We start from the raw sequence: 72,089 nt of genomic DNA, 5'->3' as shown, positions 1-72,089 counted from the left end.
TTTCCCCAATCACTTCTAACTTTGACCCTAAGGATAATGAGCCTCTGGCTTTCAAAAGGGTGCAAAGGAAGGATGTGGTAAAACCACCGATAGAGAAACAAAAGGAAGAACCAAGGAGGAGACTTGTCAGATAGGCAGCTCAGCCTACTACACCTCCACCACTGGTAAGGAAGCCTATGCAGAAGAGGAAACCAATCACACTGGCAACAACAAGAAAAAAGAAAAAAGGTGATGATACCAGATCTGGTAAGACATCAATGACTGTGCTGAAATTATTCATGAAGTGAAAAAAGATGGGATATTAAAGAATTTATCAAAATATTATGAATTTTTTGAAGAAAGTGAGCAAAATGAGTTAGAGGAAGCTATTTTATTGTATATAGATATCTATAAGAAGGCATTAGTTGAAATTTTGAAAGAGATACCTTTATCTCTATATAATAAACTTGAATCTAGGAGACTTGATGCTATCAAGAGGGATAAGGAAATCAAGGAAGTTGCACTTTTGGAACAATGTGGCACTATAAATAATGGAGAGATGAAAAGATGTATAGATACTGCTAATAGGACAATTTTTAGTAGTAAAACTGATAGGTAAGTCTTATGATGGGTAGAGTAAATGAGGTGGTAAATGAGACAAGTAAGGGGTGGACAAAATTCTTTCTAAAAAACCCAGACTCTCACATTTTAGGAAGAATTTGCAAAGGCAACATCCCCTTCAATTCTTGACAAATCAAAAGGAAATGGTATTTTAGGTAGTTCTACTCTAATTTTGACACATACACAACCAAAAGTCACAGAGAGTGTACATTTTATACCAGCACAAACCAATTTTGAGCAAGAGGGTGTACAAGACACTAGAAAAACTATGGATAATACTCCACCGATAGTAATTGACAATGCGCTAAGTGGTGAAGCCACTGTTGCAAAAGAGGTTGAGATGGACAAGGTCAAATATACTAAGTCTATATCGGTAGGCAAAATAGATTCACCAACAAGAGTATTGGCAATTGACACTTCTCAGGTTGAGAAGAAATTAGTTTCTAAGGTAAGTCCAACAGACCAAATGATGATATTCTGCGAATGAAGGGAACAACGTAGCTAGAGGGAAATTTGAATTATGCAAATGGAGGGAACAATGCGGTTGGTTCCTTTGGTTCTACTACCTCTGCAGCTCAAGGACAACTTGTGGGGTCTACAGTGGATGATGAGGATGGGAGACAAGATGGGGACCCACGGCATCGGGACCCTCCTCCTGATTGTAAAAATAATGAAGATTCCTCAAAATTGAGTCCCAAGATTGTTAACACTGAATTGGAAAAGATGACAGAGGTGAAGGCTCTCAAACCCTGGAACCATCTTTTTGCAAACAAACACACTGGTAAATCATCCTCCCTCTATGGAAGATATTTCTGATAAAATATAGGCAAATTTTCTATTATTGTACTAGATATGGTTATTGATCATAGTATATCTCTAATGGCCTTTTCTCTAGTGGGAAAATTTGTCAGACCTAGACCCAATATTGAGGATGTTAGATCTTTTGTTAAGAGAAAATGGAGGCTGAAAGGTTTGGTTGATGTTTTTTCCCTGTCAAGGGATGTTTTTGTTTTCCCCTTCTCTTGTGGGGAAGATCTAGAAATGACCTTGAGTGGTAGACCATGGATGTTTGGTAAATCTTTGTTATCCCTAAGAAAATGGTCTCCAAATATGGAACTCAATGACTTCTTTTTTGAATCCGCTCTGATCTGGGTAAGGCTGCCTAGTTTGCTGCTTGAATTTTGGGTGGATAATGTTTTCTTAGGTATTGCTAACTCCTTTGGGGATCTTGTTGCTATAGATCCTATGACAGCAACATGAAAGAGACTAGTGTATGTGAGGATTTGTGTCAATATCTCTTAGAATATGGATCTTCCTAGTACTATTGAAATAAACTCTAAACTTGGGCTATGGGAACAAACCATAGAGTTTGAGTCCCTCCCCTTTGTGTGCTTCTCTTATAAGAAAGTTGGACATTAGGCTAAGGCTTGCCCAAGTAACCCCAAAAAGTCCGAGAAGTCAATCATGTTAAACAGATATGGAAAGAGAAGACTAACAACAAGGAGGATAGTAGAGTGGAAGGAGGGAGTGGACTTCCTAGTAACCTAAAAGATATCATAGAATATGATAGGAAATCTAGTCCTCTCAAGGTTACCCTTCAAAAGGAAGATAAAAAGAATGAAAATAGTGGATTTGAGATCAAAACAGTCAATGTATTTAAAGTTCTACAGACTCAGGAGGAAGACAATGTAACCATAGCAGAAATTCTTGAAGAGGGTGAGATTGATGACATGAGTGAATCCCAATATGAGGCCCTTCAAGTTTCAGTAATGAAAAGTAATAAAGCTTGTCCAAATTACTTTAAAGGACCTAAAATTATTGTTGGAAAAAAGAATAAGTTCGGATCGCCTCATGTTAACCTAAACTCTCTATTTCAAAATGATGGAACTGAAATTCCCACCTCCTCTTAGAAAGGTGGAGAACCGTGGAATAATAAGTAAGTTGCTCACAAAGATGAAGCTGATGAAGAAATAATAGGGGTGGGAAAAAAGAAAAATAAGAAAATAGGATTCTCTAATGGGGTTAAAACTAGGACCAGATCTAAGGTAGATATTAGTCTTTCCAAATCTCCGCAGGGTCGTAAACCCATGAAGTGGCACCAGGACCAGGAGAGAAAACAAAACATAGCCAATGGAAGGCAATGAACTATTTAGGAATCCTACTCCCAGGTTTCCAAATGAAGGTAATCTCCTGGAACATTTGAGGCCTAAATGGTCTCCATAAACAGGATGTTTTATGGAATCTTATTAGAGATCATAAGCCGGATATCATCTTGGTTCAGGAAACCAAAATGAGTAAGGAAAAAGTTGAAAATTTGAAATTCTTTAAATAGGGAGGAGTTTGTGGTAGTAGCTCGAATGGGGCATCAAGTGGGGTGGCTATATTCTGGAACAAGAAAACTCTTTTTGGAGATTTTGATAGATGAAGATGGTAATATTATGTCAATGAAAGTAAAAAGTATTAATGAAGGAAAGGAAAGGGTGGTTACCAAGATTTATGCCCCAAATTCCAAAGCTACTATGAGTAAATTTTGGGACAAGATCCAGTAGAAAAGAAGGTTTTTTTCTCAGGATAGCTGGCTGTTGATGGGAGATTTCAATACCCTATTGCAAGGAATTGACAAATTTGGAGGAACTCAAGCCCAATTGGATAGAAGGACTGACCTGATGGACTTCATCAATGCCAATGCCTTGATTGATTTTGATCTTACTCGAGCTTCCTACACTTGGTCTAATCAAAGGGAGGGAGGAGACCTCATTCAGGTAAGGCTTGATAGATCCCTTATCACTCATGACTGGATCCTTACACATAGATGTTCTTTGTCTATCATCAACAGAATTGGCTTGGATCATTATCCCATTTCTTTTGTTGCTGAGTCTATTAAGAGAAAATGTTGTTTTCCTTTGTGGTTTGAGAAAATGTGGATATCACACCCATCTTTGGAAAAATACATTGCCAATTGGTGGAATATTAATGTGGATGGATCTGCCATGTACAAAGTTGCTAAAAAATTTAGAAACATCAAAGATAATATCAAGATTTGGAATAAGAAGGTTTTTGGAGATATTTTTGAATGAAAAAAAAATTTGAAGGAGGAATTAGAACAAATCCAAAACTCTATTCAGAAAGATGGTTATAATAAGTATCCCAAGGCTAAGGAAGATGATATTCTAGCTAAACTTCACAACACCATATCCAGGGAGGAAATCTACTAGAGACAGAGATCTAGGGCTATTTGGTTGGAAGCTGGGGATAGAAACACTAAATTATTTAACATGACTTCCATGAAACATAAAGCTGCCAACAACATATCTAGATTAATTGCTGATGAAAAAATTCTTCTTAAAGATGATGACATTGGGGATGAAGCAGTTAGGTTCTTCTCTTAGCTCCTCACTGGTAGTAGGGATATTGACATTTCTAAGCAACAAGACCTGGTTGATAACATTCCCAAGATTATTGAGCCTCACCAGAATAAGACTCTATATGCTATCCCTACTGCTGATGAAATTAAAAAAATTGTCTTCGATTTTCAAGGGGATAAGGCTCCAGGCCCGGATGGTTTTCCCATGTTCTTCTTTCAGGAATATTGGCATATTGTGGGGAAAGATATGGTCAATGTTGTTAAAGAATTATTCAAGTCCAGAAGAATCCTTAAGAAAATCAATTCTACTTTTATTGCCCTAATTCCTAAGGTGGCTGGGGTAGACTCTATGGGAAATTTCAGGCCTATAAGTATTTGTAACTCCTTTTATAAGATTATTTCTAGAGTTATGACTTCTAGACTTTTGGCTGTTCTCCCCTTTGTCATCTCTGAGGAGCAAAAAGGATTTGTCCCTGGTAGGCAGATTTTGGATTCTATTATTCTTATGCATGAGAATATCCATTCTCTTAATGTTTCTAATAAAGAAGGGTTTCTAATAAAATTGGATCTAGCAAAATCCTATGATAGAGTGGAATGGTAGGTTCTTTTCAGGATTATGGAGGCCTTTGGATTTGATAAGAAGGTAATTAAAGTTATCATAGAACTGATTTCTATCCTTATTAATGGGTCTTCATCTAGATTTTTTAAATCTTCTAGGGGACTCAAGCAAGGAGACCCTATTTCTCCTATTATTTTTACAATCTTGGTGGAGAGTATGAGTAGACTGATTCAAAAAATGAAAGTGAATAAAACCATCAAATGAATTCAACCTTCCTCTACTAATGTGTCTTGTACTCATCAATAGTTTGTTGATGACACAATTTTAATGGGATATTCTTTTGTTGGTAAGGTTGCAGCCTTCAAAGGTGCTCTTAGCTCTTATTCTTTGGCGACCAATCAACAAGTTAATTGGGAGAAGTCAGCTATTTATTTCATAAATACCCCTATTATGAGGTAACAGAGAATTGCTAACATCATTGGTTGTAAGGTGGAAATGCTCCCCTCCACTTATTTGGGTCTCCCTCTAGGTTTGGTTCCCCCAAACTCCTTCTAGAACTTGTTAATTGATAAAATCAACAAGAAATTGGTTGGTTGGAAAGGATCTATGCTATCTTAAGCAGGTAAGCTTTAGCTTCTTCAAGCCACCCTCCAGAATCTTCCTGTCTATGCTCTTAGCTTGTTTGGTATTTTGGCTAAAATTGTTGAAGCTTTAGAGAGGATTCAAAAAAGATTTCTTTGGTCTAGGGTAGAAGACAAAAAAAGAATAGCCTTGGTTGCCTAAGACAAAGTGTGTAATCCTAAGTGCAAGGGGGATTTAGGTATTAAAGTTATTAAAACTTTTAATAAAGCTCTACTTGCTAAACAAATATAGAGGGATTATGGAATTAAGAAAGATTGGAATCGGGTGTGGTTTGATAAATATATTCATGACCAATCACTTCATTCTCTTCTCTACTCTGAAGACATCCCTATTGTGTCTTTCATATGGAATAGTATAATCAAGTCCACAAAAATTGCTAAAGCCGGAGTTGGATGGGTCCTTGGCAAAGGTGACAAAATCAGGTTCTAAGAGGATGTTTGGATTAAAGAGGAGCCTCTCTTTAATCAGGATTGTAGCCATTTCATTGATGAATGCAAAAGAAGGTATGGGTCTATGGTTTGTAATTACAGGAAGGAGAATAAATGGGTGAGGCTTGATGCTATTTATGTTAGGTTTTCGTTGCTTCAGCACGACCTACTGTCCTTTTCTGTTAAAAAAGACTTTGATGATGTGTTTCTTTGGAAGAGTAATCCCAGGGTTAACCTCACTATTGCATCTACTTATTAAAAAACTATTACTCATGTCAGCAACCCAATATGGACTAAAATCTGGATTAGAGTCCTTATTCCTAAAGTTAACATGTTTTTTTGGCTTGTAGTTCACAACAAGATTCTTACCATTGATAACTTGGCTCGTAGAGGTTTCATGTTTCCTAACAGGTGTGAGTTATATTAGAAAGAGGCAGAATCTATGGATCATTTGTTTATCCATTGCTCCTTTACCTTAGAAATCTGGAGTAAATTTTGGGTGCAATGGAAAGTTGAATGGGTTATGCATAACAGTCTCAAGGAAGTCATTTGGCAATGGATCTTTCCCACCAAATTTCCTCTCATCAAGACCCTCTGGTCCTTGATCCTTTGTTTGACCTATTGGTATATCTAGAAGGAGAGAAATAATAGAATTTTTAGGGAGGCTAAGTGTACGTCTCAAGTGGTTTTTGAAAAGATTTGCAGGGAAACTAAAGAAAACATAAACATTCTTCACAGAAACAACAAGCAGTGGAGTTATCTTAATATGAATGATATTGAGAAAGGTATCCTCACCGAATGGAATTTGATTCACAAGATTTGCAAATCTGACATTAAGATTTGGAGAGAAAATGTTGTTTGGAGATTTCCCTTTCATGATTGGGTCAAGGTGAATTTTGATGGGGCAACCAAAGGCAATCCTGGGAAGTCAAGAGGGGGAGGAGTCATCAGAAATACTCATGGTGTTTGTGTTGCTGCTATTGCCTCTCCCTTTAGATTTCAAAACAATCATGTTGTTGAAGCTCAGGCAATGTTAAAATGCCTCCAGCTTGCACAAGGTTTTAAATTTTTAAAAATATGGCTGGAAGGGGACTCCCTCAATATTATTCAGGCTATCAAAGGCATTAGTTCTCCCTCTTGGAACATTTACAATATCATTGAAAGTGCTAAAAAGTTATTAAATGACTACAATAGTGTTTTCATTTCCCATACTCTAAGGGAAGGTAATAAGGTTGCTTATCTATTAGCTAATGAGGTGTTTTATTTAGAGGATGACACTAATTATATCAGAGAAGCCTACTGTAAATAGGATGTCCGGATGCAATTATGATTTGATCGTGTCCATGGTTCAAGTTAAGTTTATCATTACTTTTCTGGGTTCGAATATCAAAGACAAAGATTGGGGTTATGCAAAGTGTCAACTAATGATCATTTTTAGGCATTGTGATTATGATCACTGGTGTGACGAGGCTAATCATAATAAGTGTTGGTTCATCATGACTATTATTAAATACCTCTTCAAACTCAAGGAAATTACTCTATTTTTTGAGCCCAACATTCTATTCAAGAGTCTGCGCTTAAGTCCTGGTTTTCAGTTTTTGAGTAATTTGTGCTCTATTGAAAGCCTCAACCTGTATTTCAACATGGGAGGTAATCTTAATCAAAATGAGCCCTCTGGCTATGATAATTGGAAAAGTGAGCAAAAAGTTTGGCGGAGGTTGCATAGACATGGTTTCACAAACTACATGGAAAAATTGCATGGTAGTAAAAAGTCGATGTCTTAAGGCTTTGCCAAGGGATGGAACAACAACAAAGTCACTCTGTTTGGGGAGACTTGAAAGCTCAATGAGGATTTGGTGGCAGAAGTTACTTGTTTATAGAAGGAAGGTACCAAGTTTTACAGAGACCGAAAGTTTGTGGTGGAAGCTATTAAAAACTTCCCCAAAAGTGATGAAGAGAAGGTTCATCTCACCAAGAAGGAAAATGTATCTTACTACCTCCCTTGTCAAGTAAAGTCCTTCTGGTAGAAGATGTTAAGGGGTTTTGATGGAATTCTTAACTATTGATGGTAGGTTTACAAAGGTTTATAATTATCATTTTGCTATTCTAAACCATTTCCACCATGGGTTTAAGATCTCTTTGCCTTTCTATTTAGCTTCATCCCTAAATGAAAGCTTGGCTGACCATGCAAAAAAACCCAAATCCTATCCCATAGCTCACCAAGGTCGCATCCTGCTCATTTATGAGCATTTGAAGAAAAAAGATAGGGTTAATAAGGAATATCCTTGGGTGGCAAATGCCCATATTTCAGATAGTCGTGATGGTTCTGAGTCTGATGATGATTCATCTAACATTCCTCTTCATAAGAAATGGAGGGTTGATGATGTAGATAAAGAGGTCACAGATGTGGAAGCTGGTTCAAAGGAGGAACAGGGGAAGGAGGCTGATGTTGAAGTGAAGAATGAGAAGAAAGAGGTTGTAGGAGAAGAGGAGGAGGTGCAGAGAAAAGTGTATGTTGAAAAGCCGGATTCAAACCCTATTGTCTCGGATAGCAGGAATATTTCCTAGAATACCATGGAGGAATTTAACCCTAAGTCTGTGAGCTTTGCATAGGGTAGGGAAACAATGGACTCCATTTTGAATGCTGCCAGAAATGGCACTCTAGAATTTTTCAATTTCCAGAAATGGGTAGTTGAAAATATCTCTAGTATTCAAAACAAATAGAGAGAGTTGAATTATAAGATTTATAATTTGATTAAGGATACCAATACTAGGAAAGAGGATGCAGAGGTGGACACTAGTGAGGTTGATGATGAAATTGAAATGTAGGACTAGACGGAAAAAGAAATGATTAAGGGAGACTTGAAGCATCCTGAAGATGTGATCAAAATCATCAAAGATAAGGCTGAGGTTGATAATGAAATTATTATCAATCGAATTACTAAAACTGAGAAGGCCTTGAAGAAATTTATGAATCATAGCCTTGAGGTTTTGAAGGTCTCATCTCAAAATATGAATGCCCTAGTTGATTGTCTAGAGAAGAACCAACAGAACAAAGAGATGGTGATCATTGATGATATGCCGACCTCCAACTCTACTCCCTAATCCTCCAGATGGAGAACAAGGCAGACTACCAGTGATTTGGAGATGAAGACTAAAGACATCCATCAAAAATAGGAGAACAAAGACTTGAGAGAAGCTGCTAAGGCTATGATGATGTTGGTTAAGGATGCGGAAGAGTCTATAAATTTTGTTATCTGGATGTAATTCTGGTCTTTGTTTGCCAGTCTCTCACTGGCTTTTTGCTGTCCTTTTCGCTAGTTGCTATTTTTTCTACTAGTCTTTTGCAGCTTTTCTTTCTATGTACTATTCTCTCTAGCTTCTTTCTTGCTTATCTTAACGTTATGTAAGCAAGTTTCAAGTCCCTTAAAACCTAATTTTCCTTAATAAAAAATAGAACAAATGATGATGGCCACTCAAAAATTGTTAAAGGAAGGAACTGCAGACAAAGGGTTAATTGATAAATCGGTCTCTGTATTACACAGAATAATGCCTGACTGTCAAATAGAGGATGGAGCAAGCCCTTCTGGTAAGCTCAAAATATTTAACAGAAGACATATCAAATAACTATCAATCCTTGAGACAAATTGCACATCGACAGGCTTTAGATAGTTTCTTTGCTGCAAAAAGAGAAGGTTTTGATCATCTTATAGTAACTGGGAAGAAGAAGATAGAGAATAAACTTATCTCTATTGAGGTTTGTTTGAAACAAAGTACCAATATTTACAGAGTATGTTGTAATATAGGAAGTGTAACAACCAATGGAAATGACAGATTGAAAGAATTATATGACAAAATGGCTACTATTGCTAATTCTTTTAATGGGATAACTACACTAACTACATCTGTTGATGGACAAATTTTGTCCTTGGAGAACCAAGTTTTTTCTTTTGAGAATGAAAAAAGATAAAATATTGAGGAGAGCAAGAAATTTAAGAGGACTAGTGAGCCCAACACTTGACTCTTTGGGTGTTCACAAGAGAGAATGCATGGACATGGTAGCCAAACACACATCAGTAGATACCCGGGAGAAGGAATCATTTTCCCACTTACTCAGTGGACTTGCATCAGTATCAGACACTTTCAAATTAGTCTGGGACACATATCTTCAGTTGCTACAAAAGGCATACTCAAAAATTTTGAAGATGACTAAGCTTGAATGACTCTAACTGTATTCTTTCATTTTTTTATTCTTTCACCGGTCTTTGGTATTAATGTCAGATGGGGAATATGTAGATTTGTGAAAAATATCAAGGAATATGTTATCAATTGAAGTGTGTTCCTTAGGGGGAACACACGTCTGACAAAAAATTCATTTTTCACATGAGTGTTGCCATCAATGCCAAAGGGAGAGATTGTTGACAATTGACACTCATTGGATTAATTTTGTTGTCATTGATGGAAACAAGATTAGATAGAAGGCAACAAGACTTGATGGAAGTTACAAACCGGCACTAGCAGGTATATACCAATAGATATTGACTTTGGAAGCATTCAGGACTACACGCGCACCAACATCAGTACTTCAAGAAGCCAACATCAAGGAAGGTTTATTTTATAAATCATTTTGTAATTATTGTCGAGGCTGACATTGAATATCTTTTGTAAATGCATTGTAAGCCGGTATAAGGCAAATCATATGTGATAGGTATATCAGTAAGTCTACTAGGTCAATTTAGATATAGTGATGATCGTATTATGATGGTATAGAAATAGATATATAGCAGAACTGTGAGATGCAAAATATGTGTATGGAGATCATTTTGGTATACGAACATTATATCACACAATGATTTATAGCTAGCTAGGAAAGTACTCTTGGAGGAGAAGCAATACCAGTAATAGTTCAAGATTGTGAACCGATACAGAGCAGTACCAGAATCAGAACTCTATTGGGCATAATAGATGCATTCTTGAGTTCATTTTCAGTAATTTACTTTGGCAGAAAGCTTGTAGTTAGTGAGGCTCTTTAGTGATGAGCAGTATGCCTTCCTACAAGTGTAGGCCCATGTTTATGTAATATCTTTTCATATGGCCAGTGAACTAATATTGTGGGTCACAAATCCCATGATGATTTTTCCTCATTGAGGTTTTCCATGTATAAATTCTATGTCTTATGGTGTTCATTTATGTGGATGATTTATTTTCTTCTTGTTATATTCTTATTTGTTTACTGGTACATACATGCATGGTTTAGAAAGTTAAATATTGTTGATTTTGGCAGGACACTGATTCACCCCTCCTCTCAGTGTTCTTAGATCCCAACAATTGGTATAAGAGCTCGGTACCTTAGCAGAAGTTTAACAACTTGAGGGACATCCTGAAACCAAAATCTTTGAGTATGGCTATGGAAAGGCAACTTGAGATGGCTCTTGAGGATTATGATGTTGAAAGGATGAAGAACTTGAAATTGCAAGAAGAATTGAATTCTACAAATGAATTCATTCTTATCCTGCAAGAAAGGTTGTCATCTTCTCAAGCCAAGAGGAAAGAAGTTTTGCAACAATTGGATGATGTGGAGAAGAATTCCCTTAAGGAACAATGTGAGAAACTAAGTCAAGCAAATATGCTCATGAAGAATGAAATGCAAGATCTAACCATGAGGTTATCAAAAGATATTGAGGACAAAAAGAAGGAAGATAGTCTTGTTTATCTTTAAAGAACAAATTTGATGAATGTTTGACTCATGAGAAAAATCTATTGAGAACTGATCTAGCACACTCCCGGAACAATGAACAAGAACTTTAAAGGCAAATAACTACTCTTAGAGATGATCTAACTACTGCAAGAAAATACAAAAAAAAGTTTAGGATTAGTGCTACACAATTGGATGACTTACTGAAAAGACAAAGACAAATTGATGATTTTAGAGGACTTGGATTTGTACAAGGTGAAAGCTCTGGTACCACTAATAAACATCAAACAACTGGTATGTAGAATTAATCAGAATAGAGGAAACTAATAAGGCAATCTAATGCTTATAAATTAAATGGTAGATGTTTTGTTTGCAATAAATTTGGGCATATGGCTAAACAATGTAGAAATAAGGCAATTCAAAACTACAATTATGTTCCCGGTCAATGCACAAACTACAAGAAATATGGTCATAAATCAAAAGACTATAGAATGAATGTTAAATGTCATGCATGTAGAAAGTTTGGACATTTTTCTAATCATTGTAGGTCAAGAAATAATAATAATACCAGATATGTCAAAGCAATTCAGAAGAACAATATTACATATTATGCATGCAACAAAATAGGACATATTGCTAAGTATTGTATAAGAAAGACTCAACCGGCTAATAATGATAAAGACAATGAGAAAGGGAAGCATAACGTAGATGAAATACAACAAGATCATATGAAGAGATGGGTTAGAAAATCTGAAGAACAAAGTGGAGATGGATCTATACCTGCAAATCTACTGGTAGAACAGAGTATTCCTCCACCAACAGAAAATTCCACTGGTAACTGAGGCATAAGACTTAGGGGTTGGCAAAGTCACTGCTAAATATTGCATATTACCCTGAAAGAGATCTAAGGAGATCTAGAAAGAGATATGGAGAACTATATTTATCATCAATAAATGTTACCCTGACACTTAACTATGAAACTGACATCCGTAGGGTTGGTGAAACATTAATGATAGAAAATAAGGGTTTTATTTGATGATAAAAGAAGCTAAGTGAATTCATTTTCACTCACCAAGCATTCAACAAATCAGAGTGAAGTAAAGTGAACTAAGAGTGAGGAAGCATTGAGAGAGGATTTAGGGTAATTATCTGAAGCACTCAAATCATCCACTGACATTCACTTAGGCATTTTCCGATATGGCATCTCCATCTTCCACTCCTACTTTTATTGCAAATCCAACAATCATGAAAGTTAAGGATATGTTAAGGCTAGTCTTTAAGGAGTTTCTCAAAATTGCAAAGAAGGAAGACTTCGCGGGAGCATTTTCTAGGGTTCCTAAAGGAGTGATGTATGTTGAAGATGTGAGGGCATACATCCATTGCACTTTGAGGATTTGGGTACTGAAGACATAAAAAGCATGTATCAATCAATGATATTGGGAGACATGAGAAAGATCAAACCAAAATTTAAGGCAATTGAGGATCTAGGGCTAACCGATATTCTGTATTTACCAGAATTCAAGGATGAAGTAATCACATATGTCCTAAGCAAGGTTCATAACAAATTCATTTGGTTAGATAAATTGTACATGATCACAAAGGAAGCTATACAAGCTGTCATCAACTTACCTAGGGTTGGACAAGAACCAGGTAAGAAAATCTCCAACACAGAGGTTCAAAAACTCACTGGCTCCACACTGGATAATAGATCAATGAGAATAAGCACAATAACCCAACTAGGCATAAAAATTGCAAGCATGATCATAGGATATAAGGTAACTCAATCCAACTGATTAAATTATGTTGCAAGTTCATGCATTCATGCCACATATCAAATATGAAGAAATAATGTGAAATATGGCATGTGAATGGATGAGGAGTGAGTTAATGTTAAACCTTAAAAAGATCAAAGGAACCAAGAAAGGCAAATTCAAATATGGAAACTTAATTATTTGTTTAATGCTTTATTTCCTGAATGAGCTACTTGGTTTAAGAAAGAATTTATGGGCTCAAGACATACCGGTACGTATGCAAATCAAAATAGCTATCATTGGTCTTGGTACTAGTAGGGATGAGAAGCATTGGGGTTACTTCAAAACATTTCAAGAAAGTATGAGGAAAAGGGAAAGAATATCTAAGAGCATTGTGGGGAAGTACTCCACTGACATATGTTTCATTGTGAAAACTAATGAAACACTCATGGAAGCTATTGAACCCATGCAAATTTGGATCACTGAGCTTGGATATGAGGTAGATGATCATATTTTTGAGCTTTATGAAAAGATGTTGTTAGATTCCCCATTTGATGATAAGATAGAGCACTTTGGTACAACATGAGAAAAGGCTCTTGAAGTGAAAACAAGTTTCAATAGAAAAAGGAGAGAGAAGAAAATTGATAAAATGTTTGCATATGTGCAGAATGTGATTTACAAAATAGATACTCAATTAGCTTCCCAATCTAAACAGGCAGTAAAACCGACAGAGGTTGCTACTGAAGAAGTGAAGAAGCCACAAGTTCACATTTCCCCAATCACTTCTGACTCTGACCTTGAGGATAATGAGCCTCTATCTTTTAGAAGGGTGCAAAGGAAGGATGTGGTAAAGCCACTGGTAGAGAAACAAAAGGTAGAACCAAGGAGGAGACTTGTCAGAAAGGAAGCTCAGCCTATTGCACCTCCACCACCGGTAAGGAAGCCTATGCAGAAGAGGAAACCCATCACACCAGGAATAATAAGAAAAAAGAAGAAGGGTGATGATACCGGATCTGGTGAGACATCTGTATGTTGGTTACACTCTCTATCTGTAGTTGGTCAACCTTTCCTTCTTCATCATCAACCCGGACAATATCTCAACCTATTTGTCAAAGTGACAAACCCATCACTCTTCATCTGTACCGGTAACTCAACATTCCTTCTTTGTCAGTCCAATGCATATCCTTGATTTCATGCACTTAAGGCATCCCTTTGATTCAATGGTAGATCCGATGTGAGCCTTCAAACATCTACCTTGACCTTTTCTTCCTTAAGTCATAGAACTATGATGTACATTATGCAAAATAGGAGATAAGCTCCACTTACTGGTGTTAGTGAATCCTTGTCATCTGTATCCTGCAATGCACTCATGTGGCTTCCTTGTTTGTACATCATACCTTCAAATAGGTGTGTGTGATCCAGTGTGGGCAATTCATTGTTAGTCATCTCTTCACATGGTGACTATAACTTTATCTGGTGGGAATCCTATTGTTCTGCATCCACACAACATACCAGTGACCCGTACATCCTTCTCCTCCTATGTTGATGTGATTTAGGTAACATTCCACCTCTTCATCAAAAACAACATCTCAAGCACCTTTCTCATCCTTCTTATACACTGGTCATAAGCTTCACAGTTGGAAACTACTCACTGTGAACACAACTCTTACCAATTTACATCCTTTCCTCATCGATGATAGACTGTACTGGTAACTTGTCCATTTCATCCACACAAGTCAAACACTAACTTGTGTACCGGTGACTCCAATGATCATTTCTCTAAATGAAAATCTCTTCCTTACTGATAACCTACAACACTAGTTGACATGAATGATTGCACATCAACTATATTCCCATACCGGTTGACATCAATGACAACACAATGCCAACACTTTGTTCTTGTCTTTCTCAACCCAAACCGGTTTGTCTTCTTTCTTTTTGTTTATTGCAACTTCTTGTTCTGGTTTAACTACCGGTTTCTAATAAGGAACTGTCTATTTCTGCTTGATTTTCCTATGCTTGCAATATTTCCAACTATTGATAGTTATAGCATTTAACATTGACATTAAAAGATGAAGCTTTAAAACTATTTTAGACATCGATTTATTTCTCCTACATTCAAATCTCCTATGACCAAATCCACTACACTAATAACAAACAACATCCATACCCTGGAGTGCAACAAAATAATTTCTACTTTGAAAACTAATAGGGGGCTTATTCATCAATCTACAATCAACAACTCTATGTCCAAAATTATTACACTGGTAGCAATAACCTTGGAAATTGGGTACATACCAGTCTTGTTGCTTTAAACCGACAAACCTTTGTCTCATTGGATGTCTTCCTCTCATGTTGTTGATTCTGGTGAATCCTTCACTATCCACCTTGCACTTGCTTTTATGATTTGCATATCAGTATGATGTGTGAGCCTTCCATTTTTGAGCATACCGGTTCATAGGCTGATTTCTTGTAGCCTCAGCATAGGTGTAATTGCCAATATCTTTGTTGACTGTAAATATTTTCTTCTCTTTACTTTCACTTGAAGAAGAGAATTGTATCTCCTTACCGAATATGTCTTGGTTATTTGAACATTGTCCTTCTTCAAATCCTAAACCACTGGTGTCTTTTGAATGCTTATTTTTTGTCAACATCTTGTCTAAATCTTCAGTGCTGCCCTCGTACTTACTCCTCATCATTAGTTCATCCTTACTCTTTTCAAGCTCCTTTCTGAGTTTTATAATTTCTTCTTCCAAATTTTGATGCATCTCCTCCTTTTTCATCAAATTAGAGGATGTAACTTCACATATCCTCTTAGCTTCTTCCAACCGGAGTTGTAGATCAAAAATTGTTTTCTTGTATTCCTCCAAAGATTCCTCCAGATGTTATTATTCCTCTGCTATAGCAAGTTTGATCTTCTTGAGTTCTCTTCTTGTCTTACTTAACTCCTCAAGAGAACTTATGAGCTCACCTTCTAGATCCACTTCAGCTTCAATGTCTTCATCTTCCTCATCTTCAACAACCGGTTCATCTAGTACCATAAAGAGATTAAATTCTCTTTCATCTTCATGGCAGCCATTTTCTAATGCAGTTTCTTCATATGTGGCATCATCCTCAATGGTATATAGGTTTTTCTACTTTCGGTAGCTTCTTCTTCCTTGCCGCTAAACTTTCTTCTCTTTGTCTTTATCGAAAGATCTGCCAGAGCTCCTTTTCTCATCTCCACCAGTTTCACTGTAGGGACATTTTGCAGCAAAGTGTCCTATTTTACCATAGTTGAAGCATTTGAGTGGAAAATTTTCTTTATACTTACCAGATCCTCTCTTGAGCTTTCTAACAAATTTTTCTACCTCTACATTTGAGTCTTCACTAGATCCTTTATGAGCAACCTATTCCTTTCCCTTTTTGATGGATTTGAAAGAAGCCTCTTTCCTTGAATATCCTTCTCTGGTTGTCCTCATCTCATAAGAAGTTAAGGAGCCAAATAACTCATCCATTGTGAAGGTTTTCAGATGGCTTCCTCTATAGCAGAGACCTTAGTATCATACTTATATGTGAGTGATCTAAGTACCTTTTTGACAATAACTTCATCAACAACCTCTTCTCCAAGTCCCCTAATGGTGTTCACAATTTCATCTACCCTATGAAGATAATTTGCAATATTTTTTTCATGTTTCATCTTCAAGACTTCAAGCTGGCCTCTTAGTGATTGCAGCTTGGCCTCCTTGACTTTGGTATCTCCTTTAAATAATCTCTGCAATTTATCTCAAGTCTGCTTGGAGGATGAGTAGTGCATAACTTTAATAAAATCATTATCTGACAACCCACTAAGAATAGCATGTTTAGCCTTTGCATTGTTCTCATACTCTTTCTTAGCATCCAGGTCAATGGGAGGAACACTAGGGACAATATACCATTCTTTATAGATATCCAAACATCAAATCCTAGAGAGGACATATATGTTTCCATTCTTCTGCACCAAAAAGCATAGTTGGTTCCATCAAACATGGGAGCTTTAGAAGAGGAGGAGGACTCATTTCTTGCCATTGTGCTCTAAAACCAGAATCTACCCAAGCCAGAGAAAAATTATCTGATTGGGAACCTAGGCTTTGATAAAAATTGTTGAAAACAATGTACCACTGAGAGGGGGGTGAATCAATGGTTCACAATATTCTAAAGCTTCTAAACAGAACTATTGGTACCAGTTAGCAAATTAGACACAAGGAGGATATACTAGTGAGATAAGGAAAGCGATCAAATACAAACACACAAAGATTCACAACACATAACACCAGATATACGAGGAAAACCCAATGTGGAAAAAACCTCAGTGAGAAATGTTGCTGGAGTCTACTGCTCCAATCTAGCCTCACAATAAACATGGTGTATACACATAAAAATGGCTATGAGCGATTAAATAAATATTTTATATTTATTTAATAATTATTCTTCTATTAAATAGTTAATTTGAAAAGATTAATTTATTTAATTCATTTCATTTCCTTCTATTAATTAATTTAATTGAAACATTTTATTAATTAATACATTTATCCTTTTCCTCTAATAAATTAATTAAATATCTAATATTTAATTATTCCTCTAATCAATTTAACATCTAATATTTAATGGTTATTCTTCTATCCTATAGTCTCAAATATTAAATAATTTCTTAAATTATTTAATCTCTTTTCCAACTCACCTTCCATCTCCACTTCATCTTTCCTTTGCCAACTCATCCATCATGTGGCTAAATTAATTTAACAAAATTAAAATAAATAAAATATTTATTATCCACTTATCTCCAACTTCTAAAATAAATGAAATATTGTGTATGCACACATATTTCTTAACCTTCTTCTATATTCTCTCCAACATCCCTACATCTTAGGAAGGACGTGAGTCCACTTGTTCTCTCATTCCTAAATCTTCTCCAACCATCCTTAGATTCCCTCGGTCAACAACCTAGTCAAGGTGAGATGAGTGATACTTGTCTTCTCCTTCCCTCTTTCTCTCAACTTTCACCTTTGCTCACAGTCATCCATTTTTGCAGATCTAATCATAACCGTTGATCCATGACACATCATCTTATCCTCTCAAAAGTCTATACAAGTAGGAGATTGAGTTGAGAAAGAGTTAGTCTTCAAGTTAAAAATTTGAGTAAAACTTATGCATTCGTGAGTTTTTATCTTGAAGCAATTTAGCAATTTAGCATTTCTCATTTAGCATAATCATTTAGCTTTAAATCATTTGCATTGCATATCATAGTATCAGTAAACTATCAGTTATTAGTCCATTCTTCATATGCCATCTTGGAAGCTACTAGTTCTTGTTTGCGAGTAAATCATCTACAACCAAGAACAATGGAGTTGGGACAAAATGAGACTTAAATCATGAAGGTAATAATAGTGTTTTTATTTTAATATCAATTTCATGTAGTTTCATTGGTTGAGTTTGGATTTCCTATAGAATTTCCTTTGTATTTTGTGAAACTAATATGTTGCAGGTAGTATTCTAAAGATGAAATTCAAGTTGACACATTTTGGCGCCCACCGTGGGGCTGGAGCCTAGCATATATCTTTCTAATATCCTATCTAGTTCTTGTTAACACAAGTTCAACACATTTATAATCTAGATTCCAGCCTGTGTGAGTTCTGGTAGTGCTTTTGTCTCACAATTTAGCACATTTGGCATTTAGGTTAGCACTTTTGTTGGAAAATCAACGTATTTGATTCTTAGATTAACACTTTTGTCTCTGAGATTAACGCATTTTTCATTTTGGTTAGCTCTTTTTTTAGTGAATTCTCACATTTTAGTCCGTAGAGCAGTGCTTTCGTATCATAGGTTCACACTTTTGTTCTCTAGGTCAGCACTTTTGAGGTGGAAGACAATGCATTTGCTAGGATAACACTTTTATTTGCAAGTAACAAAATTTTTTCTGTAGGTCCAAATGTCCAAGAACTGAAAATTTCAAACTACTAACATATCAATGTGAAGGATTGTTTTCAAGAAAATTTCATGCATTTCCTCACGTAGTTAATTAGGAGTTTTATTTTAGAAAGTAATGTTACCCATTCTCATCATGACTCAAATAGGTAGAGCTGAATTGCATTTATTTATATTGAAAAGGTACACAAATTTTCTACTAAATATCATTTATCTAGATTTTTATTACAGTTGCCATTTTCAGTTTTTGTGCAAATACATAAAACAAAAGAGTATTCTACATTTGCATAAATTTTGTATTTGTATTCATAATGTAAAAATCAGAGTCCCACACAAGCCATGGGATTAGCCTCATTTGATTCATGATGCATGAAACATGTAAATAATTCATTTGATAAATGTAACTGGTGTAGCTAATGAAAAAATACATAAGGGAAGCATTCCATCATTGCCTACACGATGATATTTGCACTTCTGTCTTCCTCTAGCTGTGGTTGGACGTCTCAAAGAAGACAACTCCAAGTTCTCCTATTCCTACAAAAAATGAATAAAAGAGAAAAGGTTGGAAAAAAACTCCAAGAAATGATGAAGCAAATGCAATTTGCATTTCTACATCACAATTTGACATATCACATATAGTCATCAGAGGCATCCATTAAGTATTAGTCATCAAGATTAGAAGGGAAAAAGGAGTTCAAATTCACTGAAGCTTTTCTTCACCATGTTTTTGCTAATATGTTTGTCCACTGTGCATGCATAGGAAAAGTCTTTATACCAATTTATGAATTATGCATGTGGGGTAAAATGGGCTCCCACAAGGGTTGAGCCCAACATGCAAATAATTTAAGACAAGGAGCTACAATAACATATTACTATCCAAAAACATGACAGGAAGGACAAAATATCGGCAATACAAAATAGAATATCACTATCCAAAAACATCACAAGAAGGACATAAATGTAGCATATACAACATTCAAAAATGTTGTAGAGATAAAACAACACCTGCAAAGAGATATATGTTATAGTGAGTATGACACAACTATCAATGGAAAATGGCTAAGAAAGTAATAGCTACAGTCATCATAAAGAAGAAAAACATAGTGACAGAATCATAAGGCAAATCAATGTGTACAATTCCAAAAGACATCACAGTACCTAGAGAATAGAGAAAGAGCTGCTACAAATCTTTACCAACAAACTTGGTGCACCAAAGATGATGATAGAACAATCTTTTCAACAATAAATAAATTAGAGGAGATACAAAAATTTACTATCCTATACAACAGTAGTAGCACATGGATAGTAAGGCATTATAATTGGAGGACACAAATGCCAATGAACTGATTAAAGAAAAGTGTGGCCCTTTCACAGTCATCCCAAAAGCATTCAATGAACAACAAAGTTATTAAAGGCTTGGGAGGAAATGCACCAATGTAGAATATACAAAGGGCAAAGAGGGCAAATCTGATTGAAGAGATGTTAGATCGACATCACAAAGAATTATAGCAAGGTACAATACATAAAAAATACAAAGTAGTCATGTGGCCTGAAATATAACAGTGAGCTTTAGGCATCTATGCACTTTTTTTTCAGATTAATATGAAAAGTCCAATGAGACAGTAGCATGACTGCATTCTTAAGACAAATGATTTTTCCAGAAATACAATCATCAAAATGAAAGGTGACTGTAGTCACAAAAAAAATCTATAGCATGATCATAGCTGATAATATATTCTTGGTTGTTTTTCAAACCTTGTATTTCATAATCACAACTTTTGGCCATGAGGTTCAGCCTTAGGGTTTCTTCAAGGTTTTTTTTCTCATGTATTTCAAAAAGGAAAAGACAGATTGGGTTTCTTATGTTTCTTATAATAGTGAAATGCTTAATATTTAGTGCTTCAGCCATGAAGTGGCCTCTAAATGTGTAGATCAGAAGTAACAAAAATAGAATGCCATTTCAAGCTAAAAACCCAAATTATCTTTAGGGTTCGAAGGAGAAAAAAAATAGAGAAGGATATGTTCTTTCATGAGAAACCCAAAAATCTGAAAATACATATTTATATGCATGTCATGCCATTTGCACACTCATTTTTCCAGGAAAAAGTACAAAGCAAAACCAAAAAATTATTGCATGAACAACAAAACATAGCATTAAAAGATGCAAACAGTACAGTACCTGTCAAAGAAGAGCCAGTAACTATATTAAACTCCATCTTTGCAACCTATTTGAACCCATACAGCGAGTAAAACCACTACTTTTCCAAGCATGGTGGCCAGGCTTCTTATGAAGCTTCACAAACAACAAGTGTTCGAATGAGTGATTTTAGGGTTTGAAAACACTTTTCTTCACTTTAGTTTTCCTTTAGAGAATAAGCTTTCTCATGATATGATGACTTAGCCGTGGGGTGGCTTTAAAACCCTTAAGTATTTCAAGACTTAAACTTTTCAAATTTATCAATGTAAATTATTAATTAATATATTAATATTGGCAAATAGAACAACAAATCATGAGCCAATATTAGTATAATAATTAATTTAATTATTTTCACACACATATATAGGAATATTTTTAATTTCTATATCCTTATATATATGTGTGTGTGTGTGTGTGTGTGAAGATAATTAACATTAGCATCTTAATAGGCACTTTGAGTTGGTCTTTAGCATGTAGACACAATATGAAAAATTATAAAATAAATATCCAAGTTGCATAAATTATGAATCCACTTAGTGTTTATTATGACTTGTCTTACATATTTACTTTAGAAATCTTCCTAATATGCATACATGCTAAAAGATTGAACTCATCATGAGGAGAAGTCATCCTATAATTTGGGGTCAGATTTGAGCTTGAGTGCAGGTTTACTTGAGTTTTTCTCTTGATTTTGATGTGATAAGGCTTGATTTTGAGTGCCACATGGGTCAACTTTTAGTTGACCAAGAGCTTGAGCTGAGTTACCCACATTTTTGCATGTTTTGAAGCCTATTTTGGTGGCATTTCATTTCTACTCAAGGATCAGTTTTCAAAGAAGATATTTTCAGTGAGGGTTCATCTTCAGTTATTTTGGAGTCATCTTTCCTCTGCCTTTTGGAAGGTTTTTGTATAAAGTGAAATATTTTTATCTTTCTTCACTAGTTCTTGATTATTCTCTTGCTGGTTTTAGCAAAGAATACTTTCTTGTAGCTCCTGTGCAATTTTATGACATAATACTGAATAAAATTATCAGCTTATGCCTTATATCTTTGGAGTTAGTTTATTGTGTTATTGTCTAGATAACCTTTAAATTTTATGTCTCATTTGTAAGTCACAAGTTATGCATTGTGATTAATTGGTTCATTTGGTTGATTGTGAAAGTTTTCTTTCCTTTCAATTTCTTGAGCTTAAATCCTTTGCATGAAATATTTATGTGCTATGGAACATAAGTCTATTTGTGTAGATTGGTGTTTTAAGGAGTGTATTTTTATCATTTTGAGATATCATATATATGCATCACCTTAGTTTAGCATTCACAAAGTCTTTCTAGTTTCATTTTTAGTTTCTTATCCTTTTTCTTGGTAAAGAATTTAGAGTTATTCATAGGGAACTATCCCTTCATCTAGAGGTTAATTCTCACTATAGGCAACCCACTGGCCTGGTAATTATCCCATGTGTCACCAAGTTTCTTGAGCTTTCAGCTTGTGCATTACGGGTGCAATTTGAGTGATAATAATTTTTGGCATGCCCAGTGGGACACATTTGAGCTATCTCAGCTCAACAAATATCCACTCTTGTTGTTGTTTTGGTGTGAGAAGCAACAATTCCATCCTCCAGAGGGAACAATTTTCATATCTGGAGACTCATTTTCTTGGTTTCTATACAGATTCAGTGACATTGTAGCTTATGAGAAAGATTCAAACTAGATCAAATAAAGATCCTGTTGAGAATTCTTATCTATCACCACTAGAGAGGAAGAGTAAGGCAGCAAAGAAGGTTTCAAATCCATCAAACCCTTCAAATTCCTTAGTTCCAATTTTACCTACTCCTCCCATTGTTCAACCTCGAGTTACAACCTACAATAATCCTTTGTTTTCAAACTCCTCATCTCAAGCATAAGTAAATCCACCTATTATCCCAATGGCTCTGCCAAGAGCTCAGCCTTTTGTACCTTTCAATAAAGGTAGCCCTTTGAATCTTACATATTATGATGATATCCCCATAGCAACATTAAAAATCCTACCTTTTTTTCACAAGAGAAGATCAGACCACTCCCATCGAACATATAAGGGACGTAGATTTGTTGTGTTGTGTACATCATGTCACACAAGAGAATGTTGCAATCAAACTCTTGGCTGCCCCATTTAAAGGGAAAGTGCTTCAGTGGTTGAGAGGACTACCTATAAAATCAATTGATACCTAGGGTCAGCTGGGTGATAGATTAAATTCACAGTTTAAGGACAAATCTAACCATTTATCACTATTAGAATAGTTGAGTACCATAAAGAGATCTCCTCAAGAGCAAATGACCGACTTCAGTTTTTGTTTCTAAAAGACTGTTGGCATATGTGCAAAGTATGTTGTCATTGATGTCAATATGATGAAGAGTGAACTGGTATATTGAAGTAAGCACTTGCAAGAGAACTGGTATATGTGAAAAAGTGAAGCAGTATGTTTGTCCAAGTGAACTAGTATGTTGAAATGTGAACCAGTATATGTGAAAATGTGAACAGGTATATGTGAACAAGTGAAATGGTATGTTTTTCCAAGAGAACCGGTATGTTGGAATGTGAACCGATATATGGAATGTTTTGTATCAAGGTTTCATATGGTATGACTACTGGTTGGTAGTTTTAGCTTCAGGGTTTCCGATTGAAGTGTTCTATGCCTATGTGATTCAACTGATGACATTGTGTGTTGTGCTAGCATTGTAATGAAGAATAGATTATGTTGCCAGGTCAACTCTGTGCACGTGAAGGATCTTGCATGAAGGAGATTGATCCTATCTACCTCGGGAATGTGCGAAGTCTCTGCAAATGGTGGAGAACGCGTGATGGGTTATTGCCTCCAACATACAGTGAAGAAAAAATAATGGAGAACGTCTTGAGATTTGTTCAAGACCATTGTATTCAAAGCAAAGTGTTCAATGGTTAGGATTGAACCGACTGAATTGCTTAACCTAAATATTTAGGGTTTAGGGTTTATGCTACCGACCTATCTATTTTCTATCAGGTCGATGTTGTTTTTCATGTTGAGGTTGTTGGTAAATGTTGTGTGTGTATCTATGTGCAAAGATATGTGATTCTTGCCAAACCAGATTATAGGAGTTGAGAAAATACAACACCACAGGAGCCTGAAGATCTTCTGCAAGCTGAATAACCTGTTACAAGGAGAAGCAATGAAGCAAAATCTAAAGAACATAAAAAACACAGAGAATATGTTAAAAAAGAGAGAGCTCAATATTCACAAAAATATGTAATGTGATTCTTACAATGAAAAGAAAGAACTCGACCTTTAATAGGTCAAGAAACCCTAAAAAGGGAAAACCTAGGTTTGCACATAATAATTAATTAAAATAATTAATTATATGCACCTAAAGTTAGCTTAAGTGTAAAAGAGATAAAGGGAACTTAAATAATTAAACAAAGAATGTTTAATTAATCAAGTAAATACCCAAATACTCTAACACCCCCCCTTAAGCTAGACTTAGGGAGAAGCTAAAACCTAGAACAGCTACTGAAAACAATAAAGATGGGTCTCGGCAACAAGTCCTGATCAAGTACCCAAATACAATGAAATCTCTATGAAACGGAGACAAAGGAGAAAACCCAGTGGGAAAAAAAATCCTCTCCAAAAAGAGATAAAAGAACACCACTGAAGCATGAAGAACATGCAAACTCTGTCGAAGAATAACTACTGATCTGAAGAACATCCATTGAACTAGAACATGACCAGGTAGAGAAGACTGTAATTTGCATGAGTGCCCTCAAATGACACTACTCAAATCAAGAGGCAAACAAGGAAAAACAACTAAAATTGAAGATACAAATGGCATGAGAAACCAAAGCCTGAAGAGCTGATCAATCGAACCATGGAAGCATTAGAACCAATAGGATAAACCTCCCCATAATGCGGAAGTGGGAGAGGGACAGGAGCACTGAAAAGGACAGCCAAATACAACTGCATGACGAAGAACCAAGAACATCAAAGGTGCTGAGACACATCATCATGAGGTGAATGTCATGGAAGGAACACTCACTTGACAAAGGAAGATGGCAAACAAAGACAAACATCAACCCCCTCATGGCACTTGATCAACAGTGCATGTACAACGAGACACAAGATATGCAAGATTCCAAGTAAACAATGCATGATGGCACTTTATCTCAGTGCATTTGCATAATTACAAGCTACAATGATAAGAAGACTGGAAATAGAAACAAGAATCAAAACAGAGACACCCTACTCAGAAAAGAGATCCTAGGACTTGAAACAACCACGATATCCACTAGAGTGCTGAAAAGAAAAAAACTAAATAAAATATGCATGGAGTAGAATCTGGAAAAAAAACTCATATTTTTAGAAAGTAAATAGAACACACTTTCCGAAAATATAAAGTTTTCAAAAAATGGAGGTCGGATGCTCATTCTACGTCTCCCGGAGTGCAAAAAAGAGACCTCACTTTGACTGCAAAAAAAATACAATCAAACAAAAAATTGGAAAAAATTACCAACGCCATGAGGTTGGCCTCGGAACTAGCTTTCCAACGCCTATTCATTCACCAAAATCTGACTCTGTATGCCCAAGATAGGGCCAAAAAACCAAACCCCCCCTAAAAAAGCCAAAAAAGGGGGTCTGGTGGCCAATGGGTGGTCCGGTGGCTAGGGAGCGGAGCTCCAGTGGTGCACCGGTGGCTGGGCGGCAGCCGGGTTGCAGCTCGGTGGTGGAGCGGTGGCTAGCTAGAAAAAAAAAAGGTGCCCGAGGAGCGGAGCGGAGGGCGGCCGGAAGCGACGGTGGGGGCCAGGGAGGAGGCTGGGGGCTGCAAGCGGTGGCGGGCCGGGCAGCCGACAGCGCAGGGAGGTGGCGGCCAGTAGGGAAGTGGTGTAGCAAGGCTAGGCTAGGCAGTGGCAGCAGAGCCAGGAGAAGCGGCGGGGCGAGGCTGGGTGGTGCGCGGGGGACCGGGATCTGCATGGTCAGTGGGGGCCGGAGACCAGGAGTTGTATGGCCAGCGGGGACCGGAGACCGGGCTGGCGGCGGCCAAAGAAACAGTAGCAGCGGCCGGAGAAGGATGGAGGGGCCACCGATGGGGGCTGGATTGACAGGTCTGACAGGCCTGTTAGTCCGGTACCCTGCGATACCCACAAAAAATGTGCCCCCAAAATTTTTTTTTTTCGCTTTTTTTTGAAATATTTTTTTTAAAAGCAAATTTCGGCCTGCATGTCGTAAAAAGGCAATTTTTTTATTTTTTTGAAATTTTTTTCTTGATCTTCATGCCAGGGCTGTACACCCTGGATCTGAGAAAAAAATTGCTCCCAGAGGCTTAGGAACCAAAATAGGTCGAATTTTATATGAGCATAGGGTTTTTTGGGCCTTCTAAGCACGATGGTGAGGTCCGTTTAGGCCCAAAGTGCTCAGAAAAAAAGCTCAAACCCTAGGTACATAAAAAATTCCTGAAACCCCAGATCTGCTTCCAAAGCCAAAAATCTCAAAACAAGAACAGGTAGCTACAGATCTGAAGCTCTGATACCATATAGAAGTTGAGAAAATACAACACCATAGGAGCCTGAAGATCTTCTGCAAGCTGAATAACCTGTTACAAGGAGAAGCAATGAAGCAAAATTTGAAGAACATACAAAACATAGAGAATATGCTCAAAAAGAGAGAGCTCAATATTCACAAAAATATGTAATGTGATTCTTACAATGAAAAGAAAGAACTCAACCTTTAATAGGTCAAGAAAACCTAAAAAGGGAAAACCTAGGTTTGCACATAATAATTAATTATATGCACCTAAAGTTAGCTTAAGTGTAAAAGAGATAAAGGGAACTTAAAAAATTAAACAAAGAATGTTTAATTAATCAAGTAAATACCCGAATACTCTAACACAGATATGAGAATAGATACCTGCAGAGTGTGAGTGGAGAAGGAAGGAACTAAAGTGGATTTGCATTAGCATTGAGTGTTGTTACCAAATCATTGTAATACTTGTTGACCTCTAACCACTTCAATAGTTGGAAAATAGCTTAATAGGGTAGCTTTAACTGGCTTGTTGTAAATCCTTTAACAGGGTGACTCAAAATCATTGAGTTCTAAAAATCCTCTAACAAGGTAACCTTTAACCGGGTTTAACCCTTAACTAGGTATGTTAGCCATCCCTTAATTGGGTGATCCCTAGCAGGATCAGTTCCTAGCATAACCTATTGTAAAGTCTTTAATTGGACTAGGATCCTAATAGAGCGGACTTCAAAAGGGTTCAAAGAACAACTTGTGGGTATTCATCCCCACCGTGGTTTTTCCCAGTTGGGTTTCCACGTGAAAATAATGTGTGCTATGTGTGATGCTTTTCATATGATGCTTTGTTATTCTTTGTTAAGCAGTAAAGCATGTTGAACATGTAATTCTTTACATTCCTGTTAAAGTATTACTAGTGTATTCATATGGGTGAAGTGGAAATAAGATGTTAGATTGTGTGGAAAGCTGAGTTACCGATTTATGTCTTTCTCTGTGCTTAACTAGTAGTAATTTGGTTTAGACCGGTGTTATTGCTTGCTAGTCAAAGGGCAAGGTTCTCAGTCTAACTAGTTCAAGAGACTATTTTTATCAATACTAATTCACCCCCCCCCTCTCAGTACCGGTTTGGTACTAACTGGTCATCATTGATTTATCAATTGGTATCAGAGCTTCCTCTAGGTCCTCTATGTTGTAAGCTTAACCGCTTAAGGTAAAGATCCTACTCTAATGATGAAGAGGGAAGGTCCAAAGTTCAACAGAGATAACTTTAAAATATGGAAGGACAGAATGAAGATATACATCAGAAGCATGGGTGCTCAACATTGGAGCTATGTTGAGAATGCTTATGTTATCCCTACCGATACTCTCACTGATGACCAAAAGAGAGAGATTTAGGAGAATGGGCAAGTCATGGAAGCCCTAATTAGTAGTTTATCTAACATTGAGTTTATTGATGTTTAGGACAAAGAGAATCCCAAAGAAGTATGGGATGCCCTTGAGAATATCTATGGCAGTGATGAGCATGTGAAACAAGCTAAGGAAAAAAGTCTTAGGGGAAAGTTTCAAGATATGCAGATGGTTGAAGGAGAGACCATTCAACAATATGGAATAAGAATCAAAACTATTGTTGGAGATATCAAGAGTGCAAGTGGTAAAATGGAAGATTCCACTATTGTTAGCAAAGTTTTGAGATCCTTATTACCAGTCTATACAATAAGGGTTGCTACTATTCAGGAGTTAAAGTCTATAGACAAGACAAAGGTATCCCTGGACTCCATCATTGCAAAGTTAATATCTTATGAGCTAAATAATTATGATGGCAGTATTCAAAAGACTGGATCAACCTTCAGAGCATCTGTTGCACCATCTAGAAAAGGCAAAGAAGCTAGTACCAGTGGTGAACCAAGACAAAGTAAAGAAATGGATGATGAGGAGATCCTGATGGAATTTGAAGCTCTTCTTTCCAAGAGACTTCCCAAGGGAACCGGTAAATATAGAGGTAAGCTTCCTTTGAAATGTTTTTCTTGTAACCAGATATGACATATTGTTGTAAACTGCCCTAATGGTGACAATAAGGATAAACTGGAGAGGTTCAAGAAATTAAAAGGAGAAAACCGGAGAAACTATTTTTTGGCAGTTGATGAAGGTGTCACTGGTGAGGAATCAGAAGATGAAGAAAATGAAGATATTGTGTTTGTAGCAATCAAGGAAGATGTGTCAGACAAGAAGGCTCTTGTCTCCCTCTTTGATAATTCCAAGGAGTGGATTATTGACAGTGGTTGTTCTCACCATATGATTGGTGATCGGAGTAAGTTTCTATCTCTGGAAGAGTATGATGGTGGTGTGGTTCATTTTGGTAATGATGCACCTTGTATGGTAAAAGGCAGAGGGTCCATCTCTCTGTATTGGGTAGAAGGTCTAAGGCACAACCTTTTGAGTGTTGCTCAACTAAATGATAATGGACTCACTTTGGAATTCAAAAATGGAGTGTGTAAAATCAAAGGAAAGAGTGGTGAACTGATGGCTACCAGTACGCAAACCAAAGGTAACCTATTTTAGCTAAATGCTAATGTCAGTACATGTCTTATGGCTAAGTTTGAGGATAGCTGGATATGGCATAGGAGACTCTTCCATGTAAACTTTGACAATATTGTGAAAGCCAGTAAGATCAAGGAAGTTAGAGGATTGCCTATGCTGAGCAAACTAGAAAATCCTTTGTGCAGAGAGTGTCAACTGGGGAAAATGTCTTCCTCAACCTTCAAAGGTAAACCTTTCACTACAAACAATTTACTTGATCTTGTGCATACTGATTTGTGTGGTCCTATGAAAACTAGGAGTGTGCAAGGAGATAGGTAATTTATGATTCTTACTAATCATTTCTCAAGAATGATGTGGGTCACATTCTTGAAGGACAAATCTGAAGCTTTTGGAAAGTTCAAAGCCTTCAGAGCACTTGTAGAAAAAGAAAGCGGTAAGAGGATTAAGTGCTTAAGAACCGATCAAGAAGGAGAATTCACTTTTGGTGAATTCAACCAATACTGTGAAGAGAATAGCATCAAGAGGCAACTGTCTGCCCCCCAGACTCCACAACAAAATGGCCTAGTAGAGAGAAACAACCAGATTGTGGTTGAAGTAGCTAGAACTATGTTGATCCAAGGAAAGGTTTCTCACACCTTTTGGAGAGAAGTGGTGAGCACTGTAGTATACACAATGAACTAGGTACTCATCAAAAAGGGTAAGGACAAAACACCTTATTAGTATTGGACCAGTAAGACACTAGTGGTAAGCTACTTCAAAGTGTTTGGTAGTAAATGTTATATCAAGAGGAGTGAACATCAGAGCAAGTTTGATGCTAAATGTGATGAGAGAATATTCCTATGGTATTCCATAGAGAGCAAAGCTCTCAAATGTTTCAACAATAGGACTTAGAGAATTGTTAAAAGCATCAATGTTAGAATTGATGAAACCTCTAAGAAATTTGAGGAAACCGACAGTGAGCAAGTAGGAGATGAACCAGTGGTAACCTTCTGGGAACCAGTTGCAAAACAACCAAGCACTAGTAACAATGCTCCTACACCAGTGGATGCTGATGCTGATGAAGATGAGGAGGAAGAAGAAAAGCAAGAGGAAACAACTAAGATCATCCCTAGGTATGTAAAGTTGAATCATGATCCAAAGCAGATCATAGGAGACAAGGATGCAGGAATTCTTACAAGAAGAAAGATCAAAGAAAACTCTTGTATGATCTCTGAATTTGAGCCTAAAACATTCAGAGAGGCACATAAAGATGAAGACTGGATCAAGGCAATAGAAGAGGAACTTGACTAGATAGAAAAGAATGGTACATGGTCATTGGTACCCATACCGGAGCATAAAAATGTCATTGGCACCAAATGGGTTTTCAAAAATAAGTTGAATGAAGATGGCTCAGTGGTTAGAAACAAAGCCAGATTGGTGTGTAAAGGATATGCCCAAGAAGAAGGAGAAGACTATGGAGAAACCTTTTCTCCAGTAGCCAGATTGGAAGAAGTTCATATGCTTCTTGCTTATGCAGCATTCAAGGGATTCAAGATATATCAAATGGATGTAAAGTCTGCATTTCTGAATGGAATATTAGAAGAGGAGGTGTATACAGAGCAACCAGATGGGTTTTCCCTATCAAAAGATAGTGACATGGTGTGTAGGCTACATAAGGCCTTGTATGGATGAAAGCAGGCACCTAGAGCATGGTATGAACGCTTGCACTCCCATCTTGTGAAGATTGGATTTGAGAGAACAAGTGAGGATAGTAATATCTACCTGAAGTCAGAAGGAGATCAAATTCTGATCTGTGAGATATTTTTTGATGACATAATCTTTGGAGGAGATGACAAGATGAGTCATAATTTTGCAGATGAGATGAAAAAGGAGTTTGGGATGTCACTTATAGGGAGATTAAGTTCTTCATTGGACTACAGATTCAACAAATGAAAGATGGAATCTTTATCACTTGGTCCAAATATGCCAAAGAGGTGTTGAAGACCTTTGGCATGGAAGACAACAAATCAGTTGGTACACCGATGGTGATTAGTTGTAAATTATCCAAAGAGGATGACTCAGGGTTAGTAAATGAGAAGGAATACCGATCAATGATTGGTAACTTATGTTACTACTTAGCAAGTTGCCATTAGTTTTATGTTCAAAGTTATTCTATATACTCTAGTCAGTTATCTCTACTGAAATATTCAGTTGGTATGCACAGTCTAGTCGGTTATAGAAGAAAGTAGTCTCAGAGTGTAGTATACACCGAACTGTCTACCAAGTATCATTCCATGTCTACCGAGCAACAAAGATGACACACCGAGTTGATATACACCGAGTGAAACGTGTTACTAGCTTCATTGAACCTGGACATACATATGAAAACGTGTTACAAGATCGAGGAACATCTAACCATTATCACATTGGGAATTGCACTTTAAGATTGTGTATGATTTTGAGGTCATCTAACCAATGAAATATTTTGCATGGTTATTCATTCGATAAAACATGTTTGTAAGATCGAAGCAATGAATGGATCACCGTCATAAGAGATCTATTTATACAACATGGATTAAGATCATAAATATACATGTAGCATGATAGAAAGGAAGATATATAGATATATGAAGCAAGACATGTGAAAGCACTAAGTGTTATGACTGTTACAAAGACATAGAGGTCACCGAGAAGGATTTCAGAGAACAATCAAAGAACAGAGTAAACAAAAGGGTTTACTGAGTTACTATATAGGTTACCGAGGTATGCTATAAGCAAGGTAATCTATTCTGAGCACATAGAATCTACTATTACATTCCAGATGTAAAGTTACAGATATTTGTAATGATTTTATTGTAATATTTTGAAGTAGTAAGAGAAACCTTTAACAAGGTAAAAGACTCTAATCATGTCTATAAATTGTAAAGCCTCTAACTAGGTGCAACATTTAGTTTAAGTGTTATAAAATCCTTTAGCAACGTAGATCTAACAGATCTTGATACTCCTAACAAGGTAAGCTATCAGAAATAGCTAAACATGTAGCTCTAATCGAGCAACCTTTATTATTGTAGTAGTGAAGTTGTGGGTAACATCCCCACCGCAGTTTTTCTCTCTAACCAAGAGTTTCTATGTAACCAAAATATATGTGTTATGGAGTGAATCATGTATGATTGTTATCTATTTGTTTTAGCTTTATATTATGTTACTGCACTATTCGGTTTATGCATAACAGTAAAGTTATTGTTGAAGAAAAGTTTTGGAGTACTGATTCACCCCTCCCCTCTCAGTACATTAGCTTTCCATATTGGGCCTAACAAATTGCACTATGTAGTACATAGAAGACCGGACATTGCACATGCAGTGGGCATTGTTGCACGGTTCCAAGAAAGCCCAAGAGAATCCCACTTGGTAGCAGTCAAGCGGATTCTGAGATATCTGAAGGGAACTATTGACTATGGATTATGGTATCCATACAGTAATGATTTCAACCTGAAAGTGTTTACAGATGTTGACTGGGCTAGTAATTTGGATGACCAAAAGGGCACAACCGATGGTGCATTCTTTCTTTGTGTAAGACTAGTACCATGGATGAGTAAGAAATAGAGCTGTATCTCTTAGTCTACAGCAGAAGTGGAGTATGTTGCAACATTTATGAACTACACCCAGAAATTTGGATGAAGCATGTATTAAATGGCTTCAAAGTTCCTGTGCGATTAACATCTCCAAGAATCCAATTTTACATTCTAGAACCAAGCACTTTGAGCTTAAGTATCATTTCTTAAGGGAAAAGGTTCAGAACAAAGAAGTTGTACTAGAACATGTTTCCAGTAAGGAGTAGCTAGCACACATATTCACCAAGCCTCTATCGAAGGCTACTTTTACCTATTTGAGAGGTGAATTAGGGGTGTTGCCCCTTCAAGAGGTGAACTAAAGGTGTGTGCTCCACATCAGTCAGGACTTACATTGATATATTTTTCTTAGGATTGGTGTTTTGAATGATGCTACTCCTTAGGGGGAGTAGCATTGTATATCATAGATGTTTATGCCTTCACTTTGGCATTGTTGTCAAAGGGGGAGAAGATGTGAAGCGGAGAAGATATCTGTAGTACTGGGGGAGAAGATGTAAAGCTCAGAGATATCTTTGTATATTGCCATCAATGCCAAAGGGGGAGATTGTTGGCATATGTGCAGAGTATGTTGTCATTGATGTCAATATGATGAAGAGTGAACCAGTATATTGAAGTAAGCACTTGCAAGAGAATCGGTATATGTGAAAAAGTGAAATAGTATATTTGTCCAAGTGAATCGGTATGTTGAAATGTGAACCGGTATATGTGAAAATGTGAACCGGTATATGTAAACAAGTGAAGCGGTATGCTTGTCCAAGAGAACCAGTATGTTGGAATGTGAACTGGTATATGGAATGTTTTGTATCAAGGTTTCATATGGTATGACTATTGGTTGGTAGTCTTAGCTTCAGGGTTTCTGATTGAAGTGTTCTATTCCTATGTGATTCAACCGATGACATTGTGTGTTGTGCTAGCATTGTAATGAAGAATAGATTGTGTTGCCACATTAGCTCTGTGCACATGAAGGATCTTGCATGAAGGAGATTGATCCTATCTACCTCAAGAATGTGCAAAGTCTCTACAAATGATGGAGAATGCGTGATGGGTTATTGCCTCCAAGATGCAGTGAAGAACGAACGATGGAGAATGTCTTGAGATCTATTCAAGACCATTGTATTCAAAGCAATAATCAAATTCTATCATTTATAAAATTACATTATATTATTTACAAGAACTGACTGAATTGCTTAACCTAAATATTTAGGGTTTAGGGTTTATGCTACCAACGTATCTATTTTCTATAAGGTCGATGTTGTTTTTCATGTTGAGATTGTTGGCAAATGTTGTGTGTGTATCTAAGTGCAAAGATACGTGATTCTTGTCAGACCAGATATGAGAATAGATACCTGTAGAGTGTGAGTGCAGAAGGAAGGAACTCAAGCGGATCTACATTGGCATTAAGTGTTATTACCAGATCATTGTAATACCTGTTGATCTCTAACCACTTCAATAGTTGGAAAATCCCTTAACAGGGTAGCTTTAACTGACTTGTTGCAAATCCTTTAATAGGGTGACTCAAAACCATTAAGTTCTAAAAATCCTCTAACAAGGTAACCTTTAACTGGGTTTAACCCTTAACCGAGTATGTTAGCCATCCTTTAACTAGATGATCCCTAGTAGGATCAGTTCCTAACAAAACCTATTGTAAAGTCTTTAACTGGACTAGGCTCCTAACTGAGCGGACTTCAAAAGGGTTCAAAGAACATCTTGTGGGTATTCATCCCCACTATGGTATTTCCCAATTGGGTTTCCACATGAAAAATATGTGTGCTATGTGTGATGCTTTTCATATGATGCTTTGGTATTCTCTGTTAAGCGGTAAAACATGTTGAACCTATAAGTTCTTACATTCCTGTTAAAGTATTACTAGTGTATTCATATGGGTGAAGTGGAAATAAGATGTTAGATTATGTGGAAAGCTGAGTTACTGGTTTATGTCTTTCTCTATGCTTAACCAGTAGTAATCTAGTTCAAACCAGTGTTATTGCTTGCCAATCAAAGGGCAGGGTTCTCAGTCTAACCGGTTCAAGAGAAACTATTTTTATCAGTACTGATTCACCCCGCCCTCTCAGTATTGGTTTGGTACTAACTAGTCATCATTGATTTATCAAAGACTTGGAGTAGAATCCCTGTCATGGTAAGGCCTACTCCTGCACATGCATTTCTATCTTATCTTAGGGCCCTTAATAGAGACATTTTAGTCATGATTCAGTCTATAGGTGCAAATACTCTACCAATTGCATTTGATGTTGCTATTAGAGAAGAAAACTATCTAATTCAGGCTAGTAAAATATTCCTTAGGCCCCCAATTCCAATATTTTAAAAAATATAGCCTATTGTACCTCTTTTAGAGCCTCCTCTAGTTGTTGTTCCACCTCTACTAGCACTGAATTACCAAGTTATAGCCCAAGAAAATACTATCACACTTCAAAATCAAGAGTTTTAGGAGTTTAAAAATGAAATAAAGATCATGCTCCAAGGCTTTGGGAAAAAAATGACCAATATTGAGAAGAAAGTTTCCCAGAACACCAAGCCTTATCAAGCCCCTTATCTAAATAACCAGCAGAATAGGAATCTCAACACTACCAGCACATCTAGAGATATTGTCCCAACTCAAAACAACATGACATCAGATTATGATTGGTATTATCCTTGCAACCAACCTCATAATCATACCACTTGTTCGAATGGTATGCTACATCAAGCACTATTGGTTCAAAATAATGTTGTTGTCTTAGAAGATAGTACTCATGGAACTCATGATCAACAAGTTTCTCATTCTGAACAAATACCAGATGTCACCTTGGTCAATTAGCAAGGTGAAGAATTTTGTGGAGTGAATCAGCCACAAGCTTAGAATCAGTCCTACACTTCTATTGTAGCCAATACATTGTCTAAAAAGAGAGCCATTGATATAGGAAAGCAAGCTGATTAAGGCACTAATCAGGCTTCTACAAGCCAACAAGCACCACCTAGGCCTCAACTGACTTTGAATACACAAATCCTACCAGAAGGGCAACCAGTGGTCAACAAGGATCAGCCAAGAGGTCAATTACAAATAGCACAAGTTCAAGAGGATGTTGTTGTTAAAAGAGGATAGTAGAAGGTTAATACAAGTTCATTTAACATTTTGGATCAATTGAAAAAGACACATGTTAGTGTCTCAATGTGGGATTCCTTAGCTCTCCTAGGGAAAAAGAATTTGCTTAAAAATGCCTTGTCTAACCTCTCTTTGTCACAAGAGCTTCCTAATGAGCAGCCCAAAGTTTTCTTATCCATTGCCCCTCAAGAAAAGAAAGATGAACAAAAAACTCAAAATATTAAACCCCCTCCTTTTTATCTAACTTTGATCATAGGTAAGCACCTAGTGCATAATTGTATGATTGATATAGGTGCAAGTAGTTCTATCATGCCAAAGAAGATAGTTGATAAGTGGGGTTTGATATATGAGCCTCTTTCAAAAGGGGTAGTCCAACTAGATGGGACGATAACAAACATAGTAGGTGTGATTAAAAATTTGGGTCTCATATTGCATGCATGCCCAAACTTCTCAATTCCACAAGATGTCTACATCATAGATCTTCCACCTCACTTTTCTTTATGCTTGTCCAGAGATTTCACAGCCAAATTGGGTGGGTATTTTTCTTCTAATTGGTCACACATGTTCTTTAGAACAAGATATGGTACCAAAGTGACCATAAAATTAGAATTGTTAGCTAATGATCATATAGAACCATACATCCCAAGTGTTGTTAATGCAAATTTGTCTATACATTAGATTAATGGGTAGTAGAGAATGATGAGGAAGATCCATTCAAGCATATGGAAGAGTTAAATCTAGGTGTCTACATGATCCATGAAGAAGGAGTTGTTGTCCCTAATCTTGAAAAAGGTGACAATCAATTGTCCAATTAGCAGGGTGAACAGTAGAGCAATGAATTATGGAAACTCTATTTTGATGGCTCAATGAGAAAGGTTGGTTTCGGAGGTGGTATTATGTTGATCTCTCCCAATGTGACTAAAAATGATGTCCTTAAAATGTATAAGCATAGGATATGGGACTTAATTGAAGAATTTGATGCTTTTAATCTGTTGTCCCTGCCTAGAAATTAGAATAAGGAAGAAGATAAGTTGGCTGCTTTGGGTGCTCAATTTGAAATCCCAAATGAGGTAAGCAATATTGAAAGACAATAGTATGTCAAAGTGGTTGTTAGGCCTTCAATCTAGATAATAGTGTCAATTGGCAAGTCTTTGATTCAGATGAACAAATTATTAATTTTCCTATTGAAGAGGCTGAATTTGCAGTTGGTAATCAACATAAATTTGCAAAGCAATATGAAAATTAGATTCTTCAATTAAAAAGTAATAAGCGGCCAAAGGGATTGGTAACCCTTGAGTCAATTTTTAACACTAGTGATTAGAAAGGAAAAGGGCAGCATGCTGGTTAAAGAAGAGCACTATGGACCTATTGAGATCTTCAAAGATAAGTTATTAAAGCTTGGAAAGGTATGTACAACTGAAGAGAAATAGGCATTTGTTTTGCATTGTCAAGAGTTCAATGGCATGTTTGCATGGCAGTATGAAGATTTGAAGGGATTTAACCTTGTATTAGCCCAATAAACCATAGAGTTGGAAGCTAATGCCAAGCCTGTGAGACAAAAGCAAAGGCCCCTTAATCCAAAACTTGAGCATCTCATGAAGACAAAACTAAACAAGATGATCCAAGGTAATATCATCTTCCCTATAAAGCATACATCTTGGGTTTCAAATTTGGTTCCCTTAAGAAAGAAGAATGGTGAGCTTAGGCTTTGTGTAGACTTTAGAAACACTAACAGAGCTTCCCTAAAAGATCATTACTTGCTACCTTCAATGGAGAAAATTTTACAAGTAGTTTCAGGTTCAGATAGATTTTCACTACTTGATGGTTATTCTGGTTATAATCAGATTCTAGTAAAAGAGGATGACCAATTTAAGATAGCCTTTACTACAAAATGGGGAACAATGGCATATAATAAAATGCCTTTTGGTTTGTCTAATGTAGAAGAAACCTTTCAGAGGGCAATGGATATGGCCTTCCAAGGTCTTATAAATAAAATTGTTTTGGTTTATCTTGATGACGCAACCATTTTTTCAAAGCATGCGGAAGAGCACTTTTCTCACTTAAGGTAGACTTTTGAAAAGTGTTGAGAATATGGAGTATCTTTAAATCCCAAAAAGTGCATCTTTGTTGTGCATGAGGGTAAGTTGTTGGGCTATATTATCTCCAAAAATGAAATAACCATAGATTCAGAGAGGGTAAGTCTTATTTTAGCTTTTCCTTTACCTGCACATAAGAAGGGCCTTCAAAGATTTATAGGAAGAATCAATTTTGTAAGGAGATTCATCCCCAATATAGCATTTCTTATGAAGCCTTTGACTAGCATGATTAAGAAAAATATTACTTTCAGCTGGTGTAAAGAAGCTAAGAATAATTTTGAAGAAATTAAAACTGCCATAGCATCAACACCTACCTTGATTAATCTAGACTTTGCAAAGGATTTTATATTATATGCTTTTGGTACTTTTGACACTATTTCAGCTATGTTGATTCAACAAGATGATGAGGGATTGGAGCAACCAATAGCATTCTTCAGCCAAGGCCTAGAAGGGTATGAACAAAATTATTCTTTTGTTGAGAAACATGCATTGGCAGTCATTAGAAGTCTAAAGAAATTTAGACACATTCTTTCAAATAACAAAATTCACCTAATGGTTGCTCATTCTAGTATAAAGGATTTTTTGTTGAATAGATATCTTAATGACAAAAGAGTTGGTTGGATCATGAAAGTGATGGAGTATGATGTCAATATCAAGGTGACCAAGCTGATTAGAGGTAAGGGACTATGCAAACAACTTGCTGGTCACACAGAAAATAGCGAACATGAGAATGAAGAAGTTGTCCTAGTTCATGAAGATGATGAACCAACTGCTTTAGCAGCACCTCCTACAAGTTGGGTGCATGGAATGATGAATTTTCTTCAGACTAGTGAGTGTCCTAAGGGTTTGAAAAATTCTAAACGAAGATACTATAGAAGTCAAGCTATCCCTTATATCATTTTGGATGGAATTTTATTTAGAAAATATTTTAATGGTGTAGTCTTAAGATGCATGGGTTCAGATCAAATTGATAGAATATTAGAGGATTTCCATAATGGATTAGCTGGTGGTCACTTTGCACCAAGAACTACAACATTAAAGATCATGAGGGCAGGATATTTTTGGCCTGATTTGCATAAAGATGCATATGCTTGGGTAAGGAAATGTAAGAATTGTGCAGTATTTATAGGCAAACAGAAGATGGCAGCTTTACCCCTGCAACCTGTTCAAATTGAACAACCATTCATGAAGTGGGGTCTTGATTTTATTGGAGTCATCAATATACCTTCAAGTTTTGGGCATAAATGGATCCTGGCAGCCACTGATTACCTTACCAAGTGGATTGAAGTTGTACCATTGAAGGAGGCAAATTGAAGTGTAGTCCTAAAATTTTATCAAGACTTGGTAGCAAGGTTTGGTATCCTTGATTCTATTATTTTAGATAATGCATTAGCTTTTGTAGGATTTAAGATTACTGATTGGGTTGTCTAGAACAACATATTTTTGAGTACTTCATCCAATTATTACTCTCAGTGTGATAGACAAGATGAGTCTACTAATACATAATCAAAGAGCTTCGCACACTCAGCAAAAGTATGCATTGTGCGCTAAGAGAATCACTCCTAAGAGAGCTACAGGTATATCTTCCTATGTCCTCATTTATGGTAAAGAAGAAAGACTCCCAATTTTAGTTGAAATTCGTACACTAACTCTGATTAGAGAGCTAGAAATGTTGCAAGAAGAACTCATGCAGGTTAGGTTGGCAGAACTAATGGAGTTGGAGGAGGTAAGAAAGCAAGAATTGTTGACTATTGAAAATCATCAAAGTTCAAATGAAGAGAACTTTCAATAGGAAAGAAGCTCTGAGAGTTTTCAATGAGGGATATTTGGTTTTGAAGTGGGATGAATTAAAGAGAAATCCTAGAAAGAATACTAAATTTGATGCCATATGGGATGGCCCATACATCATTATTGAGAAAAAGCAGCATAATGCTTTTCATCTTTCAAAGTTGAATGGTGAAATCCTTCCAATCCTAGTTAATGGGATTCATCTCAAATATTTCCTTTGACATTTCATTTAAGTTAATAAGTATTGATGCACATTTGTTTTTTTTTTGTTGTTCTAAGTTTCAAGAAGTGCCCATGCATAGTTTTGTGGTTTCTATTTTAGGCAGCACCACTTGTAGTTTCTAGGTTTTTTTGTTTTGTTTTGTGTCGTGCTGCAGAGAAGCTAAGTTTCAAGAAGTTCCATTAGAATGAGGGTTGAGATGACTCTATAAGCCCGATGGATAAGCCATGACTGGTCTATAGTGTTTAGCAAGAAAACACTCCACAAAGGTTGCCAAATTTGTTACCTATTTTCATCACAACTCAAATAAGTAGATCTGAATTGTATTTATTCATATTGAAAAGGTACACAAATGCTCTATTGAACATCATTTATCTAGATTTGATTACAGTTGTCATTTTTAGTTTTTGTGAAAATATATAAAATAAAAGAATATTCTACATTTGCATTAATTTTGTATTTGTATTCATAATGTAAAAGTCAGAGTCCCACACAAGCCATAGGATTAGCCTCATTTGATTCATGATGCATGAAACAAGTAAAGAGTACATTTGATAAATGTAAATGGTATAGCTAACTGTAATGAAAAAAGACAGAAGGGAAGTGTTCCATGATTTCTTGCATGATGATATTTGCACTTCTGTCTTCCTCTAGCTGTGGTTGGATGTCTCAAAGAAGGCAGCTCCAGGTTCTCCTAGTCCTGCAAAAAATGAATAAAAGAGAGAAGGTTAGAAAAAAACTCCAAGCAATGATGAAGAAAATGCAATTTGCATTTCTACATCACAATTTGACATATCACATATAGTCATCAAAGGCATCCATTAAGTGTTAGTCATCTAGATCAGAAGGGAAAAAGAAGGAGTTTAAATTCACTGAATCTTTTAGCTTCACCATGTTTTTGCTAATATGTTTGTTCACTGTGCATGCATAGGAAAAGTCTTGATACTGATTTATGAATTATGCATGTGGGGTAAAATGGGCTCCCACAAGGGTTGAGCCTAGCATGCAAACAATTTAAGACAAGTAGCTACAATAACATATTACTGTCAAAAAATGTGATAGGAGCTGCAATACAAAATAGAATATCATTATCCAAAATCATGACAGGAAGGACAAAAATGAAACATATACAACATTCAAATATGCAGTAGAGATAAAACAACATTTGCAAAGAGGTATATGTTACAGTGAGTATGACACAACTATCAATGGAAAATGACTGAGAAAGTAACAACTATAGTCATCATAAAGAAAAAAACACAATGATAGAATCATAAGGCAAATCAATGTGTATAGCTCAAAAAGACATCACAGTACCTGAAGAATAGAGAAAGAGCTACTACAAATCACTAGCAATAGACTTGGTGCACCAAAGCATGATGATAGAACAATCTTTTCAATAGTAAAGAAATCATAGGAGATACAAAACCTTACTATCCTATGCAATAGTAGCAGCACATGAATAGGAAGGCATTATAATTTAAGGACACAAATGCCAATGAATAGATTAAAGAAAAGTGTATCCCTTTCACAGTCATCCCAAAAGCATTAAAAAAAAGTTATTAAAGGATTGGAAGACAATGCACCAATGCAATATATCGAAACAACAAAGATGGCAAATCCGATTGAAGAGATGTCAGATTGATATCACAAAAAATTATAACAAGGCACAATACATCAAAAATATAAAGTAGTCTTGCGACCTGAAATATAATAGTGAGCTTCAGGCATCTATGGAAGAATAAAGCTTTGTTATTTAATGCAGTTTGTTTTTAGATTGATATCAAAAATCCGATGAGATAGTAGCATGACTGCAACTTAAATGTTGTTGTCTTTCTTAAGACAAATGATTTTTCTAGAAATACAACCATCAAAATGAAAGGTGACTGTAGCTGTGCAAAAAAATCCATAGCATGATCATAGTCGATAATATATTCTAGGTTGTTTTTCAAACCTTGTATTTCATAATCACAACTTTTGGCCATGAGGTTCGGCCTTATGGTTTCTTCAAGGTTTTTTTGCTCATGTATTTCACAAAAGCAGTGACATATTGGGTTTCTTATATTTTTTATAATAGTATAATGTCAAATATTCAGTGCTTCGGCCATGAAGTGACCTCTAAATGTGCAAATCAAAAGTAACAAAAATAGAATGCCATTTTGAGCTAAAAACCCAAATTCTCTTTAGGGTCCGAAGGAGAAAACAAATAGAGAAGGATTGATTCTTTTATGAGAAACCCGGAAATCAGAAAATATAGATTTATATGCATGTCATGTCATTTGCACACTCATTTTTCAAGGAAAATGCACAAAGGAAAACCGAAATATTATTGCATGAACAAAAAACATATCATTTAAAGATGCAAACAATAGAGTACCTATCAAAGAAGAGTCATTAACTATATTAAACTCTAGCCTTGCAACCTATTCAAACCCATACAGCTAGTAAAACCACTACTTTTCCAAGCATGGTGGCCAGGCTTCTTGTGAAGCTTCACAAATAGCAAGTGTTCGAATGAGTGATTTTAGGGTTTCAAAACCCTTTTCTTCACTTGAGTTTTCCTTTAGAGAATAAGCTTTCTCATGATATGATGACTTCACCGTGGGGTGGCTTTAAAACCCTTAAGTCTTTTAAGATTTAAACTTTAAAAAAGATGCTTTCTTTTATCAATGTAAATTATTAATTAATATATATTAATATTGGTAAATAAAACAACAAATCATGAGCCAATATTAGTATAATAATTAATTTAATTATTTTTAGACATATATATATAGGAATATTTTTAATTTCTATATCCTTATATATGTGTGTGTGTGTGTGTGTGTGTGTGTGTGTGTGTGAAGATAATTAACATTAGCATCTTAATAGGCACTTTGAGTTGGTCTTTAGCATGTAGACACAATATGAAAAATTGTAAAATAAATATCCAAGCTGCATAAATTATGAATCCACTTAGTGTTTATTATGACTTGTCTTACATATTTACTTTAGAAATCTTCCTAATATGCATACATGCTAAAAGATCGAACTCATCATGAGGAGAAGTCATCGTGTAGTTTGGGGTCGGATTTGAGCTTGAGTGCAAGTTTACTTGAGTTTTTCTCATTATTTTGAGGTGATAAGGCTTGATTTTGAGTGCCACATGGGCCAACCTTTAGTTGACCAAGAGTTTGAGCTAAGTTACCCACATTTTTGCATGTTTTGAAGCCTATTTTGGTGGCATTTCATTTCTGCTCGAGGATCAGTTTTCAGAGAAGATATTTTCAATGAGGGTTCATCTTTAGTTATTTTAGAGTCATCTTTCCTCTGCCTTTTGGAAGGTTTTTCTATAAAGTGAATTTTTTTTATCTTTCTTCACTAGCTCTTGATCATTCTCTTGCTGGTTTTAGCAGAGAATACATTCTTGTAGCTCTTGTGCAGTTTTATGACAGGATACTGAATAAAATTATCAGCTATGCCTTATATCTTTTTAGTTCATTTTCTTATTCATGATTGAGAGTTAGTTTATTGTGTTATTGTCTAGATAACCTTTAAATTTTATGTCTCATTTGTAAGTCACAAGTTGTGAATTGTGATTAATTGGTTCATTTGGTTGATTGTGAAAGTTTTCTTTCCTTTCAATTTCTTGTGTTTAAATCCTTTGCATGAAATATTTATGTGTTGTGAACCAGAAGTCTATTTGTGCAGATTGGTGTTTTAAGGAGTGTATTTCTGTCATTTTAAGATATCATATTGATACATCACCTTAGTTTAGCATTTGCAAAGTCTTTCTAGTTTCATTTTTAGTTTCTTATCCTTTTTCTTGGTAAAGAATTTAGAGTTATTCACATGGAACCAACCCTTCATCTAGACGTTAATTCTCACTATAGGCAACCCACAAGCCTACAAATTATCCCATGTGTCATCAAGTTATTTGAGCTTTTAGCTTGTGCATTACAGGTGCAATTTGAGTGATAACAAGTAACACATCATATCTTGCTCATTTAGCTTAACTAAGGGATAAATTGATAGCATGCAACTTGCATTTTGAGTGACTTCTTTAAAGTAGTTGCACATGGATTATAGAGGGCTAAAATAAACTTGTATTTTTCATGCTTGATGAAGTAGTAGGTAAGTATGCTCTTACCCTCATACCGTGATCAGAAAACAGACCTAATTTCTTTTATGTGTAGCCTTTAGAGGGCCTGCCTTCCGAAGCTTCCTTGTGGGGGCTAATGAGAGGGGAATAACCCAAAGTGGAAATGGGCTAATACCAAGTCCTTCCGATCCACTCTAAATAAATCATGTTTGTGATGAAAGTCACAAATAACTTGTGCTGATAAGTTCATACTGACACTATGTTTCCCCATAAACCCTATGGAGCGTAACCTCTAGGCTGGGAACCTTTTGTATTTACAAAGCTGAAAGTGCCGTATGTATGGCCACATGATCAGAAGCCTTTACTAAAAACCACTTGTAATAGTTTCCAAAATCCTTCTAATTGTTGGCACAAGAGGTTAGACCTCTGAAGGGGCTCACACACATATAGTTCTTAGTAGAGATATAAAGTTTCCCATGGGGATTTTTCATGTAAACTGGTGCTTGGCTTCCCTAGAGAAGTGAGTGTCGAGGGTGGAGGTAGTGGATTCAAGCATCTAAATATCCACTTTGAATAGTGTAGCCTCGAGGGAAACCCCATGTGAGATTCAACAATTATTGTCTCAACCTTCCATAGGGTTCATACTTGCTTGTGCATTTTGTTTTTCAAATATTTTCTTCTATGTCTATAACATGCTTAGAATGGCAAAAAATTGAAGAAAATCAACATCTAAAAATGACCAAAAATCTAACAACTTGCTCGAAAAATTGAAAAATCCTTGAAACACAGTCAAAACAATGCTTTCAAGCAACAAAGTAGTGCATTTGTCCCATAAGTTAGCACTTTTGACCAGAAGTTAACACAAATGCTTTCTCGCAGCTGAGACAAAGCATTCAAACCAAAATTTCAAAGTCAGTATCAAAACACTTTTTGAGTAGAATTGTCTTTAAACTATCGCACATCTTCAAATTGGCTCAATAACTGGGTTATCAATCCAATAGTCTATTTCCAAAAGGTTCCCATAAGCATAAAACATTCAACAAGCTAGTGATTCAAATATCTTAAGTGCAAAAATCAACATCATTATTAGTTTCTCATCAGGATATATCAAATCCTCTATCACGAAACTTGATCAATCCACCTTGTGTTCATTATCTTGGATATATCTTTCCTATTTTGAACCTAGGTTATATCAAAATCAAAATTGTACTCACATTGGAATCAAGCAAACTTGTAAACTATCATATGCTTATATGACTTATAAATATCACCTTAAGAAAATAAAACCTAGTTATAAAGCTACTCAGAAGAGGATAAGATTCTTGTATATCAATCGCAAGATCTTGTTAAAACATAGGACATTCCTACACCTTTTTCATCACTATTTATGTGGTTGCGGATCAGAATTTGATGGAGAAATTTTGCAAGGATGTTCTTTTCAACAAAGAGACACTTTCTCACAATGAACCATCAACAGTGGTAAAATCAACAAAGCATACCTTCCTAAACCAATAATCACCTATTGAGTTGTTTTTAGAAGGTCAAAACTTTAGAAATTTTTTTAAACAATCACATGCCAGTTTGGACTAGAGCTCAATATAAACAATTCAAAAAACAACAAAAATAAATGGAAGAAGAAGATAATTCAACGTTCCAGACTTGGGTATACAATTGTAGATGAAGAAGCAGTTAATAATACCATTAGAGACCTTGAGAAAGTTTTCACATTTGATAGACTAATGGAAAAATTATTAGCGAAGCAAAAAGAAAAATATCTTTTGATGTTGGCAAAATCAGGAGCTAAATTGCCACAAGACTTTAACATAGAAGGCTTGAAAGAAGATGCAGAGACAAATAACACTCAAAACATAGATGATCCAAATAACAAAGATATAAACAAAGAAACCATGAATAAACAAGAAATGAACATGATGACACAAGAAGAGAGCATAGTGATAGAAGAACTTATGAAGAGACTAGGAGAAACTGTATGGATAATCCTTTGTTAAATATCACTCACCAAATGCAAACTCTACAACAACAAATACAAGATATACAAAATGGAATGAGTTCCAAGAAGTATTCATTGGAAGATATCTTCCTATATCCTTTTGACAAAAGTTTAAATATGATACCATTTCCACAGCATTGCGAAATCCCCAAATATGATAAATACGATGGGAAATCTGATCCCCAAGATCACATTAGGGAATTTTGTACTATGAGTATGAAATTTGCACATGATGAAACTTACATGATGTGTCTATTCCCTAGGAGTTTAAATGGACAATCAATGGAATGGTTATGAAGATTACCATCTGGAATCAAATCATTTGAAGAATTCATGAATAGGTTTATTTCACAATACTCCTACAATGTAAGAAATAACATAACAATGCTAGAGTTATCCAATGTTAAGAAAAAGAATGGTGAATCTTTCATGATCTTCTTACAATGATGGAAACAAATGTTTAATAGGTATCCAAGATATGTACCTGATCAAGAAAAATGGGCATATTCATTGATAATCTTATCAGTGAAATGAGTTATCGTCTAAAAATGAAATGTCATCCTTTCACCAAGATGATTGAGAATGGTCTAAAAGTAGAAGATGCAATGGTAAAGAAAGGAGAGCTAAAGCTTTACAATAATTCCTACAATAACAATCACAATAACAACAACAACAATAACAACAAAAATGACAAACCTAAATTCTGGTCAAAGAATAGGAATGTCATCAATGGAGGAAATGACGACAATAATCCTACAAAAGAAAAACCATTTTTTAATCTATCAAGTCAAATCCCAATTAATAAAAATTAATAAAATAATAAATCCAAGTCTTTCTTCTCCAATCCTTGCAGGAAATTTACAAACATTAGAGAACCCTTGGAATCAACTTTGAAAACTCTTCTTGTGAATAAACTGATTATTTTACCAGAAGCAAGAAGTTATGAACCACAAGTCAAACCTAATTGGTGGAACGACAATCATTTCTGCAATTACCATCAAAATAAAGGACACCAAACTAATGATTGTCAAAGATTGAAACACCTTATCCAAGATTTAATCGATAATGGAACTATCACAGTGGATAGTCATAAGACAAATGAATCACATCTAGCCTTTAAAACTCCACTTCCAAACTATGAAAAAGGTGAACAATCTAAATCAAAAGATGAAAAAGGCAAAGCTAAAGTGAACTACACTTATATGTATGATGATGTGGTAAATGTCATCATCATTAAAGATAACACACCCTCTGAACCAATCAATGTCATTACGAGAAGCAAAGCGAAGGTTACATTTTTGGGTATAAAAAATGAATCAACATCCACTTCACGACAATATAACTTAGTGGAACAATTGCAAATAATACCCGCTCAAATATCAATTTTAGAGCTTCTCAAAGTTTCACCTATGCATAAGAAAATTTTAGAAAAAGCTCTAACGGAAATAACAGTTTCAAAAGACCTGGATGTAGATCAGTTCCAAAACATGGTGGGACACCTTATAGGCCCTCATTGCTTATCATTTTTTGAAAATTATGATGCATCCTTGCAACATCCTCACAATGCTCCCTTACATGTTGAAGTCACCATTCACAAAACTCGTGTCAAATGCATACTCATAGATGGTGGAGTTGGCCTAAACATTTGTACATTAAGTTTAATAAAGGATTTGGGATATTCAAAAAATGCAGTAGATCTAAAGAAGAAAATAACCATTAAAGGTTATGATGAAGAAGAACATTCTTCTAAAGGAACCGTGGTGTTACCAATCAAAATAGGACCTATGGAAAGGAATACATTATGCCAGGTTTTAGATTTTAATCTCTCTTATAGAATTCTTTTGGGAAGACAATGGATTCACAACATGCAAGAAGTTGCTTCTACATGTCACCAATATGTAAAGTTTCCTCATTAGGGAAAAGAGGTCAGTATATTTGCAAACTCCAGCCAATATTGCAATAATTTGAAGCCAACATAAGATACAAGAGTTTTGCATAATAGAGAATCAGTATATCCTACCAAAGAAATTCAAGAAAAGTTATGGGAAACCTTTGAGAAAAAGCTCAAATTAAATGATGAAGGAATGGGAAAATATTCTTCACATAACTTTCTACTTTCACCTAAATCATTAAAAAATGCTACCCTTTTCAACAAATGTGCTAACCGCCAAGTCAAAAGCGCTAAATCAATCAAAAGCGCTAATCTTTTTCAAATTTACGTGAACACATAAAACAAAAGCATGCATTCTATGAAAGCACTAGCATCCCAAGAAAAAATGATAACCAAACAAACAAATGTGCTAACTTAACAAAAGTGGAAATCTACAAGCAAAAGCACAAACCAAGAAAGTAAAAGTGCTAACACGCAAAGTCAAAAATCAAAAAATTCAAAACAAAACCTAAAACATGTTGAAAAGCAAGGAAATCAGTATGGAAAGTTGAAAGCAAACTTGGAATAAGGTACATACTAGATAACCATAGTCAAGAGGTCACTGCTATCATTGAATGCACTCAAATCGATGGTTCTCGAATTGAATCACCATTTTGCCACCTCAACAAGACAATTCTTCTCACTCTACAAGCTGACAAGGATGCAAATGAGAATAAAATTAACCTAGGTTAATTTTATAATTACCATTTGGAAGGGTAATTAATGCTTTTAAGTGGGAAAATTTTATTTATTTTTCACAAATGAATTTAATTGAAGGACCTTTTCAATTATCCTGAGATCAATCGCTTATCCAATTTTTTCAACAATTTCACAATCTATCTCCCGAGGGGGAACACAATCAGGATATTTATCTCCATCAAGCACACTATCAAGACTTGATATAATATTTGAAACAATGTTGTCTCGACATCATTTCAAAGAGGAGAAAAATGTATACACATAAAAATGGCTATGAGCTATTAAATAAATATTTTATATTTATTTAATAATTATTCTTCTATTGAATAGTTAATTTGAAAAGATTAATTTATTTAATTCATTTCATGTCCTTGTATTAATTAATTTAATTGAAACATTTTATTAATTAATTCATTTATCCTTTTCCTCTAATCAATTAATTAAATATTTAATTATTCCCATAATCAATTAAATATATAATATTTAATGGTTATTCTTCTCTCCTATAGTCTCAAATATTAAATAATTTCTTAAATTATATAATCTCTTTTCCAACTCACCTTCCATCTCCACTTCATCTTTCCTTTGCCAACTCATCCATCATGTGGTTAAATTAATTCAACAAAAATATTTATTAGGCACTTATCTCCAACTTCCAAAATAAATAAAATATTGTGTACGTACACATATTTCTTAACCTTCTTCTATATTCTCTCCAACATCCCTACATCTTAGGAAGGACTTGAGTCCACTTGTCCTCCCATGCCTAAATATTCTCCAACCAATCCTAGATTGCCTTAGTCAATAACCTAGTCAAGGTGAGATGAGTGACACTTGTCTTCTCCTTCCCCCTTTCTCTCAACCTTTACCTTCTCTCATAGCCATCCAAATTTGCAGATTTGATCATGACCATTCATCCAGGACACATTGTCTTATCCTCTCAAAAGTCTATAAAAGTAGGAGTTTGAGTTGAGAAAGAGTTAGTCTTCAAGTTAAAAATTTGAGTAAAACTTATGCATCCGTGAGTTTTTTTCTTGAAGAAATTTAGCAATTTAGTATAATCATTTAGCTTTAAATCATTTGCATTGCATATCATAGTATTAGTTAACTATCAGTTATCAATCCATTCTTCATATGCCATCTTGGAAGCAACCAGTGCTTGTCTGAGAGCAAATCATCTGCAACCAAGAACAATGGAGCTAGGACACATTGCAACTTAAATCAAGAAGGTAATAATAGTGTTTTTATTTTAATATCAATTTCATGTAGTTTCATTGGTTGAGTTTGGATTTCTTGTAGCATTTCCTTTGTATTTTGTGAAACTAATATATTGCAGGTAGTATTATGAAGATAAAATTCAAGTTGACACACATAGTTGCAATGTTTAGGGCACCAACCCAAGGAGCACCAACCCCTACACCAAGCTCCAACTCAATGATCACAATTAATATAAGCAATACAATACTTATAGCCTTGTTACAAATGAGTCATGTAACACTTGCAACTTAAATACTTTACCGATTTAACTCTTCTCTACCGGTTCTCCTCTGCATAGTTCTCTGTTGATTCACTGTCCTTTGTTTATATCCTTTCCACCCTAATTTTGTCTTGCATAACCTCCACTGATACACTCTCTTTTCTCCTTCACCTTCAACAACTTTCTTCCTGAATCTCCGTTGCCAGTTCACACAATTCTTATCCTTTTTGGCAGCTTTCCAGTTGCTCTAACCTTACTAGTAAAACCTCTGATAAACCCTCTTACTAGTTCTACTTTTCTATCAGTCAACTCCAACACAGATGCTTTTGATCTTCTCTCTAATCACTCTCTTCTCTCTTAGTTGCTCTGTCTTTTTTCACATCTAGCAGCATCTTCTTTCATTTTTGGTCTGCATATTTATGCTTGGCTTTCCCGCCAAGACCAGAGTTCAAATGGTGGTGCACTAGGTCTTTTCTCCACCAACTCAATCCGTATCAAATCTAATCAGAGCTCATCTCCTCAATTGATGATCTACAATAGGTCAAACATCGCCACCATTTCTTATGACATTTGTACATGCTTTCTAAATTTGGCAACTTGCAACTTATTTTTCGGTCTTACTTTGTCACTCACCATTAATGTCTCAATTGTTTCCTTCGACCAATGAGCATGAAGATCAGATTGTCCTACTTGGTTTACATCAAAAATATTCTGCATCTTGATCCACCTCGAGCCACACATCTTTTGTCATTGACTTGTGACTTATGGGTTCCTTATTTAAAGTCAACTTTCCCATCACCTACCACGTCGATGAATACTTCACCGACCTCTGGATGCTTTCCACCTGGTATCCACCTATCATCCTTGTTGGCATCCACCTTTGTTCAATCCATTGAGTCAGTTAAGATTCATTCACCAATCAAGACATACTATCGGTGCTCACTGGTTCACTAACCCTGTTAGTACATGTCACCTTACCGGTTATCCTTCATGCCTGCTTTCCTTTATTTTATCAGTAGGTCAACCTAACTTGTCATCAAACACATGGATTCATCCACTAAGTCTATTTACTGGTGATATTATACCTGCCTTCATACCTGCATTATCCTTGAGTAAAACATGTCATTACTGCATATCTTGATAATCATGCCTACCAGTGGATTACACTCTTCTCTTTTATCTTTTGCTTGCTTACTAGTGGTCATGTTTACTTACTGTTAAACATCCATCTTGGTAACATCTCCTTCTTGCAACCTAAATTCACCTTGCATACCGAGAACCATCCATATCACTGACATTCTATACATATTGGTTGATGTCAATGACAATACGATGCAATAGTTTCTAGCAAAACGTCCTATCTGGATTCTATAACGTGGATAGATGGTGGGAAGATTATTTTTGGGTGGACAGCTGTGTGTAAGACATGTCATTTTGATTATGATGTATGGTTTCTTTTTCCATGCTGCAAGTTGTAGGGAGAGAAACATAGGTTTTGCTCACCATACGAAAGAGGGAGCAGGGTGAAACAACATCTATCAACTACAAAGTCACCATATCTAATTTTTAGCAAAACACAACGGGTTTGATGCACTGCAAGTTTGAGGAGGTGTGCTATTTTATGTGGAGAATAACCCATGCTTGGAGAATTTATTCTCCATACAAAATAGGACGCATGGTATTTTTTTTGGAATTGTGGGTTGTGAAATGGGTGGCCTTTGATTTGTTTTAAATGGTTTATTTTAGAAAGTGCTAGGGTTATTTTTAGAGGTGTAACTGATTGTGAACATCCTCTTCTCCATAATTCCAATAGAATGGAAAATGGACACATAATGTTGGTTGATATATAGTACTATTGTAGTGATACATTGAGTTTGAAGTTAAACTGTCTTAGTACAATTGAATATGTTAATTCTCTGTCCACTTAGGCATGCTTGTTGTGTCATAACATTGTGTTTAATATTAATAAATATAGATGAAAAGAAATTTTTGTTGTGGCATGTATGTTTAATTTCAAATTTAATCTATCACTAACAGTTGTTTTTTTCCTAGGTTGTTGGTTCGATTGTTGAATGCTTTGCTCTTAATTGGGGACTGCTTTTAATTTATTGTTTAAGTAGTTTGTGGAATTGAGAGGTAGAATATATATTTCTTTCTTACATTTATTCATGTTGTGCATATTATTTAGTTTCCACTAACATTCACATGTCTCTTTTTTTCTCATGCTATCTTCTATGGTACAGGAGAATCCGTGAGTCGTATGATGGGTCTCAGAGGCTGAAGATTTGTGGTCTTCTTCCAGCCAATACAAGCTTAGTGAGGCTCATACTGAAGATGAAGATGTATCTTCTAAGGTTCCATCTGATAATGATGATAAAATAGAATAGGATGGTCAAGAAGGATAGGTATTAGTTGTATTGTAAGCATGTTCTCCATTGATTTCAACATAAAAGCTATCCTATGGAAAGTGATCTTTTATCTGTTCATGAAACATGACTATTTAATGTGCAAATGTTGGAGCAAGGGCATGCAAAATATAGAAATGAATGCCTCAGTAGCAGGATTTTGTATTATTAGGAGTATGGTAGTTGTGACGAGGTGGGAGAGGTGATATTTTTGGATCTTTGGTCTTATAACGTGCATAGATTGTTCAAGCACAATCTTGATTCGATTCAGCCATGTAAGCACACATGTTCTATGACTATGAAACATCCTAGGTGGTCTCTTTTGCCTGAGAAAGTTAAAGTATATGCTGAAAGGAGGGCAACCAATATCATATACTAGATGAGAGTACAAGTAAGAGCACAATGGTGACATGTAGTTGAGCGGGTTTGTTTGGCCCATGGTGTGAATGCGTATGAGGACCTACAAAAGGTAGGAAGGAAATAAATAAGAGAAACCATGGACGAGTACAACTCCAAAAAAAATCAAGAGGTGAGAAGATAGAGGATATTGAGGTTGTTGCATTTGAAAAAATTGAAACCTTTGGTAAGTTGCATACACACCATTGACAGTTTTTATTTTTGTTTTTGTTTTTTTTTCCTTTTTTTTGTTTTTTGTTTATATTTAGTAATTCCATTTGCATACATACCCCTAAATGACTTTGTACTCTACTTTAGCATGATCTTGGTGAATCTAGAGGTGAAGGCAGTTGTGACCTTCGAAAACCACATGAGGAGCATGTGGGGGGCTCGTTTGATGTGGAGCCTATTTTGGAGTGAAGGAAGAAGAAAATAGCGAAGGTCAATTGATTTTATTTTATAAAATCGATAAATAACATCTTTATGAAATTCACAACTAACTTCAATTGCTCATATTTTAATAGTATGCTTTTGAAGTAGCCTGTAGTTTGCACGAGCATGGTACCATTGTATCGGGTGGTGATGAGTAGCATAGGGAGGAGGGTAGGAAGAAGAAAAAAGAGAAGGTAAATTGATGCATTACATTCATATCTCGTATGGCTAATCAATTGATAGCTTACATTGATGCTCATATTTTGATAGGCTACTTGTGAAACACTACCTGGTTTGTGTGAGCATGGTGTTTTTGAATCGGGAGGTGACATCAACATAAGTAGGGAAAAAGGAAGAAAAATAAACTAAAGGTATATTCTTGGACATTATTCATATCTCTCATGGGTGATCAATTGGTAGCTTACATTCATGCTCCCTTTTGACAGGCTTCATCTGAACTAGTACATTTCTCGCATGAGCATGGCACTTCTCAATCCAAAGGTGACAAGCAACATATGAAGAAGAAAAAGGAGAAGGTATATTCTTGCATTACATCCATATATCATGTGTGTAATCAGTTGATAGCTTACCTTCATGCTTCCATTTGATAAGATGCATCCAAAGCACCTTTCTCGCACAAGGATGTTGTTGTTCAATCGAGAGATCATAAGCAACACAAGGAGGAAGAAAGGAAGAAGAAAAAGAAGATGGTATATTCTTGAATTACATCCATATCTAGTGTTTCTAATCAATTGATAGCTAACATTGATGCTCCCACTTGACAAGTTGCATTTGATGCACCTTTCTTGATATGAGGATGGTGCTATTCATTTGGGAGGTCATAAGCAATAGAAGGAGGAAGAAAGGAAGAAGAAAAAGGAGAAGGTATATTCTTGTATTACATCCATATCTCATGTGCCTAACCGATTGAGAGATTATTGTTTGCTCACATTTGATAGGCTGCATCTCAAGCACCTTTCTCACATGAGGATGTTGTTGTTCAATCAGAAGGTCATAAGCAACACAAGGAGGAAGAAAGGAAGAAGAAAAAGGTGAAGGTATATTCTTGCATTGCATCCATATCTAGTGTGCCTAATCAATTGATAGCTAACATTGATTCTCCTACTTGATAGGCCGTATCTGAAGAACCTTTCTCACATGAGGATGGTGTTGTTCATTTGGGAGGTCATAAGCAACACAAGGAAGAAGAAAGAAAAAAGAAAAAGTAGAAGGTATATTCTTGCATTGCATTCATATCTCATATTGCCTAACAAATTGATAGCTTACATTCATTCTCCCATTTGATAGGCTACATCTCAAGTACCTTGCACACACGAGGATGTTGTTGTTCAATCAGGAGGTCATAAGTAGCCCAAGGAGGAAGAAAGGAAGAAGAAAAAGGAGAAGGTATATTCTTGCATTACATCCATATCTAGTGTGCCTAATCAATTGATAGCTAACATTGATGCTCCCACTAGATAGGCTGCATCTGAAGCACCTTGCTCACATGAGGATGGTGTTGTTCATTCAAGAGGTCATAAGAAACACAAGGAGGAAGAAATGAAGAAGACAAAGGAGAAGGTATATTATTGCATTACATCCATATCTCGTGTGCCTGATCAATCAATAGCTAACATTGATGCTCCCACTCGATAGGCTGCATCTGAAGCACCTTGCTCGCATGAGGATGGTGTTGTTCATTTAGGAGGTCATAAGTAGCACAAGAAGGAAGAAAGGAAGAATAAAAAGGAGAAGGTATATTACTTCATTACATCCATATCTTTTGTGCCTAATCAATTGATATCACACATTGACTCTCCCACATAACAAGCTACATCTGAAGCACCTCGCTTGCATGAGGATGGTGATGTTCAACTGAGAGGTGAAACACAAGAGAAGGTGGAAAAAAGGAAGGAGAAAAAGGAAAAGGTATATTCTTGCATTTCATTTTCAACATTCATATTGTATGTCGGTTCTTTCTAGTTTTTATTATAGTTAATGAGTTTTGGTGGAATGAGTTATTTCATAACTAATGTCCATGTCACCTTTGAAAGCCCATTGTGTGCATGTAAAATTCATCATATAAAATATCAATTAGAATCAAAGGGAAATTACGAATCCCTATTTAATCAAATAATTCTAACAAACAAACAATGAAATAACACAATCAAGCGAAATAGGAACTATAAATGAAATCAATTAAAGACTCCCTATTCTGTGACTGCATATAACTTCCATTTCTCTTCTCTTCTCTTCTCTTCTCTGTGGTGTGATGGCTCTCAGATATTGTGCTGGTAACCTGCAAGTGACACAAAGATTCAAAGTTTGTGATTAAGAATAAATTGTGAGGATCGAGGAGGAGTGAAAATAGAGATTGAATGCTCAATTTATAGATTTTTGGATGAGATTGCTTGAAGAATGATTGGAGGAAATAAAGAAGATGACAAAGAGAACTAGAAGATGAAAATAGAGACTGGAGAGATAAATGATTTAGTTAATTAATTTAGCATGTGCTTGCATTTAGACTTAGATTTTCAATTTAATCTTTGCATGAGATTTTAATTCAAATATTGAATTTATTTAATTCAATTTAGTATTTGAATATATTTAGAACCTGACTTTGATTTTCAATTTGGTTTTTGAAATCATGTACATGTAATTGAATTTAGAAGAAATTAGAAGAAATAAGAAATTAAATGAAATTAGAATTTGGGGATTTGGAAATGGAAGAATTAATTGTTTAATTAAATAATTTAAAGAAACTATTTAATTATTTAGAAATTGAATTTAATTAAATAATAAAGATTATTTAATTTAAAAGATAAAATCATAATTAATTAAATAATAAATATTTAATTAATATTTAGAAAAGGGTTAATGATTAGATGATGATAAGATTGAGATAGAAATTGAGAATTAATTTATTTAAATAATAAAGATTATTTAAATTGGAGATTAAAGATCAATTAACTAGCTAATTAAATAATTTAAAGAAACTATTTAATTATTTAGAAATTGAATTTAATTAACATTAGAAAATGGTTAAAATGATTAAATGATGAAAGAATAAAAATAGAATAATTAGTAAGATGATGAGGAAATATGAAATTAGAAGAATAAGATTAATTAAATTAAATAAATAATTAAAGAATTATTTAATCAATTAGATGAATAATTAGTACATGATCAATGAGACATTTTTTAGGTGTCTACACTTTCCCCTCTTTGAGACAATGTTGGAATGATATTGTTTCAAAGAAAATAAAAAATTCTGCCCCGATATGCCTCGGTGATACTTAGGGTGTAATGCCCCCTCAAGAGATTGTTTGTGCATTAAAGGTATGAATGATGTCTCGAAAAAAAAACAATGTGAGATGAAATAATAGTTAGTTGATTAGAGATAGAGATAAGTGATGTGATGATGATATTGAGATAGAATATGAGAGAATGAACCTTAGAATGAAATAGAATAATGTTAGAAGCAATTGAGAATTATTTAGAAAGATATGATGAGAAAAGAATCAACAAACTATCAATAAACACATGAGATGAGAATGAGAATGATTGAATCATGAACCTTTGTCATTATTTATTGTGCAATATATATTCATCACTGAGCCTTATTATTGAGCAATGGAGCTTAGCACATCAGGGTATAAGGAACCAAGATATGAGATATCTCATTGTAGAAACAAACACGTAGCAGCCAAGAAGCAAACAAAGAAAAAGATAATGCCCATCATGGCTCCTCTAGTCACTTGTGGACATCCTTGAGTAGAATAGGAATATAATCTATGTTAATAAGATGAGAGAGGGGGGGGTGAATCATAAAAACTCACTATGCAATATATTTATCAGATTCAACCTCGGTAGCCTTTACTGCTATTCAACTATGATTGTAAATCATTCAAACTAATAAACAGATACACTTAAGACATCATAACACATTTAACACCAGATTTAACATGAAAACCCAAATAGGGAAAAACCACTATGGGATTTCGGACCCACTAAGAAATATACCCTTCTAGAGTATGCTCGGTTAAAAGCCAATCCTGTTACAGATTACATAAACACATTGCTAGATGTGACCTGGTTAAGGGATTTCCCTCAGACTTGTTAGAGTCTTGCACTTTGTTAGAAGTGACCTTGTCAAAGGATTTGAAACACTCATTCAGAATGTTACCTTGCTAGAGGATTTACAAATAAGACAGTTAGGTCCACTCGGTTAAGAGATTTTCTGTCACTTACAAAATAAATAACAGTATACAATATATCTGCAACTTCACATCTGAAATGCTAAAGAAGATTCTATGTGCTCAAAATAATCTTGTCATAAGACTTATCTTGCTTGTTGTTGGGCTTCTCAATCTGTTCTTTAATCAGATATTCAATCTTTTGTGCTCGGTGATCACTACTATAGTATCACTATTCTTCTATTTGCCTGCATCCATTGTTCATCAAAAATATCTTATTTATAAACAATTCCTAACCACTTAATCTCCTTGATCACATTTCCCATGATCAATCTTAGCCATTAGATCTTTGAACTTGACTAGGTTCATTGTATCCTTTGATCTGAAAATGTTTTATCTCACCTTGGAACTTGTGCTAGGTTATGACCGTTCAATCTACACTATAGATCTAACTCCTGTAATTTCGTTGTCATAGATCTTCAACAAACTTCTTTTACGACATACCAATCATCTATACATCTCTAGCTCATTGGCATCTTTTATTTAATAATGCTTTTATCCATCCAATGCATTTTGTTATTACTCAGTTGTTACTCGGCAAATACTAAACCTCACTCGGTAGATATTCTACCTTCTTTAACTGATAGCGATAACCTTAGGGTTTACTGACTAGCATCTTGCTTGGTAACATAGAACAGTATCAAACCTTAACTAATTCTATAGCTTGAAATCTTTTCTCCTTCTTGTTCAGTCTTTGAATACTCATATATAGGATATCAAAACAATCAAAACAATAAGATCTCATCATTGTCTAACTCGGTAATAGTTTCCCATTGAATAACTTATAACTCCCCTTCATTTTCATTCTTTCTATGTCACTTACCGACATCTTTATACTTATCAAATCATACTCATTAAGATATGGCAACATCATACTGAATCAAAAAATCAATTGTTTGACATCAATGACAAAATAATATTATTAAGACAATAATCATCCTTTCTCAGTTATATCCACAATTTTCAACAACCTTCTCAATATCCTCATACCAAAAAACTTATTGGAATGCCAACAATCTCTCTTTGTGAAATGCTAAAAATCTCCCCCTTTGGCATTGATGGAAAAACCAACTTTTAGTGGCAATACCTAACTTGATTTTATTTCAATTGATTCGGATTCAAATTTCTATTAATCTTCTCCTGTTGTTATCCTTGAATTCTGCCCCAATCATTAGTCTTCTCCCATCTTCACCTATTAATCTTCACTCATTAGTCTTCTCCCCCTTTGACAACAATGCCAAATATTAAAACTAATTCATGATTCCTTCCACTATGAAGTAATTTGCTTGCTGCAAATACAAACGTATCATCTCAGTCTCAGTCAAAGCAACTTGTCTTCAATCACTATTTCCTGCACAATGTTAGGTAACCTCCTAAAGTGTGTAAATCAACATCAACTCATAAATAATTATCCTGCAGATTCATAGAATTGATGCTTTCACCAAACTCTGTTAGTGAGTACTAGATAGGGGTAGGACCCCTAACTTACTTCTGAGATACTCAAAAGTGTCCCTTGGCAATGGCTTTGTGAAGATGTCTGCTATTTGTTCCTTTGAACTAATATTTTCTAGCACAACTTTCTTCTCTTGAACTTCTTCTCTGAGATAATGATACTTTATAGAGATATGCTTTGTCTTAGAATGCATTACCAGATTCTTTGAAATGTTAATGGCACTAGTATTATCAAAAAATATAGTTACTGGCTTGGTAACTTTCTCATTCATACCTTCCAACAGTTGTTTGATCCTTTCTATATTGGTACAATTCAATGTTGCAACAACATATTCAATTTTAGCTGTTGACTGTGAAATGCATCCTTGTTTCTTGTTAAGCCAACTTACTAATCCATCTCCCAGAAAGAAAGCTCCATTGCTTGTGCTTTTCCTATCATCAATGTTTCCTGTCCAATCAGCATCAATGTAGACTTTTAAGTCAAAATCATTCCTCTTTTTATACACTAAACCATAATCTTCAGTACCTCTTAAGTATCTAAAAATTCTCTTGATTGTTGTCATATGGGTTTCTTTGGGATCTACAGAAAATCTTGCAACTGTACCTATTGCATGTGCTATATCCGGCCTACTGTGAACCACATATTGCAACTTTCCAATCATAGATTGGTAAAGTGTCTCATCAATAGATGTAGATTCATCATTCTTTGATAGTTTACAATTCATAGTCATAGGAGTACTTACAAGTTTAGAATCCTCCATTCCAAATTTCTTCAAGATTTCCTTTATATACTTAGATTGAGTAATGAAAATCTCATTTTTCATTTGCAATATCTGTAGACCTATAAAATACTTTATTTCACCGATTAATGACATCTCAAATTCTATGCACATTTCATTTCCAAAGTTCTTGCATAAAGAGTCATTTCCACAAAAAATAATATCATCAACAAATATGGCTGAAAGCAGTATTCCATTGTCTTCATCATTCTTCATATACATGTTGTTTTCACTTGTCCTTATAAATCCAATCTTGATTAAGTAAGAGTGCAATCTTTCATACCATGCTCTAGGTGCTTGCTTTAGACCATATAAAGCTTTGTTCAACTTACATACCTGATCTTTATTCTTGTCTTCAATAAATCCTTCAGGTTGTTCAATATAAACTTCTTCTTCTAGTATACTATTTAAAAATGCAGATTTAACATCCATTTGATATACCTTGAAATTTTTGTAAGCAGCATATGCCAACAATGTTCTCACTCCTTCAAGTCTTGCCACAGGTGCAAAAGTCTCACCATAATTTATTCCTTCTTCTTGAGCATAACCTTTGCAAACTAGTCTTGCTTTATTCTGAATGACCTCTCCTTTTTCATTTAGCTTGTTTTTGAAAATCCACTTTGTACCAATCACATTTTTCTCTATTGGCCTTGGGACCAGTGTCCATGTTTCATTCTTCTTGATTTGTTCAATCTCTTCTATCATAGCATTTACCCAATCTTCATTACTAAATGCCTCTTTTACTATTCTTAGTTCAAATTCAGATATCAGACATGTGTTTTGTCTTAGTTTGTTCCTTGTCATCACTGGATCATCCTTATCTCCTATAATTTGACTTGATGCATGATTTATTCTGACATACTTGGCTAATATAGGCTTGGTAGGCTCTGTATGATCTTTTTCATCACTCGGTAACTAAGTATTTTCTTCATTTTCTTCATCAACTTTCTCGGTAGGACTTCTCGGTTGAACATATACAAACTCTTCATAATCCTCTGGTTCTTTGGAATTTCCTTCATCATTTCTTTCTGCAAATTCATCAATTTTCACATTTGCACTTTCCACTATTTTGTTAGATGATTTGATTAGACATGTAAATACTTTACTTCTAGAAGAATAACCAAGAAATGCTCCTTTCTCGCTTTTCTGATCAAACTTTCCATTTATGTCATCTTTGTGAACATAACATCTACTTCCAAATATTTTAAAGTAACTAACATTAAGTTTCTTGTCATACCAGATTTCATATGGTGTCTTCAAAGTTCCTTTCTTTAGTTGTACTTGGTTCAGGGTGTAAACTATAGTGTTGATCGCTTCTCTCCAAAATGTTTGAGGTACCCTCTTTTCTATCATCAGGGTTCTAGCACAATCTACAATTGATCTATTTCTTCTTTCAGCTATCCCATTTTGCTAAGGTGTTCTCAGTGTAGATACTTGTCTCTTTATACCATGATCATTGCAAAATAGGTTAAATTCATCAAAAATGAATTCTCCTCCTTTGTTAGATCTTAAACATTTCAACTGTCTTCCTATTTCTTTTTTCACTCTAGCCTTGTACCATTTGAACATTTGAAAGGCTTCTGATTTCTCTTTTAAAAACATAACTAACATCATCCTTGAGTAATCATCCACAAATAATATAAAGTATTTATCACCATAATAACTTTGAACTTTCATAGGACCACAAAGATCAGTGTGCACAAGATCTAAAATTCCTTTAGAAGTGTAGGACTTACTTGTAAAGCTTGACTTTGTCATCTTACCCATCTGGCATCCTTGACATATTGCTTTCTCAGGTTTTTCCAAGCTCGGTAGACCTCTTACTCGGTGCTTCTTACTTATTTTGATCAGGTTATCAAAATTTACATGAAAAAACCTTTTATGCCATAACCAGGTATCTTCTATTTTAGCATATAGACAATTGTTCTGAGTTGAGTCAAGATGAAATGTATTACCTTTTGTTTGTGTCCTAGTAGCAGCCAAATTTCCATGTTTGTCATGAACTTTGACACTTCCTTTCTGAAATTCTATTTGGTATCCTATATTGTTTAGTTGTGCTACACTCAACAAATTGTATTTCAAACCATCAACCCATTATACATCATCACATTTAACATTGTCAAGAAGTGTGATAGAACCTTTACCTTTCACTGGACATGGTGCATCATTACCAAATCTTACATAGCCTCCATCATAGTCTTCTAATTTAACAAACTTGTGTTTATCACCTGTCATGTCATGTGAGCATCCACTATCTATGATCCAAGAATCATTTTTATTTATGTGAGATATCAAGGCTTTTTCCTCATACCTTTCTTCATTTGATCCATCTTTGATAGCTGTGTGTGTGAAAAGTGGAGTAAGAATCTGTATCTACAAGACACAATGCTTAAATCAAGTCATTACATGCATGGTTAATCAGATATAATCAATGAATAATAAACCATAACAAATCGACCCATTGCCTTCTAAAAGATGCGAGTATAAGATTGCTCTCAGATTATAAGCAATACCAGTGACTAGACAACATCAAGATGAAGGATTTTATCTATATGAACATGATGGATGCTAGATGGATGCAATATTAATCTAACAATATTTTTGCAATATTAAGCTAAATGATTTAATCAATATGAAATAATTAACATGCAATATATCAATGAGTCTAGAGCAAAAACAACATAATAACAATATATTCTCCAGCCTCTTTTGAATGAGAGATGAGCTTGAATTTGTAGAAAATTCATAAAGAAACCAACAGCCAAGATCAAATGATGATGAGCGGTCAAGATTTTCCAAGAGGAAGCACAATCCAGGTAAATTGAGGTGATTGGACGCTTTACTCAGTTTTAAAGGAAATTGAACTAAAAATAAGATTAAATCAGAAAAAGCTGATTTATTCTCTATTTCATTCAATTTGAATATTGAATTGTTTTAATTGCTTTCTCTGAGATTATTTATCAATTTTTAATTTGTTTTTCAAGATTATCTCCAATTGATTTCTTTTCTCAATTTTTAATTCTTTCTTGGTCAATTAATTCCTTTTTTTTATTTATTTCCATTTTTGAAGGTTTGTGCTCAATTGATTTATTTAATTAAAATCAATTCCTCAAAATGATTTGATGGCAAATTGATTTATTTAATTAAATATGCAAAAGATATTTAATTAAAATAAATACGATAATTGTTTAAAATGATTTTCTTTGAATGATTTAATTAATATTTAATTAATATTGGTTGATTAATTTGCCATATTTAATGTTTAAAGAATTAATTATGTGCTCAAGATTTACTTAATTGCCTTTGGTTAGGACCTTGGTGATGTTGTCGAGATTAGGGGGCCATGGTTTAGATGACCATTTTTAGGGCATTACATTTGCCCCTCTTTGAATTAATGTGCAAGCAGCGCATTAGTTCAAAGAAAATTTGATGTCTAGGAGACGCTAGTTCTGAACTTGATTGATCACGAACTAGATGAAAAGTGAGGTGTTAAGCTTGATTCGAAGCAACAAAGCTTAATGAAGTCTGATTAAAGCGATATCGTTCCCAAACTTGATTGAACTTAGGAACGATAGAAAACAAAGATACTAAACTTGAACTTGATTGATCAAGAAGCGGATCTTACTGATCTAGAACTTGATTGATCTAGACACAACGAGTGATGATAAAAATCGATCTTGAACTTGATTGATCAAGATATGATAAAGATAAACTATTCAGCTTGATCAAGAAATGAATACTGAAAACCTACTTAGATTTAGCGTTAAGAGATTGATTCAGATAAAAGACAAATTTCAGTTTGATATGAAGAGATAAAACTGATATGCCCCTAGCGATGAGGTCTTATTTGATTGATTTTCTTTAGTTGAAAAGATTTTTTGCTCAACTTTTGATGAAGATTTGAAAATTTTCTCGACATTTGAAGATGTGAGGTCATAAGGTCATGATGCCCCCTCAGGAGTGAAATCGAAAGATAGCGAAGGTACATGATGATAGGCAATTTTTTAGTGATGATAAGTTGTTTGAGCACAAATTGAATCTAAGGAATTTTTTTAAAAAATTTCGTGAGAAATTGAGCACAAAGTTGACTTGTAGAAATTAAATTGAGATTCAACGTTGATTAACAAGAAATTGAGCGCAAATTGAAGAAGAGAATGAGCTTTTGATGAAAAGAGCGCTAAGTGGTCCAAATTCTGAAATTGACTAGCAAAATGATCTTGAATTTTGATTTCGATCCTGAAAATGGAATCAGAATGGTCAAATTAGCTAAGGGTACAATTTTCGTGTCCATCAGAGCAAGTTGAAAAATTAGGTTTTTGGCTATATGGGGGACAAAAGTATCATTTTCAATTCATTTTAACCCTCCAAGTTTGAAAAGTCAAAAAGCCTTATGTGAAGAAAATGGTGGTCCCTACTCGTCAGCATCGATTCAAGCACCAGAGAAGACATAATCAACCTCAAAACTATGAGCCAGCGGTAAGTGATCATCTTAAGCCTGTTTGTGTTTCCAATTTTGAATTTTTTTACGCATTTTTCAAGTTTTCCACGTGTTTTGGGTCAGGTATCCCAGTTTATTGTGCGAAATAGGATCCTATCTCATACGCAAAACTGGTAAAAAGTATTTTGTCATTTGAACCCATTTGTTTTGTCGTTCTAGGGCCACCCATGTCTCGTACGAGAGATCTATAACAAGACCATTTTGTCATGCGGAGTCTAATAAATTGTCATTTGAGATTGTTTTATTGTACGAAAGCTATTCCTGGCTCGTACGAAATGTTGTTTTTCTATGTTTTTTCGTACGAGAGATAGTGAGCATTTTTGAAGGTGTAAACGTGAATTTTTTATTTTGCATTTGACTTAGTTGGATTTGCATGATGTTTTGCTTCTCTTGTAGGCTCATTTGGAATGTTTTCTGATGCTTCATTGTTGGGTTTTTTTGTTTGTAGGTTTAATTACCTCCTGTGTTATTCAGATGTGTGTATCCTCCTACCATGGCATTGGTGCGACATTTATCTAAGGTTGAGCAGGCTCATGTTGATTTGTGTGGCTTGACTCATCTGTTGGGATTACCTGATATCCATGTGAATCATGGAATGCTCACAGTATTGGTAGAGCATTTTCATTCAGAGAATAACACATTTCATCTATTGGTGGGAGAGTTGACTATCACTCCTGAGGATGTATACAAGATCCTCCATATCCCTTTTGCTGGGGATAAGGTGGATTATGATTCAGGGTACCTTCCAGGATTGCAAGCAGTTAGGCATGTCTTCGGGGATCCTGATATTTTGACTCATTCCATGAGTTGGGATATTCTTATGAGCAAGTACAGTGAGGAGTATCCTCTGGTATGCATCCTAGCAGGATTCATAGGCTATTTTCTTATGCCAGATAGAGGGCAACAGGGCTTCCAGTGTAGATGGGGCTGGATTTTAGAGAGGTTGATAGAGACCCCTCAGAGACTTGGCTAGGGCTCTTATTTATTGGCCCACATGTATCAAGAGATGCATGAGATCATGTACAAAGATGGGTGGAGCATGGCCACTGGGGTATATATTTTGCAGGTGTGGGCTTGGGACCACCTTCTTGTGTGTCGACCGATAGTAGCTGATAGAGAGAGATTGGGCAGCCGATCATTTAGAGGTATGCTGAATATATTACACAGCCCCATTTGGGCAAGACAAATTTTTGGAGATGGTAGTTCGATGACCTGATAGCCATTGTATGCAGACCATATAGAGGTTTGGAGCCATGGGATGACTGGCGGCTAGTTCGTAGGGACTTGTTTGTTACATGCCTACTGATTGGGAGGTCACAGACCATTGTGGAGTGATTCATTGTGTCTCAGGTGATGAGGTAGTATGGCCAACCTTAGGGGATCTCATAGGAGTATACAACTTATGCTTGGTATGCTGACGAGGAGAGACAAGGATGGTCTTTGTGGTTGTCATATGCTTTGGCGATGCAAGAGTTGACAGGGTTACACTGCCTGAGGTGGGATTACTTGGATGATGTAGCGGATGCGAGTGTATTTCCCCAGTATAGAGATCATTTTCAGCAGCATCCGTTCCCACGTTTTACAAATCTAGGTCAGATTGAGGATGGTGAGGATGATGCCCCCACACTGGCATAGGGACAGGGCCAGAGGCAGGGTTGGGCACAGAGAGCTGAGGCTCCACGATAGGGTAGTGGTGATCTAGGTGCTAGAAGTAGCAGGGTGCCAGCTGAGGGAGGATAGCAGAGGGGTGAGGGTAGATCCCTAGGAGGAGTGGGTGTGAGATTGGGTGGGATAGAGGAGGCTCCAACAGCACCTAGGCAAGTTCAACAGTGGAGAGAGGAGTAGGGTGGAGCTAGAGCTGGAGATGGGGGTGGAGAGCCAGTGAGAGAGTAAGGGACAGATGTTGGACAATCGATGAGGGAACGTCTTGCAGAGCTGTAGTCATAGTTGCTAGTGGCTCAGACTTAGCTGGCAGAGCAAGACCGACAGCTAGCCAAGATGAGGATTGAGCGTGATCGCCAGATTGCCAAGGTGAGGACTAAGCATGATCATTAGATTGCAGCACTAAGAGCGGAGATGATAGCAAAGATAGATCCCCTGCAATAAGAGGTCCTTCACCAGTCTAGTAGGGAATCTTACTATGTGGCCACATATAGTGTCGCAGTTCCAATTGCTCAGCAGGTGATACCCTACTCACAATACATGGCACGGTCAGAGGGAGCACGCACACCTCATCAGGATCCCAGACATCAGGCTCCTCCTCCACGACCAGGCGATGAGGGAGAGGATGCTAGTTAGATGATTTCTTTTTGTAGCTCGGGTATTTTTTGTAGACACACCCATTTTTTATAGCCTATACGATTCTTTCTCCAATGGGAGTTTGTATATGTCTTTTGACATCATTTTGTACCTTAGACTTGACATGATATATATATATATATGAGATCCGATTTGACTTTATCATAATTGTGTTGATTCGCTTATGAGATGTCTTTTATATGCTTTATTCTATATGTATGCATTTCTTTTCAGCATGAATGGATGCAAATGGAATATGGACGTTTATTTTTGTTTCTTTTCATATGCAAATAAATGATGATGCAAATGAGTAACTAGAATGAGTAATGCAATTTTTTTCATTTTTCTATGCAATAAGATGAATGCAAATGAATGATAGTGAATAATATTAAATGCTCATGTATGTAGCTAACATCTCAAAACACAAGTACTTGATCAGAGAAATGATGAAAAGAGACCACTTAGCAAAGAAATGATGACGCTCCAACTCTCATTCAAACAATAAAGAGAAAGCATTGTTACTATACCGAAATCACTCCAAATTCACAAAATGTAGAATGAAATGCAAAATAAGATGCAACCTAAACCTAGTCACTAGATTTGAATAGTTTAATTTTCATCATTGAGCATTTAACAATTATAGCAGGCAGAATAGAGTTCATTTCTTTTCATGTGCAATATTAATTATCTTGTTCGCAATGACCCTTTTTTCATTCATATCCTTGGACAAATTACACATGGACCCAAATTGTACAATAAAGAAATGTCCTCAAAATAGACAAAGAAATGATGGGAACCTCCCTGTAGCATTCAAATAAGTGGAGTCAAGGTATGTGAGGCAATTTCACCTTGATGTGAAGGCTCTTATCACAGACACCCAACTAATTTAGATGTTTTTAGATCATTAGAATCATTCCTACAAGCAGAAAACAAAGAAAATATTATACCCCCAATCCTTGCTCCTCTTAGTCAAGATAGACTTCCTCGAGTTACTCAGAGGGATAATAATCGAAAACCAATATAAAAGATAGCACACAAAGAAAATTTCATGCATATCTCAAATATTTTAGTGACTGTTTTCCATTTTGTTTTGCTTGTTTACTCAGTGATAAAACTCTTCAGTAGTTGGGGACAGGTGACTGACTCGGAGTGGACGACCAGGTTTCACTGACGTAAGGTTGACTTGGTTGACACTACTTAGGACATGTAATGTGCTCTGTTGATTACCTAAGACTAGGACATTGATCGGTTTCAAGCCATGAAGGTTCCAACAAACTAGGATGCAAGAAGAGTGACAAAAATATATACAAGCGAAAGAAAATATGCAGGAAAGCAGGAATGCCAATGTTGCATTGATAGATGGAGCACTTGAGTACAAGAGGCGCCTGTTTACCAGGTTTTCACCTGTTTGGTAGAGATTCAGATAATTTTGTTTTTTTACCAAGGTGCCTATTTACTAGGTTCTCACTAGGGCATTTTCTCTCTTTTTTCCTTTTTTTAATTTTTATTTATTTATTTATTTTATTTGAATTTCTTCAGGACTTTTTCTGATTTTTATGATTTCTTCAGGACATTTTCTGATTTTTGTGATTTCTTCAGGACATTTTTGTTGTATAAGCTACTAGAGAAGAGAATATTTAGGTGAAGAATTTCTTCAGATGGATGGTGTTAATCGGTTCATAAAGCTGTTCTCCTTTTGATGTTGAAAGTTGATAAGCACCAGAACCAAAAGCTGCAGTAACGATATAGGGACCCAGCCAGTTGGGTTCAAACTTCCCTTTGTTATCTCGAAACTGTTGATTTTTAAGATCCTCTCTTATAACTAAGTCACCAACCTAAAATTCTCAGTGTCAAAATTTTTAATTATATCCTTTGGACATTCTCTTTTGATACACTCTAATCAAACGCCACTTGCCAACACTCATCCAACAATTCAAGCTCTTGCAATCTAGATATTCTATAGTTTTCATTAGTAACAAGACCTTGCAAGGAAACTCTTAGAGATGGTATTTCTACTTCAATGGGTAATACTACTTCAGACCCATACACCAAAGAAAAAGGTGTAGCCCTAGTAGGTGTTCTAATACTTGATCTATAAGCCCACAGTGCAGGATTGGGTTGCAGATGCCAATCCTTCCCGGATTTGTTAACTATTCTATGCAAGATAGTCAGTAGGTTTTTGTTAGATGCCTCTACTTGTCCATTACTTTGAGGGTAATATACTGAGGACCAGTGTTGTCTGATTTTAAACTTCTCATAGAGTTCATCTAGATCTTTGTTCTTAAACTATCCTCCATTGTTTGTTATAATTGATGAAGGTATACCATATCTGTAGATGATATAGTTAAGAATAAACAGAGCTACTTGTTTTCTGGTTGCCTTGATGAGTGGAACTGCTTCTACCCACTTAGTGAAGTACTCAGTGGTAGTCATAATAAATTTATGTCCATTAGATGACGCAGGATAAATTTGGCCTATCAGATCGAATGCTCACTATTGGAAGGGCCAGTGTGTCACAAAGGGTACGAGATCCCTTTCCGGAGCGTGTATAAGGTGCCCATGCAACTAACACTTTTCATAGGTTTTAGCAAATTTTATAGCTTCCTTCTCCATGTCTGGCCAATAGTAGCTAGCCCTTAGTAGTTTGCATGCTAAAGTTAGACCATTCGAATGAGATCTACAAACACCTTCATGAACTTCAGATAATGCGCATTGAGACTCCTTAGTTTCTAGACATCTAAGCAAAGTATTATCTAAACCTCGCCTTAATAGGTTGTTAGCAATGATGACGTACCGTGACACATTTTGGATTAGGTTGCTTTTTTTCATTTCGGGAAAGATTAGTAGGGATGACTTGGTCACATAAGTAAGAGAAAATGTGGCTATAACGAGATGAGTCATGTCCAATAATAGAATAGACTACCTGGGACTCGGGAGAATCATAGGCAGGGTAATGTAACTCTTCCACCAGGAATTCAAAGTGAAAATTAGACTCCTGTAGCTGCGGTATAGATGCCAAAGTGGCCATTGCATCCAATGCTCTATTTGTTGTTCTGGGGATCTACTGAAATGATACAGAGGTAAAATATTTCTTGAGGTCATCCACCATCCTCTTGTAAGGCATTAGTTTCTCATCTCTTGTCTAATATAGGTCATTAATTTGGTTGATAATGAGTTGAGAATCTCCATAGATGTGTAACTCCATGATCTTCCACTCGATGGCCAACTTGATCCCATTTACCAAAGCTTCATATTCTGCAATGTTGTTTGTGCAAGGGAAGAGAAGTTTGTAAGTTTTTGGAATTGAGTATTTCTAGGGAGTAATAAATAGTATCCCGGCACCAGAACCATGTTGAGTGAAAGACCCATCAAAGAACATCTTCCATGATTGTTCAATAAGGTGCATGATTGATTCATCTAGGAATTCTATATGCAGTGGTTGATCGTCTTCTAGTGGAGCTTCAACAAGTTGGTCTGCAATAACCTGTCCTTTGATGGCTGTGTGTTCCGCATATTCAATGTCAAATTCTGTAAGGACCATGACCCATTTGGCCAATCTTCCTATAAGTTTTTCTTTACTAAGAAGATACTTGAGTGGATCAATCTTGGCTACCAGCTTAATAGAGTGTGCCAACATATAATGCCTTAATTTTTATGATGCAAAGACCAAAGCTAAGCATGCTTTCTCTATTATAGTATAATTCATTCCAATGTTCTATTGATGTAATAGATAGCTCATTCCATTTTATTTTCATTTTGTTGTGCCAGAAGTGCCCCTAGTGAAGTATCCATAGCTGATATGTACAGGATCAATGGCTTACCTTGAAATGGTGGCATTAATATGGGTGGATTAGAAAGATATTCTTTAATTTGATGTAAATGTCATTCACAATCTTCATCCTAGTTTTATCGAATCCCTTTCCTTAATACCTTCGTGAAGGGTTGAGCTTTGTCAGCTAGCTGAGATATAAAATGCCTTATGGACTGAAGATGACCTTGTAGACTTTTCATCTAACTGATATTCTTTGGTGGAGGCATTTCCATTATAGCTTGGACCTTTTCAGGGTCAACCTCAATTCTTTTTATGGATATTATGTACCCAAGCAATTTTCCTGATGTTACCCCAAATGCACATTTCTTTGGATTTAAGTAGAGCTTGAATCTTTCCATTCGATCTAATATGAGGCCAAGCTCTTGAATGTGTGTAGATCTCTTCATAGTCTTTACCAGGGTGTCATCAACATAATCTTCCATGTTTTTATGCATCATACCATGGAAAATAGTGGTTACTTCTCTTTGGTAATTTGCTCCTGCATTCTTTAGACCAAACAGCATAACAGTCCAGTAGAAGGTTCCCCATGTACATGTGAAAGTTGTCTTCTCTTGATCTTCAAGTGCTATCTTGATCTGATTGTAACCAGAGAATCCATCCATTAATGAATACATCTTATATCTAGCAGTCATATCGACTATCATGTCAATGTTGGGCAATGGAAAATCATCTTTTGGACATGCCTTGTTGAGGTCCTTGAAATCTATGTAAACTCTAATAGATTTGTCTACTTTTGATACAGGTACTATGTTGGATATCCATTCTGCATAGTCTATAGCTCTGATAAATCCAGCTTTTAGCAATTTCTCTAGTTCAACCTTAACTAGCAGTGCCACATGAGGATGCATCTTTTGGAGTATTTGTTTGACTGGTTTAACTCCTTGCATAATAGAGAGATGATGCATGATGAGATCCGGATCTAGTCCTGGCATATCTGAGTATGTCCATGCAAAGTTGATCTTCTTTTCTAAAAATAGATTGCTGAAATCTTTTAACTCTTTTGCTAATAGTGATTAAGCTAAATGAATGATATGCGGTATCTCTTGACTCCCAATGTTCACTGGCTAAGTTGGCTCGATCAATATGGAAGATCTCTCCTGGAAGTGACTCGACAGTATATCAAGTATCTCACCTTCAGGTGCCTCAGAGAGGTTTTCACCCTTAGGTTCATTCTTTATTTTCTCTTTTTAGAGTTTGACACTGCCACAATGTGGTTTTCGCCATCAGATCTTTTATTCTTTATTTTCTTGTTTTTGTGACTAAGATACTTGATATCCACTTTAGTCATGTTTTCATTATGTTTGTTGGTGGAAGAGTACATGGGTTCAACTGCATTGAGATAGTAGGCTAGTGTATAGTCAGTGGCAAAAGTAGGTACATTCAAGGGTTTGTTAGAAAGGGTGCAATCAATCAGTTCTAGATGCATTAAGGATAAGGGTGGAATAGGCTCAAGGGAGTTCACGATACTATCATCATTGTTTCAGACCAACCAGTCGAGTTCCA

Source organism: Cryptomeria japonica, chromosome 6, assembly GCF_030272615.1.
Source record: "Cryptomeria japonica chromosome 6, Sugi_1.0, whole genome shotgun sequence".
Classification (NCBI taxonomy): domain Eukaryota; kingdom Viridiplantae; phylum Streptophyta; class Pinopsida; order Cupressales; family Cupressaceae; genus Cryptomeria; species Cryptomeria japonica.
The sequence above is the reverse complement of the archived record's forward strand: the minus strand, read 5'-3'. Positions refer to the sequence as shown.